Source organism: Aegilops tauschii, chromosome 5, assembly GCF_002575655.3.
Source record: "Aegilops tauschii subsp. strangulata cultivar AL8/78 chromosome 5, Aet v6.0, whole genome shotgun sequence".
In the NCBI taxonomy this organism is placed as follows: Eukaryota; Viridiplantae; Streptophyta; class Magnoliopsida; order Poales; family Poaceae; genus Aegilops; species Aegilops tauschii.
In genome coordinates, this window is record NC_053039.3 from 458,285,176 (window position 1) to 458,357,264 (window position 72,089).

Genomic DNA, 72,089 nt, shown 5'->3' on the forward strand with positions numbered 1-72,089 from the left:
AGGAACTCACACGCCAATAGAGACTTTTAACAAGATTTCTCAAAACTCGATAATGGCCGGCGGCCGAAACACACACGGTGTCTAATTCATCTAGAAAATAACCTCCCCTTTACATCACGTATTGACTTGCCTTATATGATGGCTGGACACCCTAAACTAACTTGGAAATCAAATAATCAAAATAAACTAACCTGGACTCTTTATAATGGATATTGCCTTTTACATCTCGGCAAATATCTAAACTACCAAAACAACCTAAACTATAGATACAATGGATTCTGTGCGTGCCACCTTTTCTGCTGTGACTTTGCTCCACTCGGTGGCCCCAACCTAATGCACATAAACAAAGATAATCCCATGATCCGGCAAGCCTAATTACAACAGTAATATTTTCCTTACGAGGTAAGAACAGAAACAGAATATCAATATGCACCGCCACTTCTTTAAACCAGCCCGCACTCTGTATATCCGGCTTATCTCTTTTGTTTTCTGGCTCAACCATACTAGTGTACAGGTCGCCTCCTACATGCACGCACATGCACCTCTCCCTAGACCATGCATGCATGTTAAACACCCCCTCCTTCTTATGTGAGTGCATCTCCATGAAGGAGATGGTATGCATGTACATACCTTCAACTAGAGCAACATTTTCTTCCATCTTTTCTTCATGCACGGCAACAACGAATATATTTTCTTGAGCAGCAGTAACAATGGTAATATCAGAGAGACTCGTGGCCGTATCATCCTCCCTCCCTTTAAGTGAAACCGTCCTCGGTTTCGAGTCATACTTTATAGAAGAAACATGGTCCGCAGATTGTACATCGGCTGGAAAAACATTAGCAGCTTCGACTTCCTTCTTTGTTTCTACTTCCTTCATCCTCTGCAGTCGTTCTTTCCTCCAACTCTTGAACAAGTTCTTCTCCGCGGACTAGAACGTATTTTGGATCCCGTTCGATAGTGTACGTGTTGGCGAGCTAGTCGTGTGCAGCCTTGTTTTTCTTGTACCATGGCTCTCCCAACAACATATGACATGAAATCAGCGGCACCGGAATTACATCGCACAAAACGTCACACGAAAATTTGCCGACTGAAAACAGTATCGTAGTTTGGTGTGTGATGTCGAGCTTGTCGTAGCACCTCTTCAGTGAGTATGGCCGTGGATGTGGTGTCATCAATAGTTCCAGCTTCTCCACCATGTCGATGCCAACTGCGTTTATCGAACTATCGTCGTCGATCGTCGTGGCGCAAACTTTCTCTCCCACTTTACAATAGGTGTGAAAAAGTTCAGCACCATATCCTTTCTCTTCCAGCAAAAAGTCGCCGGAGAGCCTCCAGTAGCTCATTGGTGACGGCGCGCCGGCCGTCTCCTCCGAAGTGCCGTGAGAAACACCGGTCTCTGATACCACTTGATGAGGAGCGAACCTCGAGACGAGGGTTGATTCGTTGTTGGCCCGATCTTTCACGGCACAAACCTCCATCGCAGCAAGAACAAGTCGCGGGTTTACGAAGATGTTCGCAAATCCCAAGGAAACAACACGCCAACCCCTCGATCTGAAGGAATAACGTGGACGAACCGTATAGGTTCAGCTTGTAATCTCCTACGCGTCGCGCCACAGGAACTCACACGCCAATAGAGACTTTTAACAAGATTTCTCAAAACTCGATAATGGCCGACGGCCGAAACACACACGGTGTCTAATTCATCTAAAAAATAACCTCCCCTTTACATCACGTATTGACTTGCCTTATATGGTGGCCGGACACCCTAAACTAACTTAGAAATCAAATAATCAAAATAAACTAACCTGGACTCTTTATAATGGATATTGCCTTTTACATCTCGGCAAATATCTAAACTACCAAAACAACCTAAACTATAGATACGATGGATTCTGTGCGTGCCACCTTTTCCGCTGTGACTTTGCTCCGCTCGGTGGCCCCCAACCTAACGCACATAAACAAAGATAATCCCATGATCCGGCAAGCCTAATTACAACAGTAATATTTTCCTTACGAGGTAAGAACAGAAACAGAAAATCAATATGCACCGCCACTTCTTTAAACCAGCCCGCACTATATCCGGCTTATCTCTTTTGTTTTCTGGCTCAAACATACTAGTGTACAGGTCGCCTCCTACATGCACGCACATGCACCTCTCCCTAGACCATGCATGCATGTTAAACACCCCCTCTTTCTTATGTGAGTGCATCTCCATGAAGGAGATGGTATGCATGTACATACCTTCAACTAGAGCAACAATTTCTTCCATCTTTTCTTGATGCACGGCAACAACGAATATATTTTCTTGAGCAGCAGTAACAATGGTAATATCAGAGAGACTCGTGGCCGTATCATCCTCCCTCCCTTCAAGCGAAACCGTCCTCGGTTTCGAGTCAGACTTTATAGAAGAAACATGGTCCGCAGATTGTACATCGGCTGGAAAAACATTAGCAGCTTCGACTTCCTTCTTTGTTTCTACTTCCTTCATCCTCTGCAGTCGTTCTTTCCTCCAACTCTTGAACAACTTCTTCTCCGTGGACATGAGAACGTATTTTGGACCCCGTTCGATAGTGTACGTGTTGGCGAGATAGTCGTGTGCAGCCTTGTTTTTCTTGTACCATGGCTCTCCCAACAACATATGACATGAAATCAGCGGCACCGGAATTACATCGCACAAAACGTCACACGAAAATTTGCTGACTGAAAACAGTATCGTAGTTTGGTGTGTGATGTCGAGCTTGTCGTAGCACCTCTTCAGTGAGTATGGCCGTGGATGTGGTGTCATCAATAGTTCCAGCTTCTCCACCATGTCGATGCCAACTGCGTTTATCGAACTATCGTCGTCGATCGTCGTGGCGCAAACTTTCTCTCCCACTTTACAATAGGTGTGAAAAAGTTCAGCACCATATCCTTTCTCTTCCAGCAAAAAGTCGCCGGAGAGCCTCCAGTAGCTCATTGGTGACGGCGCGCCGGCCGTCTCCTCCGAAGTGCCGTGAGAAACACCGGTCTCTGATACCACTTGATGAGGAGCGAACCTCGAGACGAGGGTTGATTCGTTGTTGGCCCGATCTTTCACGGCACAAACCTCCATCGCAGCAAGAACAAGTCACTGGTTTACGAAGATGTTCGCAAATCCCAAGGAAACAACACGCCAACCCCTCGATCTGAAGGAATAACGTGGACGAACCGTATAGGTTCAGCTTGTAATCTCCTACGCGTCGCGCCACAGGAACTCACACGCCAATAGAGACTTTTAACAAGATTTCTCAAAACTCGATAATGGCCGACGGCCGAAACACACACGGTGTCTAATTCATCTAAAAAATAACCTCCCCTTTACATCACGTATTGACTTGCCTTATATGGTGGCCGGACACCCTAAACTAACTTAGAAATCAAATAATCAAAATAAACTAACCTGGACTCTTTATAATGGATATTGCCTTTTACATCTCGGCAAATATCTAAACTACCAAAACAACCTAAACTATAGATACGATGGATTCTGTGCGTGCCACCTTTTCCGCTGTGACTTTGCTCCGCTCGGTGGCCCCCAACCTAACGCACATAAACAAAGATAATCCCATGATCCGGCAAGCCTAATTACAACAGTAATATTTTCCTTACGAGGTAAGAACAGAAACAGAAAATCAATATGCACCGCCACTTCTTTAAACCAGCCCGCACTATATCCGGCTTATCTCTTTTGTTTTCTGGCTCAAACATACTAGTGTACAGGTCGCCTCCTACATGCACGCACATGCACCTCTCCCTAGACCATGCATGCATGTTAAACACCCCCTCTTTCTTATGTGAGTGCATCTCCATGAAGGAGATGGTATGCATGTACATACCTTCAACTAGAGCAACAATTTCTTCCATCTTTTCTTGATGCACGGCAACAACGAATATATTTTCTTGAGCAGCAGTAACAATGGTAATATCAGAGAGACTCGTGGCCGTATCATCCTCCCTCCCTTTAAGCGAAACCGTCCTCGGTTTCGAGTCAGACTTTATAGAAGAAACATGGTCCGCAGATTGTACATCGGCTGGAAAAACATTAGCAGCTTCGACTTCCTTCTTTGTTTCTACTTCCTTCATCCTCTGCAGTCGTTCTTTCCTCCAACTCTTGAACAACTTCTTCTCCGCGGACATGAGAACGTATTTTGGACCCCGTTCGATAGTGTACGTGTTGGCGAGATAGTCGTGTGCAGCCTTGTTTTTCTTGTACCATGGCTCTCCCAACAGCATATGACATGAAATCAGCGGCACCGGAATTACATCGCACAAAACGTCACACGAAAATTTGCCGGCTGAAAACAGTATCGTAGTTTGGTGTGTGATGTCAAGCTTGTGGTAGCACCTCTTCAGTGAGTATGGCCGTGGATGTGGTGTCATCAATAGTTCCAGCTTCTCCACCATGTCGATGCCAACTGCGTTTATCGAACTATCGTCGTCGATCGTCGTGGCGCAAGCTTTCTCTCCCCCTTTACAATAGGTGTGAAAAAGTTCAGCACCATATCCTTTCTTTTCCAGCAAAAAGTCGCCGGAGAGCCTCCAGTAGCTCATTGGTGACGGCGCGCCGGCCGTCTCCTCCGAAGTGCCGTGAGAAACACCGGTCTCTGATACCACTTGATGAGGAGCGAACCTCGAGACGAGGGTTGATTCGTTGTTGGCCCGATCTTTCACGGCACAAACCTCCATCGCAGCAAGAACAAGTCGCGGGTTTACGAAGATGTTCGCAAATCCCAAGGAAACAACACGCCTACCCCTCGATCTGAAGGAATAACGTGGACGAACCGTATAGGTTCAGCTTATAATCTCCTACGCGTCGCGTCACAGGAACTCACACGCCAATAGAGACTTTTAACAAGATTTCTCAAAGCTCGATAATGGCCGGCGGCCGAAACACACACGGTGTCTAATTCATCTAAAAAATAACCTCCCCTTTACATCACGTATTGACTTGCCTTATATGGTGGCCGGACACCCTAAACTAACTTGGAAATCAAATAATCAAAATAAACTAACCTGGACTCTTTATAATGGATATTGCCTTTTACATCTCGGCAAATATCTAAACTACCAAAACAACCTAAACTATAGATACGATGGATTCTGTGCGTGCCACCTTTTCCGCTGTGACTTTGCTCCGCTCGGTGGCCCCCAACCTAACGCACATAAACAAAGATAATCCCATGATCCGGCAAGCCTAATTACAACAGTAATATTTTCCTTACGAGGTAAGAACAGAAACAGAAAATCAATATGCACCGCCACTTCTTTAAACCAGCCCGCACTCTGTATATCCGGCTTATCTCTTTTGTTTTCTGGCTCAAACATACTAGTGTACAGGTCGCCTCCTACATGCACGCACATGCACCTCTCCCTAGACCATGCATGCATGTTAAACACCCCCTCTTTCTTATGTGAGTGCATGTCCATGAAGGAGATGGTATGCATGTACATACCTTCAACTAGAGCAACATTTTCTTCCATCTTTTCTTGATGCACGGCAACAACGAATATATTTTCTTGAGCAGCAGTAACAATGGTAATATCAGAGAGACTCGTGGCCATATCAATATGCACTTCATTTAATATGTTGAGGATCTTTTAGAAATTTAGATAATTCGTTGGGATGGACTGTACACAGTAGTCCTTGTGATATTTGTTGTGCTTCGTTCCGCTGGGCCAACTACTGTATGGCGTCAGGAACAGTATCGGGACGGCAGGCAGTACTGGGAGTAGCACCGTGCCAGCGCGCCACAGCTTGAAACTTAATTTTCGTCGTCCATCATCTTTTCAAATCCTGCCAAAGGCCTTCGTCTATGTTCGTTGGGGCTCGCGGGTTACTGCTCTATGTAGGTTCCTGCCAGTGGTGTGTTCTTGGATGTAGGATGATCTAGCTAGCTACTATCATAGCGCTAGTTCTTTTGTAATAAATTACCGGTAATTGCGCTTGTTTTAAGAACAGGCTATGACAAAGCAACACACTTTCCCTTCACAATTTTTTCATCTCTATCATTATAAGATATCCTTCAAAAAATTATTCTTAGGGCGTTGGTCAACGAGCTCTTGCCTCACCCTTCATCCCGGTACTTTTGTTTACCAATAATTTTGCTTAAACTGAACATTTCGCCTACACAAAATATTTTTGTGTGCCAACAATTTTCCGCATGAAAAATTCCTCGGTTACATGTCTGGAGGGTGTAGCCATAACGAATCATAGTCCCGACCCATAATGCAGTATCTTGTCCTCTCTATACCATCACCTATACTTTGATCTTCTTTGCAATACATATGGTAACCATGCTCTAATGTCACCGAGTACAATTCGTCACCAGGCAACCGGTCTTCTTCAGAGCGGTAATCTTCAGAGTAATAGATATGGTTTCTCATCAGACCACGGCGGTCAGCACCCATAGGCACGTGCAATGCCTTGGACCTTATGGGACCTAAGAATAAGGCATAGTCGCTGAATCCCGTCACCTCTGCCCACTTGTGCTCGTAATCCTCATCGACGTTTTCATCGACGAGCATGAAGAGCTTGAAGAAAGGCTCACGATCGGGTAACCACCAGGTCCTTATTGCTACTGATAGCTTGCCATTTAACTCAATGATGCAACCTTTGTATGAATCGAAATGATCCCACACCATGGGGCCGTGGCGCCTCCGAACGGTAGCTGGTGGGTAGATGTGACCATGCATACCCCGTCTTCCTTGATGTCAATATTAAACATGAATACTTCCTCATCGGGGAACGTGAAACCATAGAGATGACCAGCGCAGAACACAATGTCTTGGAACGAATTGGGACAATTTACTATGGTCCACCCAGTGTCGTGGCCAACGTTGCATAGTGTAATGTCGAGTGTAACGGCTCTAATGGCGGCAAGGATGCAGCCGTTAGAGGAGGTTGGGGCATCCGAGAAGACAATTTTTTATATCAGAATTTTAGGCCTGGGTAAAGGTACCGCGACGTCGGCACCGGAGAAGAAGTTGGCAATCCTGAGCTCCTTGTGGTTGTTGACCGTGGCGACCCAACCACCGTCGTGCGAGCCGACAAACCATGGCCAGTCGTTGTCCACCTTGGACGGGGCGCGTGTGACCCATGCGTCATCGGGCCCGCAGAGGTGCTTCCTCCAGCTGCATCGGCTTTTGCGCGGCCAGAGTAGCAGCAACGGCACGGCAGGCGGCCCCGGGAGGCGCGCCACGGTGGCGCGCCATGGCCTGCACACGGCAGCGAGGCTCACGCGGTCCCTCATGGAGGCGACCCTGAGGAGGATGTTGCCCAGCAGGTCGTCCGGGAGGTTGGACCATGACGTCGAATCTGTTGAAGATTCGGTGCTACCATTGCCATCGCCGGCGGGGTTCGCCCTTGAGGTCGACATCTCGTATTATTACGCACGTCGATGTGTGTCGATCAATTACGTGTATTGGCAGGGTATAAATAGTAGAAATCCTCACTTCCGAATAGTTGTCTCCGGTTCCGGGGTGGATCCGTATTCTCCATGTCTTGTCAGAGTTGGACACGAACTCACAGACTGGCATGTCCAGCCCCTGGAGGTTGCATGCCTATTTACGGCGTCGGAGACAGGAAGCAGCATCAAAGGCATGCATCTATCGGGTCGCAAGTATTATGGCTAGCTAGAATGTGCCTCCTGGATGAACTGAATGATGGACTCCCATGCAGGAATGCACTATAAGCACCCCTCATTTTTCTTTTCTAAAAAGAGCCTAACATCAAACACAACACACGCCACCATCACACACAATACACACCCAAGGCAAGATACAAAGGTGTCGGGCACCAACACACCACCCCAACAACCTCCAAGCAAACTACGGATGGACCAAGAAGAACCGTTTCGAGCCGATGGAGACCTCCACCATGAGCACCACCGAGGGGAGGTGAGCCGGACAACAACGGAGTAAGGACTCCAAGACGGTGCCTCCAAAAAAGGCATGGCAAGTGAATGCCGCTACAATCCGATCCCGAAGATCAAGTTTTCACCCGAATCATCATGAAGGTAGTGAGAACAACCACAACGGCCTTTAAGAAGGAAACGACGTCCGTGGCCGCACCCGTCGGCTAGGTAAAAATACCAAGCAAGTAATGCACCCTGGCTCACATCCCTCCGTCGCACCTAAGCTATGCCGACCACCAGCAACCATGTCACCCGCGTGGCCATGGCTGCCCGCGCCCGCACCTGAGAAGCACGCTCCGCCCACGAACACCGCGACTCCCACCTCCAGGGCCACTATCCTACATCCAGACAACCCCGAGACCAACTTAATACATCGACTTCCGTCCAAAAGGCAGCCCCCAACCGAAAGAGCAGTAACAGGCGCTCCGCCTCGAACATCTTCAGAACTGCTTCAGCATGCACTCGGCCGAGGAAAGGGGGAGGACAGGAGCGGACACATCCACGATGAAGGGAGGTTGGACCACGACGTTGAATCTGTTGAAGATTCGATGCGGCCATCGCCATCGCCAGCGGGGTTCGTCCGTGAGGTCGACATCTTGTATTATTACGCATGTCGATGTGTGTCGATCAATTACGTGTAGTGGCAAGGTATAAGTAGTAGAAATCCTCACTTCCGAGTTGCTGTGTAGTATAGGTCAATGTTCACAAATCTGGTGTTTTGCAGATGAAGAAAACTTGGTGGCAGTGAAATGTTTCAAAGTACCTCCGATCACATCACGAAATCAATGTCGGCCGCTGCGTACTCTCTGTGCCGACATGAATGCGGGAGGGTAGTTTTCGGTGGGCCGGGGCGGTCAGAAGCGGGCTTGGGAGCGGTCCGGACTTCCGTGAAGCCTCCCCCCCCCCCCCCCCCCCACACACACCCACCCACCCATGTTTGTCTCCGGTTTACGGGAGAAAATGCATCCAGATCGCCCAGCAGACCGATACATGTCCGCTTTGGATGGCTTGCGCGGTCTGGATGTATGCGGGAGGTTTGTGGGTCGGCGTTGAAGATGCACTTAGACATTGTTTTTTTTATGTACCTTCTCCCTCTCTACTCCTTTTTCAATATCTGGATAAAGTTGTTGAATAAGTGGATGAAACCTTATATTCTTTCCATATTTTCTTTTTAAAGTACACATATAAGTAGAGATAGAGATAACAGAAAATCTTTTTGGTAACCTCTCACAAACCAGGCCCAGCTCCAGCGACGCAAATCCGTACGTAGACGCATGCAGAGTCTGGTTTTTTCTGGTGCATGCAACCCTAGTCGCCGCGCGTGGATCAGTTTTTCTCACGGAGAATCGGACCGATCGACCTATCTACTCTGAGATTCCTGGAAGCGATCTATAGTACCCAAACATGTCCGTGCCTCCAAGATGGCCCGATCTCCCGCCGGAGCTGCTCGCCGTCGTCTCCGGTCGCCTGCACGACGCGGCTGACTTCGTCCGCTTCCATGCCGTCTGCACGCGGTGGCGGGACTCGCTGCCCCAGACGACGGCGCTCCGCCCGGCCTTCTTTCCCTGGCTTATCGCCCCGCCGTCCGGCTATGGAGGTTAGCACGTCAACCTCCGCTGCGTCTTCTCCAAGACAAGCTACCTCGCGGTCGCGCGGGCACCCATGATGTTCTCCAACCGCAGGTTGGTGGCACGAGCCGACGGCTCGGCGGCCTGGTTCTTCACCGTTGGCTCCAGGCCTACACTCGTCGACCCTCTTACAGGAGGAGTCACGGACCTGCCGTCCTTCCCGGAGGACGACGAGAAGACAGTGCGGAGGATGGAGATCTCCCGCGGCATCATCTATGGCGACGACACGGTCTTCCTCTACAACTTCTCCTACTCCGACTACGAGGACCTCGATGAGGATGACGACGAGAGAGAGCAACAAATCGACGTATGTTTCAACACGGCCGTCCTTCGTCCCGGAGATACCGCGTGGAAGTTCGTCCACAGACCGTTGGAGGGGTACAGCGAGGACGAGGTGGAGGGGGAGTACGAAATCTACGACAATCGTTTCTTGGCTGCATACCGTGTCGATGAGAGGAAGACCCTACTGTGCGTGGACGGGGAAGATCAACATGGCACCTGGGCATGGTACTTCCTTGCAGAGTGGGGACCTAGTGCCGCAACAGATGACACGTACCTAAGGGAAGAGGTCGACGCCACCGGCTGGTACGTCGAGTCCAGCCATAACCTTGAGTCTAGGGGCGAGCTGCTGCAGGTGGACTGTCGTGGTCCGACAAGACACGGGCTTCATATATCAGGGCGCAGAAGCCCAGGCGAGCGCGCTGGTGGTGTGGGTGCACGCGTGGGAGGAAGGGGTGGATGCAAACGGTGAACGAAGGTTTCGGTGGGTGAGGAAGGATGGTCGGAGCTTCGCGGACCGCGTCATGTTTTTGGGGTTCCCAACTAGCTTCGCTGTGGAAGCCACGAGGTTCCGGGGCGGGGAGGACGACGTGAGCGGCGGGTGCGTCTACTTGCTCCATCACAGAAAGTCCGAGTTACATGGCTTGGCATCGCATGGCGTCTTCAGGTACAATCTTCTCGACGACAAGGCTAAGTTCATTGAGCGCCTGCCTCCGGATCCGGAGTCGAGCGGCCAGAAAAGTGAGGCTTGCATGTGGTTCATGCCCCAGCCTTCCATTGCTCCCATCCAGGTACTTATCGAACTCATCATTTGGTATGTACTACTTCTGTATTAAAATATAAGATGGTTTTGTAGGCTTCATGTAGAAAATTGTTGATATAACAATTTAACTTTTTACACATTAGATCATAGTGGCATCGGCGTCATCTAATCTATCATGTATGCATGACATTGTCAAGTGGCATGATAAATTACCTACTTGTTTTCTGCCAGGTAATTAGACAAATGCGAGAGGCTCAGGAGGCATGCCATCCAATGAGAATTAGCACTATCCGTATGGATAGACAACCAAAACTATCCATGGTGCCCTTCTTCAGTTTCCTCGTGCAAAACCTACCTCCGGGCGTCGATAGCTCTCGGTTGTGCTCCTTCTTCAATAAGCATGGCAAAGTATCCGCTGCCGAGGTGATCTCACCAAGAACGGCACGTGTTACCATGTTCATGGAGACCGTCGATAGATTAGATGACGCCGAGGCCACTCTCGATGGGCTGGTCTTGGATGGCTGCACCCTGACTGTGAAGTGGTGACCGCAAAGGCGCCATTTGCCAGTGTTCAAATGGCCACCTAGAAATTAAGAGCAAGTACTTTTTTAAAAGGTATCATTCTCTTAAATATTCACACCATCTAGACATTGCAATTAACGGTATGTTTTAGTGTTATATCCAGTTCAGGTTTCGTCACTAGCCACAAGCTTGATGTGCTTCGCCTAGGTACTTTTTTGTTTCTGTGAGCGAGGAGAGGCCTCTGTTATTCTGAAAGATGGAAGAAACGTCAACCGAGTGCTCTAGTTATTTGCTACTCCCTCCGATCCAAAGAAGTGTCGTGGCTTTAGTTCAGCATTTGCCACGGTGTTTATACGTAATTCATCAGATCGGCGGTGCTTAAACCATCAGAGTTCAGTCCCCTTGTCAAACACTTTTTTTTTCCTTTAGAAAGGATTATAATTTGATTAAAAAACTATAGTCAGTAACATGACGCACTAGTGAAAAAAGAAAAAAAACATAAGATATAAGGCTTTTTCCCAATGCGGTAATAAAGAAGGATCAAATGTTCAGTTGCGTTGATGTGCACAATAGTTAACATTACAGTAGCTCAGTTGATAGTAATAAAGAAGAAGTCTTGGCGACCAGAGTTCGAATCCCCAATCCTTTTTATTTTCTTCCATAGGATCGGATGGTTAGTGAATCTTTCCGATTTGTTGTAAACTTCCGATCGATCGGAAGTTAGAATTATGAAACGAGTGAAATATGTTGTTATGAAATATTTTCGAAATTAGTGGAATGTCTTGTTTAAAAATATTTTCTAAAAATGGGTGAAATATCTTATATGAAATTAGTGAAATCTTTTTTGAAATGTGTGAAATACATTATTATAAAATGATTGGAATATGTTTAAAATATATTTAAGATTGATCTTGTTTTATTGATGTCGTCGGCAGGAATTCAAATATATGAAATATTTTAAAATAATGTTTTTTAAAAGAGATATCAATGAATTAATATCTCTCGAGCAAATAAAATGCTAGGTTTTCTATGGGATAGTGGATGGGCAGAACACGACTGACGTAGTACTATTCCCCTGCTAATGCTGACATAGAATTCTGTAGGATATCTGACAAGTTAGATGGGTATTGTAGAGTCCATTGTTAAGAAGAGGCATTAGAATATTTTCTGCTGCATTTCGAGCGGGCATCTCGGCGCCGGAATGAACGCATGTAATGGAGGTCCCGTGCAGGGTAGATTTTCCAGTTTGGACGTACATACTTGAGCGGTTCAACATTTTGTAAACTACTACGTGGGCAAGAGGCCAGGAATCAACCTATGCCGTCCGGGTGCCTTGTTGTTCTAGGATTATCATCATCATAGTCATACATAAATGATAGGTCCTTTTTGGTGTAGGGCTGCTTTACGAGAGTTTTTAGCCTAGGATATGATGGGAGGAGTGCAGTAGGGTCCCCTGAGCAGTGCCCCGGCGATCACCTTGTTAGCCGCCTCCGTGGGGTGGATGTCGTCCCAGCTGAGCCGCGCCGACGGGTCGTGGCACGCCACCGTGGCCCCGTCCATACCGCACCTCGCGCTCAGGTCGAAGTTGTACTTGCCCCCTCCCGCCCCGCAGCACGCCTCAAACGGAGCGCTAAACCCTAGCGCGCCAAGCCAAGCAATCACTCAGCTCGTTGAATTGTTCAAGCTAGAGCTAGAGAAAGGAAGAAAACTTTTTTAGTTTGAGGAAGAGAAAGGAAGAAAACTTGGTACCAAACTTGTGGGGCTCCTGGACCATCTGGTACACGAGGCCGTAGTAGTCCGCGTACATGAGCCTCGTCGAGTTGCGGTGCCTCCGCTGGAGGGCTTCCACCTGCTTCCGGAGCATCGAGTTGTGGTACTTGGTCAGGAGGTAGGAGGTTGTAGGCCTTGAGGCAGCCGGCGTCGTCCAGGTCGGCGTCGCCGTCGCCGAACAAGGGCAGGAAGATCGGCAAGCAGCCGGTCGGGAAGATTCCCGGGACGACGACGTGGACGGCGCCGAGAGCAATCAGTTTCTGCACAAAAATAATTCGCCTTGAGTCTTTCTTGGCTAGCTGGAACATATATGCATGCAAAATTAATTTGCTGTCAATGGCATAGAAATACCACCACGCCGTTGGCGATGGCACCAACGATCTTTGGGGTGTAGTTCATTGCCTGCTCCGGTGTCAAACCACGTTCAAGCAGCTGCACGTTGTAGTCGTTTCCGCCGTATGCACCGAACATGAAGAGCGATTTCCTCACGTATCCTTTGCAACCTAGTACATGCAACACGTTTTCAGACTCTCTTTTTTCCTTTACCGTTCGGCATGAATTCATGATGAGCTTTATCAATCAAAAATAATAAACACGTTCAGACTTTTTAAACGGCTGGGTTAAATTAAAATATCAATTTGTTTAGAAAACAAAATGCAGGAAACTTGGATGGAATATTTCAAAGGAAAAAGTCCTAAGAAAATTGAGAATAAGTGCATGCTCACTCTGCTCTCTCCCGCATATGGAGGGCAACAACTCCTTGAACCATTGGATCTGCGTGTCTAGTGAGCCATGGTTCCACACCAGATTTTCAATGCCCAGAGATTTGTAGAAGGAGAAGTTCATGGCCGTGCCACCGGTGATGGCCATGTTTACGCCCCGACGGAAATCTTTGCCTTTTGCTTTCGACGGTGGGAGTAATGGAAGCCCAAGCGCTTGGGCTGGCATCCATGGACACAAATAAAATTCAAGTTACAACAAACTTGTGTCTCAGTTGACGTGAAAGTAGATCAAACATCGAAACAAAATATCTCAAAATAATGGTCACACTTTGTTTCTTATGGTAATTATTGGGTTTAAAAAAGACCAAAAAATCATTCATTTCCTTCATTTTATTGGTCGGTGAAAACAAATTGTTTTCCGGGATTGTAAGGCATTATAGCAATTATTGTAGAAACTCTTTTTTGGCATTTATTTCCAAATGTAGTACGTGCATCTCTTAGTTAGTGAAACTACAAGATGCACCTAGTGGAAAAATGGTTTTGCTTTTTTTACACGCTTCCAACCAAACGTTTTAAACTTGGTCCAAAGTAGCCAGGTTTGTATAATTTATGATACGCATTAATATACATTATTATACTATTTACAAAGAAATGATTGTGAACTAAAAAATGTACATAAATTTTTAAAAAGTGTTCACTAATAAAAATGCTTGCAAATTTTAAAAATGGTCACAATTTTTATTAAAAAATGATGAATTAATAAACATGTTCACAGTTTTATAAAAAAATTGTGAATTTGGAAAATACTCATAAATTTTAAACATGTCCATAAATTTCAGTCATTACCCGATATATGTAATGTTATAATTGATCGATGGGTAGCATATGCCCCATAGTTATTTCTCAACTGATACAGAAATAGCAAACCTCATATGTTCAGGAAAAAGTATGTATGCTTTGGAGAACTTGCGTAAAAACGGATTGAATTACCGACGAAGTCAACAACCACGCGGCCGTCACACCACCGGCAAGACGGCCTTCCGAAGTAGGTTTCGCCGTACGGCGGGTGGGTGCAGGTGAGTACGTTCAACTCCGTCTTGTTGCTGCTGCCAACGCATATGTTGCCTGTCTCATCCATCGAGTCACCGAACGTGAACATGGCATTGTATTTCTTCGTTGGAGCCGCCGCCGCCGCCGCCGCCGCCGTCGACGATGTAGTACCGCTGCCGCCACCACTGGCCACCACCACCGTGATCAGTTGGATGACTAAGGAAGCCATGAGCAGCGATGGCCGTAAGTATAAGCTTGGGAGTTTCATGGTGACCTGAAAATATTTCGCTTGGACTTGATGGTGATCTAATATCGGCGAAGTTGGCCAATATATAGATAGACACACTCCTGACTGTTGTCGTTGCTAAATGCTGAACAGTTGGCCATCAATAAAGCGTCCAGAGTGGTTGGATTGCAACACAACATCGAGGCTCTATCATAACACCCTGCTCATTGGTAAATGCTCAACAGTTCACCATCAATTGAGCCGCGTGAGTGGTTGGATTTCAACATCACTAAAAGGGTTGGGCACTTTGTTGCGCCGTTGGTGTTGTTGAGTTTATTAAAAAGGTAATCACTCTGTTAACCCGGTCAAAATCGGATTTCAACATCACTAAAAGGATTTCAACATCATTAATTAGGAAGCATAGTGTATAGTATAAAAGAACTGAACGAGAGAGCTGTGTTAACCCGGTCAAAATCGGATGACTCAATTAAATGTGGGCTCTTTAAAATTAGGGAGATTAGTGTTATAGAGGATACGTTGCCGTGAAAGATCTCCTCTATGTCGCCGGCTCGGTCCTCCTTCTCTTCCCGATTCGGCGGCCTTATAGGTGGCACGAGGAGTATAGACACACTCGTTCCCCCCCCCCCCCCCCACCACCCCGGCAAGGGTGAAGTGGGGGAGAGGAAAACGAGAGGCAAATGGCAAATAATGTAATGCGAGGGATAAGCGTTTGTGATGGGTACTTGGTATGTCTTGACTTGTGCGTAGACTCCCCGGCAACGGCGCCAGAAATGGCTCGTTGTCGGGAGTCCAAATCTTGACTTGACTTTGCGCGAATCTCCCCGGCAACGGCGCCAGAAATCCTTCTTGCTACCTCTTGAGCACCGCGTTGATTCTCCCTTGAAGAGGAAAGGGTGATGCAGTAAAGTAGCGTAAGTATTTCCCTCAGTTTTTGAGAACCAAGGCATCAATCCAGTAGGAGACCACGCGCGAGTCCCACGCACCTACACAAACAAATAAGAACCTCGCAACCAACGCGATAAAGGGGTTGTCAATCCCTTCACGGTCACTTACGAGAGTGAGATCTGATAGATATGATAAGATAATATTTTGGTATTTTTATGGTAAAGAGTAAAAGTAAAGATTGCAAAAATAAACGATGCTAGAAATAACTAAGTGTTGGAAGATTAATATGATGGAAAATAGACCCCCGGGGCCATAGGTTTCACTAGTGGCTTCTCTCAAAATAGCATAAGTATTACGGTGGATAAATGAATTACTATCGAGCAATTGATAGAATTGAGCATAGTTATGAGAATATCTAGGTATGATCATGTATATAGACATCACGTCCGTGACAAGTAGACCGAAACGATTCTGCATCTACTACTATTACTTCACACATCGACCGCTATCCAGCATGCATCTAGAGTGTTAAGTTCATAAGAACAGAGTAATGCTTTAAGTAAGATGACATGATGTAGAGGGATAAACTCATGCAATATGATATAAATCCCATCTTTTTATCCTCGATGGCAACAATACAATACGTGTCGTTTCCCTTTCTGTCACTGGGATCGAGCACCGCAAGATTGAACCCAAAGCTAAGCACTTCTCCCATTGCAAGAAAGATCAATCTAGTAGGCCAAACCAAACTGATAATTCGAAGAGACTTGCAAAGATAACCAATCATACATAAAACAATTCAGAGGAGATTCAAATATTGTTCATAGATAAACTTGATCATAAACCCACAATTCATCGGATCTCGACAAACACACTGCAAAAGAATATTACATCGAATAGATCTCCAAGAAGGTCGAGGAGAACTTTGTATTGAGATCCAAAGAGAGAGAAGAAGCCATCTAGCTAATAACTATGGACCAGAAGGTCTGAGGTAAACTACTCACACATCATCGGAGAGGCTATGGTGTTGATGTAGAAGCCCTCCGTGATGAATGCCCCCTCCGGCGGAGCGCCGAAAAAGGCCCTAAGATGGGATCTCACAGTTATAGAAGGTTGCGGCGGTGGAAATAGGGTTTTGGCTCCGTATATGATGTTTCAAGGTACATGGGTATATATAGGAGGAAGAAGTACGTCGGTGGAGCCACGAGGGGCCCACGAGGGTGGAGGGCGCGCCTGGGGGGGGGGGTAGGCGCGAACCCTGCCTCGTGCCTTCCTCGTTGATTACTTTACGTAGACTCCAACTCCTCTGGATCACGTTTGTTCAGAAAATCACGTTCCCGAAGGTTTCATTCCGTTTGGACTCCATTTGATATCCTTTTACTTCGGAACACTGAAATAGGCAAAAAATAGCAATTTGGGCGGGGCCTCCGGTTAATAGGATAGTCCCAAAAATAATATAAAAGTGTATAATAAAGCCCAATAAACATCTAAAACAGAATATAATATAGCATGGAACAATCAAAAATTATAGATACGTTGGAGACGTATCATTGTCCTTGAATTTTACCTTGGGGTGCCTTGGGCATCCCCAAGCTTAGGCTCTTGCTACTCCTTATTCCAAAATCCATCAAATCTTTACCCAAAAACTTGAAAACTTCACAACACAAAACTCAATAGAAAATCTTTACCCAAATCACCACCTTAAGGTACTGTAAAGAACTCATTCTTTATATACATTAGTGTAAACCTACTGTATTCCAACTTCTCTATGGTTCATACCCCCCGATACTAGCCATAGATTCATCAAAATAAGCAAACAACACACGAAAAACAGAATCTGTAAAAAACAGAACAGTCTGTAGTAATCTGTATCAAACGCAAACTTCTATAGCTCAGAAAAATCTGCTAGAATAGGAAGACCTAGATAATTTGATTATTGATCTACTGCAATTGGAATCAGTATTTTATCCCTTTCTGGTGATTTTTAACAAATTTTTTCGTGAGCAGAAAGTTTCTGTCTTTTTCAGCAAGATCAAATAATTATCATCCAAGAAGATCCTATAGGTCTTACTTGGCACAAACACTAATTAAAACATAAAACCACATCTAACCAGAGGCTAGATGAATTATTTATTACTAAACAGGAACAAAAAGCAAGGAACAAAAATAAAATTGGGTTGCCTCCCAAAAAGCGCTATCGTTTAACACCCCTAGCTAGGCACAAAAACAAGAATAGATCTAGGTATTGCGATCTTTGGTGTGCAATCCATACGTGGCTATCATAATGGATTCATAAGGTAATTTAATTTTCTTCCTAGGAAAGTTCTCCATGCCCTTCCTTAACGGAAATTGGAATCTAACATTTCTTTCTTTCATATCAATAATTGCACCAATCGTTCTAAGGAAAGGTCTACCAAGAATAATATGACATGTAGGATTGCAATCTATATCAAGAACAATGAAATCTACGGGCACATAATTCCTATTTGCAACAATAAGAACATCATTAATCCTTCCCATGGGTTTCTTAATGGTGGAATCCGCAAGATGCAAGTTTAAAGAACAATCATCAAATTCACGGAAGCCTAACACATCACACAAAGTTTTTGGAATCGTGGAAACACTAGCACCCAAATCACACAAAGCATAGCATTCATAATCTCTAATCTTAACTTTAATAGTAGGTTCCCACTCATCATAAAGTTTTCCAGCGATAGAGACTTCTAATTCAAGTTTTTCTTCATAAGATTGCATTAAAGCATCAACGATGTGTTTAGTAAAGGCTTTATTTTGATCATAAGCATGCGGAGAATTTAACACGGATTGCAACAAGGAAATACAATCTATCAAAGAACAATTATCATAATTAAATTCCTTGAAATCCAAAATAGTGGGTTCATTGCTATGTAAAGTTTTGACCTCTTCAATCCCACTTTTACCAACTTCTGCATCAAGATCTAAAAACTCCAAATCATTGGGACGCCTTTTAACTAAAGTTGACTCATCTCCAGTCCCATCATTATCAAGATTCATATTAGAAAACAAAGATTTAATAGGAGACACATCAATCACTTTTAGATCTTCGTCCTTATTATCATGAAAACTAGAAGAACACGCTTTCACAAAGCAATCTTTTTTAGCACGCATCCTAGCGGTTCTTTCTTTGCACTCATCAATGGAAATTCTCATGGCTTTGAGAGACTCATTGATATCATGCTTAGGTGGAATAGAGCTAAGTTTCAAAGAATCAACATCAAGAGAAATTCTATCCACGTTCCTAGCCAATTCATCAATCTTAGGCATTTTTTCTTCAAGCAAAGCATTGAAATTCTTTTGAGAAATCATAAATTCTTTAACACTAGTCTCAAAATCAGAGGGCATCTTATTAAAATTTCCATAAGAGTTGTTGTAGGAATTACCATAATTATTGGAGGAATTACTAGGGAACGGCCTAGAATTAAAGTTTCCTCTATACGCGTTGTTACCAAAATTGTTCCTACCAACAAAATTCACATCTATAGATTCATTATTATTCTCAATCGAAGTGGAAAAAGGCATATAATTAGGATCAGAAGAAACACTCTTATTAGCAAACAATTTCATAAGTTCATCCATCTTTGCACTCAAAACATTAATCTCTTCAATCGCATGAACCTTTTTACTAGTAGATCTTTCGGTGTGCCATTGAGAATAATTAACCATAATATTATCTAGGAGTTTAGTAACTTCTCCTAAAGTGATTTCCATAAAAGTGCCTCCCGCGGCCGAATCTAAAAGATTTCTAGAAGCAAAATTCAATCCGGCATAAAATTTTTGTACAATCATCCATAAATTCAAACCATGTGTAGGGTAATTACGTATCATTAATTTAATCCTCTTCCAAGCTTGTGCAACATGCTCGTGATCAAGTTGCTTAAAATTCATAACATCGTTTCTAAGAGAGATGATCTTAGTGGGAGGAAATACTTAGAGATAAAAGCATCTTTGCACTTATTCCATGAATCAATACTATTTTTAGGCAAAGAAGATGTAACATCCTAAATTTTCAATTTGGAATGTTATACCTAGGACATCATATGCATATCATATTTTATTTGCATTTTGGTTTAGTGATCCTAAAAATCCTAAGCAACTCAAGGACCCACGTAGAGAGTTGGGGATTTTATTGTTTTCATATTTGATTTTTCCCAAATATTGAAACGGGGATCGTTTTGGTTTTAATTATTTTTCTCTCCAAAATTATTTCATAATAAAAATAAAAGAGAGGAGATAATATGACTTCTCCAAAAATAAATGAAATATTGGAGGAAAATTGTTAAAATCAAATAAATAATTTTATTTGGATTTTATTGCTATTTTTTATTTGAATTAGAAAAATATGCATTTTTTCAAAATTGCATTTTAGAGCAAGAAAATGTTCACTAAGTTCTAAATATTTTATTTAGACGGTGAAATTTTGCTTTGGCATTTTTAGATTTTTTTACTTTTATTTATTTAGGATTTTTCTCGGCGGAATCTTATTTTGAAAAAAAAAGTTTCTTCACCCGACTGGGCCGAAGGCCTAGCCGAGCCGGCCCAACCGCGCGCGCCGCCGCCTTCCCCCGCAGCGGGAGTCCGCCCCGCCGCCGCCGCCGGCCGTGTCCGCCTCCCCCCTTTAAAAGCCGAGCTCGGGGCCCCCCTGGGACCCCAAGCCGAAGCCGCCGCCGCCCGCTTCGCCTCCTGCCACCGCTGCTCCGACACCCGCGCCACCGATGCTGACGCCGCCGCCACCCCACCCCGCAGCCCCGCTGCCCCGTCGCCGCCGTTGCCGACGCCGCCGCCGCGCCGGATCTCGCCGGAACCGCCGCCGTTGACCCCGCCCTTTGACCGGTCGGTTTTTCTTCGGTTAAACCCCGGTTTTTTTAGTTTTCCGGTTGAATTTCTTAGATCGGTTTTCGTCGGTTTATTTTATTTATTGGACGTTCGTCCGTTCGTTCGTTTTAACGAACGTTGTTTGCCGGTTAGGTTCAGACAACGAATGTTCGTTCGTTAGTCTTTTCTTTTTATTTTATTTGCGGCCAGGGACCTATCCGCGATTATTTTTTATCGCAGATTAGCCCCTGATCTTCAAACCCTCGCCGTTTCTTAACCGTTTGTCCAAATCCAGTGAAACCAATGCCAAAATCTTCGTCTCGAGCTTCCCGGTTATGGACATCTTGAGTATCTGGTTCTTGGATTATCATGTTGATCTCATCACTCTAAATTAATTTGTTGGGTTGTTAACTACTTTTTAATTGGGATTGAGATGGGGTACCATTCTCAATGTTTCAACTACCATGATAGTTAAATGAAATATATTCCTTTGTTGTAGGAAAAAATTGGCTTTTCGCAAAACATTATAACCATAGAGCCTCCACCAGCCATATATGCATGTAGTGATAGCATTTACCTTGTTCATTGCTCTATTGTGTTATATTGCCAGCATATTCCATGTGCTGACCCGTTTCGGGCTGCAACATATCATGTTGCAGACTTATCAGATGAAGAGTAAGGTGCGCTAGGTCGTTGTCGTGCACTCAGCTATGCCGCTGGAGTTGATGGACTCACTTTATTTTCCAAGCCTTCCGTTGTTATCTTATTTAGATGGCCTTAAGCCATATTTATTGTAATAAGTTCTCTCTTGAGACCATCGATGTAATAAGTGTGTGATTGCTACTCTGTTATAAATCCATTCGAGTACTGTGTGTGTCAGCATTACCGATCCAGGGATGACACTTATGCATAGAGATTTGACCGTCTGAGGTCGGATCGCTACAAGATGGTATCAGATCACACGCTGATTGTAGGACATGGCCACTAAGATGAGCCATAGGTCACTCTTCTCTACTCATTTCTGATTCCTCTCCATTTTCTACTCTTTAGGATGGCGGACTCAAGGAACAAGTTTGCACAACCAGATGAAGACACGCCCTTTGGACGACACTTGAAGGAAGTCACTAGGTACCTGAACATAGGAATACCAAGCTTCACCGGGACCTACACCGCCACTTTACTAGAAGAGGAGTGATGGATGATTCAAGTTCAAGTTCCAGGAAGGACGTTCACGCCAGTTACTGAGCCCATAGAATTTTCCTTTGATGCACCAACCTGGAATCTAGGTAAGAGCATGGCAGCCCACATCGCCATGGGACGCATTGGCGAAGTTTATCACGAGGAGCTTAAGGACACCATCTATCAGATATGTGGGCGCCGAGATGAGCAATGGGAGATGATCCGCACCAGGAGGGACAGGTCCATTGCAGCCTTGATCCAGGAGTTAAACCAGCACATTCGTCGCCAGGAGAACCAGATGTACGCAAGCATGATAGATTTGAAGAAGGTGATGACCAGGAACATGGAGCTAGAGGAGGAACTGAAGTCTACACGCGACGGATACGAGTAGGAAATCGCAATACTAGTCGAGAAGAATGACGACCTAACAAGGAAGCTAGGAGTATTCATGGGAGACCCCGCGCCAGGAGGAGATGACGACCATCCTGAGGACTACATCATCATCGACGACACCGACTCCGACCCCGACGATAGTGATGATGATTACGAAGACGAAGCTGGAGCGGATACCATGGAGTCTTCCACCGATCAAAATTTCTAGTAGACCACCATATGATTAGTAGTATTTCCCCATGTATATAGTAGTAGTCCGAGCACTTTTGTACGATAGTTCTAGACCGATTGTATGCCCTTGCTTGAATTGATTTGGTGTGATATGATTGTGATTGTCTCATGTGCATATGGGTAGTGCCTTCTCACTAGACCTTATTCTATTATAATCTCTCCCCTCTAAACCCATTAGATGCCTCTGAGATGTGACACCGGATTTGTCTTCCCACCGGAGATCACCCAGTTGATTCAACAACAGAATGCCTTGATACAGCAACTAGTCCAGAACCAAGGCAACAACAACAACCCACCACCACCACCTCCAGTTGACAACTTAGCCCGTTTTCTGAGGTTGCAGCCGCCGGTGTTTTCCAGTAGCACCGAGCCAATATTTGCTGATGACTGGATACGCAGGATAGGAAGGGGGTTGACCACCGCAGGTTGCACAGATGTAGAGAAGGTGCATTTTGCCGCACATCAATTGGATGGACCAGTAGCCTCATGGTGGGAAAATTACACAGCCACTTTCCCTATAGCCAATATCACTTGGGATCAGTTTTAGCAAGCATTCCGCACTGCACATGTCTCAACTTGAGCTATGAGCATGAAGAAGCGTGAGTTTTGCAACTTACGCTAAGGAAACCATAATGTGGGGCAGTACGTGGATGAGTTCAGTAAGTTAGCTCGCTATGCCCCGGATGATGTGGCCACCGATGCCGCGAAGCAGGAGAAGTTTATGGAAGGGTTGAATGATGAGATGAGTATGCAGTTGATGGTGGCAACATTTGGAAATTACCAGGAGCTGGTAGATAGGGCTCTTATGATTGAAGGGAAGCAGCACAGATAGAGAGCCGCAAAAGGAAGTATGGTCAAGGGAAGTACAATTCAGGAGCGCATCAAAAGCCTCGTTTTACCCCGAACTCGGGAGGATATACCCATAACCATGGAGGCCATAACCATAATGGAGGAAGCTCGCATAACCACAGTGGCCCCAAGAATGGAAATGGGAATGGAGGAGGCAACAATTAGAACCACTCTAACCCAGCCACACCCGCCAAGAAGGATCAAAGTCACATTACTTGTTTCAAGTGCGGAAAGACTGGACACTATGCCAATGAGTGTCCTGAACCAAAGAATGTAAATGGCAATGGAAGCGCTGGGAAGAAGCCCAACCTTTCAATAGGGGACAAGTGAACCACGTGAACGTGGAGGAGGTTGAAGAGCAGCTAGATGCAGTTATAGGTAAGTTTTTGGTTAAGTCATTTACTACAATCGTTCTTTTCGATACTGGTGCATCGCATTCATACATTTCAAGGGGATTTGTGGATAAGTATAAGTTGCCCACCAAAGTTCTTAGAACACCTATGTTAGTAAGCTCGCCAGGAGCAGAGTATATGGCAAGCCAAGGATGTTTTCAGATGCCATTAACCATAGGCAGGCATGTTTCCCCCTCAGATATGATAATTTTGGAGTCACAAGGATTGGATGTGATACTAGGAATGGATTGGCTATCGATGTATGGAGGAAACATCGATTGCGCCAGTAAGTCAATTCTGCTCACCACCCCGGAGGGAAAAAGGATCAAGTATGTATCCAGGCATGCGCCGAGGAGGACCCAGGTAAATTCCCTCTCAGGAGTTGTACAGGAAGAAGTGCCTATAGAGAAGGATTACCCAGATATATTTCCAGAGGAACTACCAGGCATGCCGCCGGATCAAGACATTGAATTTTTCATAGAGCTGTTGCCAGGCACCGGACCAATATCGAAGAGACCGTACCGGATGCCCGCTAATGATCTGAAAGAGATCAAGAAATAGATTAAGGAGTTATTGGAGAAAGGTTACATTCGACGAAGTTCATCACCGTGGGGAGCCCCAGTGCTCTTGGTTGAGAAGAAGGATGGATCGTTGAGAATGGTTGTTGATTATCGTGCGCTGAATGAAGTGACGATCAAGAATAAGTACCCACTACCGATGATCAATGATTTGTTTGACCAGCTGCAAGGAGCTAAATTATTTTCCAAGATCGATCTGCGATCAGGATACCACCAGTTGAAGATCCGAGAACAGGATATACCTAAGACAACCTTCACCACGAGGTACGGGCACTAATGCCCCTGCCTATTTCATGAGTATGATGAATAAGGTGTTCATGGAGTTCTTGGATAAGTTTGTCGTGGTGTTCATTGATGATATCTTGGTATACTCGAAGAATGAAGAGGAGCACAAAGAGCATTTGCGTTTGGTTCTTGAGAAGCTCAGGGAACATCAGTTACATGCCAAGTTCAGCAAATGTGAGTTTTGGTTGAAGGAAGTTGGATTTCTTGGGCATGTTATATCAGGAGAAGGTATAGCAGTGGGTCCTACCAAGGTTCAGTCAGTCATTGAGTGGTTGGCACCCACCTCAGTTGGAGAGATCTGCAGTTTTCTTGGACTTGCGGGATGCTATCGGAGATTCATTGAGAATTTCTCTAAGATTGCGAAGCCCGTGATGGAGTTATTGAAGAAGGACACCAAATTCAAATGGACTGAAGAATGTGAAGTAAGTTTCCAGGAGTTGAAGGAACGTTTAGTTATAGCCCCAGTGCTGATTCTGCCGGATATACGCAAGGACTTCCAAGTGTATTGCGACGCTTCTCGCTTAGGACTTGGAGGTGTACTTATGCAAGACGGAAAAGTTGTTTCATATGCCTCACGTCAGCTTCGACCGCATGAGTTGAACTATGCCACACATGATTTGGGGTTAGCAGCTGTAGTGCATGCGCTCAAGACCTGGAGACATTTTCTTATTGGAAATCGTTGTGATGTGTACACGGATCACAAGAGTTTCAAGTACATTTTCACGCAGAAGGAACTAAATCTCAGGCAAAGGAGATGGTTGGAGCTTATAAAGGATTATGATATGAAGTTGCATTATCATCCAGGCAAGGCCAATGTCGTAGCAGACGCATTGAGCCGGAAGAGTTATGCCAATACCCTCGTGAGCGGAGGATTACCAAAGGAATTAGCAGAAGATCTCAGGGAGCTTTGTTTGGAGATAGTCCCTAGAGGTTTTGTTGCAGCATTGGAGGTACAGTCAACATTATTGGGAAAGATTCGAGAAGCTCAGAAGGACGACAAAGAAATTGCCGAGATAAAGGAGAGGATGAGTAAAGGAAAGGCCAAAGGTTTTCGTGAGGATGAGCACGACACCTTGTAGTTTGAGGACCGTGTTTATGTGCCCAATAATGCCGGGATCAAGAAGCTGATACTTCTGGAAGCTCATGACTCACCATACTCGATACACCCCGGAAACACCAAGATGTATTTGGATTTGAAGGAACGTTTCTAGTGGACTGGAATGAAGAAGGATATAGCCGAGTATGTAGCCGTATGTGATGTATGTCAGAGAGTGAAAGCAGAACATCAGAAGCCAGCAGGATTGCTGCAGCCTATGCCGATACCTGAATGGAAGTGGGATAAGATTCGCATGGATTTTATCACCGGATTACCCAGGACCCGAGCGGAATATGATTCCATTTGGGTAGTAGTTGATCGTTTGACCAAAGTGGCTCACTTTATCCCAGTAAAGACCACCTATACAAGTGCAAAGTTGGCCAAGATATATATGACCAGGATCGTATGTCTGCACGGAGTTTCGAGGACCATCGTATCAGATAGGGGAACACAGTTCACTTCAAAGTTTTGGCACCAGCTACACCAGACTTTTGGTACCAGGCTAGAGTTCAGTACAACCTTTCATCCGCAGATAGATGGAGAGACCGAAAGAGTCAATCAGATTCTGGAGGACATGCTGAGAGCTTGTGCACTAGATTATGGATCTAGTTGGGATGAGAATTGGCCCTACGCGGAATTCTCATACAACAACAGCTACCAGGCCAGTTTGAAGATGGCACCTTTCGAAGAATTGTATGGAAGGAGGTGTAGAACACCGTTGATGTGGGATGAAGTTGGAGACCGTCAGTTGTTTGGGCCGGATTTGATGAAAGAGTCTGAAGAGAAGGTTAATCTGACTCGGGATAGACTGAAGGTAGCTCAGTCCAGGCAGAAGAGTTATGCAGACTCAAAACGCAAGGAGGTAGTCTATGAAATCGGAGACATAGCATATCTTCGTGTGCCACCTCTGCGAGGAGTTAAAAGTTTTGGAGTTAAGGGAAAGTTAGCCCCGAGATTTGTAGGACCATACCGAGTTTTGGAACGTATGGGAGAGGTGGCCTACAAGTTGGAGTTACCCGAAGGACTGTCAGGAGTTCATGATGTGTTTCACGTTTCCCAGTTGAAGAAGTGTCATGCTGAGATGGCCGATATTCCTCTAAGAGATACAGTGCCCCTGGAGCAATTCAGTTGGATAGTGATCTGACCTATGAGGAGAAACCAGTCAAGATTCTCGAGTTTGCCAGCCGAGTCACACGCAGCAAGGTTATCAAGTTTTGCAAAGTTCAGTGGAGCCACCATACCGAGGATGAAGCCACCTTGGAACGAGAGGAAGATCTATTCAAAGACCACCCACACCTATTTTCTAGCCAACCCGAATCTCGAGGGCGAGATTCATCTTAAGGGGGGTAGGTTTGTAACATCCCAAATTTTCAATTTGGAATGTTATACCTAGGACATGATATGCATATCATATTTTATTTGCATTTTGGTTTAGTGATCCTAAAAATCCTAAGCAACTCAAGGACCCACGTAGAGATTTGGGGATTTTATTGTTTTCATATTTGATTTTTCTCAAATATTGAAACGGAGATCGTTTTGGTTTTAATTATTTTTCTCTCCAAAATTATTTCATAGTAAAAATAAAAGAGAGGAGCTAATATGACAATAAATGAAATATTGGGGAAAATGTTAAAATCAAATAAATAATTTTATTTGGATTTTATTGCTATGTGTATTTGAATTAGAAAAATATGCTTCTTTTAAATTGCATTTTAGGCCAAGAAAATGTTCACTAAGTTCTAAATATTTTATTTAGACGGTGAAAATTTGTTTTGGCATTTTTAGATTTTTTTAATTTTTATTTATTTAGGATTTTCCTCGGCAGAATCTTATTTTGAAAAAAAAAAAGTTTCTTCGCCCGACTGGGCCGAAGGCCCAGCCGAGCCGGCCCAACCGCGCGCGCCGCCGCCTTCCCCTGCAGCGGGAGTCCGCCCCACCGCCGTCGCCGGCCGTGTCCGCCTCGGACACGCCTCCCGAGGGCGTGCCCGCTCCAGCAAGCCGCCGCCTCCCCCCTCTAAAAGCCGAGCTCGGGGCCCCCTTGGGACCCCAAGCTGACGCCGCCGCCGCTGCCGAGCCGCCGCTGCTCCGCCACCGACGCCGCCGCCACCCCACCCCGCAGCCCTGCCGCCCCGTCGCCGCCGTTGCCGACGCCGCCGCCGCGCCGGATCTCGCCGGAACCACCGCCGTTGACCCCGCCCGTTGACCGGTCGTACTTTCTTTGGTTAAGCCCCGTTTTTTTAATTTTCCGGTTGAATTTCTTAGATCGGTTTTCGTCGGTTTATTTTATTTACGGGACGTTCGTCCATTCGTTCGTTTTAACGAACGTTGTTCGCCGGTTAGGTTTAGACAGCGAACGTTCGTTCGTTATTCTTTTCTTTTTATTTTATTTTCGGCCAGGGACCTATCCGCGATTATTTTTTTATCGCAAATTAGCCCCTGATCTTCAAACCGTCGCCGTTTCTTAACCGTCTGTCCAAATCTAGTGAAACCAACGCCAAAATCTTCATCTCGAGCTTTTCTTTCTGTTTAATCAACTTGAACAAGGTTTTGACAATTTAAAATTTGGTTTCAAGCAGATTAGAATTCGAAGTTCTTTTGACCGTAGTTTCAGTTCCGTAGCTCCGATACGATTGATTCTTTTTGCAGATCGAATCTCTTCAGTTGAACTTTCAGATTTGATCATCTTATTTGAGTTTTACCCGTGCTTATTTCTTGAGTGCTTATGTATGCTATTGTTTGTTCGCGATAGAATTCCCGGAGTGCGAAGCGTGCTACTACGAGTCTCTAGGGTTTGCGGATCGTTAGCAAGGCAAGTAACACATTAATCATACCCCTTTATTACCCAGTTTTTATGCATTAGTTACAATCCTCAACACTGCATGATTAGGATGTGATTAACTTGTGGGTATTGGGAAGTAGATGATGAGGTAGAACCTATTACCTGTTTTATTATCAAACCCTTGGGAGTTACTTCTACGTTATGCTTATATTGCCATGCTATGCTCGTGGACGTGGATTGGGTTTGAGAGTATCCATGACAGATGTGAGATTTTTAATTAATGGTTAAATTTAAGGTGGCTACTTAAACACACATCTGGGTGGATTGGTTGCGGGCACCTGGGGATATACCAGTGCTGTCCTTTTTGTTTCGCCACCCAGGCTCAAAGGGATCACAGGATTATTCATGCTAGAAACTTCCGTGTGCAGCCACAAGCTATTATGGGCTCTAGCATAGTTGAGTATGTTGCATGACCTCTTTCAATGGTGGGCTAGCAGATGTAGGGGAAAGTAGGTGTAACTGTCCACCCAGAGTAAAGAGTTAATGTTTCTGAAAGACTGTGTCTCGGCCATCCGTTTCTCAAACAACATGTAGTGCGGGAAATCCAATGGAGGCGATCGAGTCTTGTGGGGAAAAGTGTGCAAACCTGTGCAGAGTGTACAAACTAATCATGGTTAGCCGTGTCCCCGGTTATGGACATCTTGAGTATCTGGTTCATGGATTATCATGTTGATCTCATCACTCTAAATTAATTTGTTGGGTTGTTAACTACTTTTTAATTGGGATTGAGATGGGGTACCATTCTCAATGTTTCAACTACCATGATAGTTAAATGAAATATATTCCTTTGTTGTAGGGAAAATTGGCTTTTCGCAAAACATTATAACCATAGAGCCTCCACCAGTCATATATGCATGTAGTGATAGCATTTACCTTGTTCATTGCTCTACTGTGTTATATTGCCAGCATATTCCATGTGCTGACCCGTTTCGGACTGCAACATATCATGTTGCAGACTTTTCAGACGAAGAGTAAGGTGCGCTAGGTCGTTGTCGTGCACTCAGCTATGCCGTTGGAGTTGATGGACTCACTTTATCTTCCATGCCTCCCGTTGTTATCTTATTTAGATGGCCTTAAGCCATATTTATTGTAATAAGTTCTCTCTTGAGACTATCAATGTAATAAGTGTGTGATTGCTACTCTGTTATAAATCCATTCGAGTATTGTGTGTGTCAGCATTACCGATCCAGGGATGACACTTATGCACAGAGATTTGACCGTCTGAGGTCGGATCGCTACAGAAGAAAACCAAGTTTGAGCACGATCTCTAAGCGAAAACGGAAATAGCTTCAATTTAACAATATCATTATCCACATCTTTCTTCTTTTGCATATAAATCAATGAAGTTGTTTAGATGAGTAGCGGCATCTTCACTAGGAAGGCCAGAAAATTGATCTTTCATGACAAGATTCAACAAAGCAGCATTAATTTCACAAGATTCAGCATCGGTAATAGGAGCAACCGGAGTGCTAATAAAATCATTGTTGTTGGTATTGGAAAAGCCACACAATTTAGTATTGTCTTGAGCCATTGTGACAACAATCCAACACACAAGCACACAAGAAGCAAGCGAAAAGAGACGAACGGAAAAAGGGCGAATAAAACGGCAAGGGTGAAGTAGGGGAGAGGAAAACGAGAGGCAATTGACAAATAATGTAATGCGAGGGATAAGAGTTTGTGATGGGTACTTGGTATGTCTTGACTTGTGCGTAGATCTCCCCGGCAACGGCGCTAGAAATCCACATGTTGGCGGGAGATCAAATCTTGACTTGACTTGGCGTAAACCTTCCCGGCAACGGCGCCAGAAATCCTTCTTGCTACCTCTTGAGCATGCGTTGGTTTTCCCTTGAAGAGGAAAGGGTGATGAAGCAAAGTAGCGTAAGTATTTCCCTCAGTTTTTGAGAACCAAGGTATCAATCCAGTAGGAGGTTACACGCAAATCGCCTAGTACCTGCACAAACAATCAAGAACCTTGCAACCAACGCGATAAAGGTGTTGCAAAAGTGAGATCTGATAAAGATAATAAGATAAATTTTTTGGTATTTTTTTGTGTAGATTGCAAAATAAAGATTGCAAAATAAATAGTAAACTAGAATTATAGATCGGAAACTTATATGATGTAAAGTAGACCCGGGGGCCATAGGTTTCACTAGTGGCTTCTCTCAAGATAGCAAATTCTATGGTGGGTGAACAAATTACTGTCGAGCAATTGATAGAAAAGCGCATAGTTATGAGAATATCTAGGCATGATCATGTACATAGGCATCACGTCCGTATCAAGTAGACCGAAACGATTCTGCATCTACTACTATTACTCCACACATCGACCGCTATCCAGCATGCATCTAGAGTATTAAGTTCATAAGAACAGAGTAACGCATTAGGCAAGATGGTATGATGTAGCGGGATAAACTCAAGCAATATGATATAAACCCCATCTTTTATCCTCGATGGCAACAATACAATACGTGCCTTGCTGCCCCTATTGTCACTGGGAAAGGACACCGCAAGATTGAACCCAAAGATAAGCACTTCTCCCATTGCAAGAAAGATCAATCTAGTAGGCCAAAACAAACTGATAATTCAAAGAGACTTGCAAAGATATCAAATCATGCATATAAGAATTCAGAGAAGAATCAAATATTGTTCATAGATAATCTTGATCATAAACCCACAATTCATCGGATCTCAACAAACACACCGCAAAAAGTATTACATCGAATAGATCTCCAAGAAAATCGAGGAGAACTTTGTATTGAGATCCAAAGAGAGAGAAGAAGCCATCTAGCTAATAACTATGGACACGAAGGTCTGTGGTAAACTACTGATACGTCTCCAACGTATCTATAATTTTTTATTGTTCCATGCTATTATATATTCTGTTTTCGATGTTTAATGGGCTTTATTATACCCTTTTATGTTATTTTTGGGACTAACCTACTAACCCAAGGCCCAGTGCAAATTGTTGTTTTTTGCCTATTTCAGTGTTTCGCAGAAAAGGAATATCAAACGGAATCCAAACGGAATGAAACCTTCGGGAGCGTGATTTTTGGAACAAACGTGATCCAGAGGACTTGGAGTGGACGTCAAGAAACGAACGAGGAGGCGCGCCTGCCCCCTCGGCACGCCCCCACCCTCGTGGGCCCCTCGTGGCTCTCCTGACCGACTTCCTTCGCCTATATATACTCTTATACCCCAAAAACATCGAGGAGCACCACGAAACCCTATTTCCACCGCCGCAACCTTCTGTACCCATGAGATCCCATCTTCGGGCCTTTTCCGGCGCTCCGCTGGAGGGGGCATCGATCACGGAGGGCTTCTACATCAACACCATAGCCTCTCCGATGATGTGTGAGTAGTTTACCTCAGACCTTCGGGTCCATAGTTATTAGCTAGATGGCTTCTTCTCTCTCTTTGGATCTCAATACAAAGTTCTCCTGGATCTTCTTGGATATCTATTTGATGTAATTCTTTTTGCGGTGTGTTTGTCGAGATCCGATGAATTGTGGGTTTATGATCAAAATTATCTATTAAAAATATTTGAATCTCTTCTGAATTCTTTTATGTATGATTGGTTATCTTTGCACGTCTCTTCGAATTATCAGTTTGGTTTGGCCTACTAGATTGATCTTTCTTGCAATGGGAGAAGTGCTTAGCTTTGGGTTCAATCATGCGGTGCTCGATCCCAGTGACAAAAGGGGAAACGACACGTATTGTATTGTTGCCATCGAGGATAAAAAGATGGGGTTTATATCATATTGCTTGAGTTCATCCCTCTACATCATGTCATCTTGCCTAATGTGTTACTCTATTCAAATGAACTTAATACTCTAGATGCATGTTGGATAGCGGTCGATGTGTGGAGTAATAGTAGTAGATGCAGAATCGTTTCGGTCTACTTGTTGCGGACGTGGTGCCTATATACGTGATCATGCCTAGATATTCTCATAACTATGCTCAATTCTATTAATTGCTCGACAGTAATTTGTTCACCCATCGTAATACTTATGCTATCTTGAGAGAAGCCACTAGTGAAACCTATGGCCCCGGGTCTATTTTCCATCATATTAATCTCCCGTCAACTAGCTATTTCTGTTGCGGTTTATTTTGCAATTTTTACTTTCCAATCTATATCATAAAAATACCAAAAATATTATCTTATCATCTCTATCAGATCTCACTTTTTGCAAGTGGCCGTGAAGGGATTGACAACCCCTTTATCGCGTTGGTTGCAAGGTTCTTATTTGTTTGTGTAGGTATGAGGGACTCGCGCGTGGTCTCCTACTGGATTGACACCTTGGTTCTCAAAAACTGAGGGAAATACTTAAGCTACTTTGCTGCATCACCATTTCCTCTTCAAGGGAAAACCAACGTAGTCCTCAAGAGGTAGCAAGAAGGATTTCTGGCGCCGTTGCCGGGGAGTCTACGCACAAGTCAAGACATACCAAGTACCCATCACAAACTCTTATCCCTCGCATTACATTATTTGCCATTTGCCTCTCGTTTTCCTCTCCCCCACTTCACCCTTGTTGTTTTATTCGCCCTCTTTTTTCTGTTTGCTTTTTCCTTCGCTTGCTTCTTGTGTGTGCTTGTGTGTTGGATCGTTCGTCATGATGGCTCATGATAATACTAAATTGTGTGAATTTTCTAGTACCAAGAACAATGATTTTCTTAGCACTCCGATTGCTCCTCTTACTAATGCTGAATGTGGTGAAATTAATATTGCCTTGCTGAATCTTGTCATGAAAGATCAATTCGCCGGCCTTCCTAGTGAAGATGCCACTACCCATCTAAACAGCTTTGTTGATTTGTGTGATATGCAAAAGAAGAAAGATGTGGATAATGATATTGTTAAGTTGAAGCTATTTCCATTTTCGCTTAGAGATCGTGCTAAAACTTGGTTTTCTTCTTTGCCTAAAAATAGTATTGATTCTTGGAATAAGTGCAAAGATGCTTTTATCTCTAAGTATTTCCTCCCGCTAAGATCATCTCTCTTAGAAACGATATTATGAATTTTAAGCAACTTGATCATGAACATGTTGCACAAGCTTGGGAGAGGATGAAATTAATGATACGTAATTGCCCTACACATGGTTTGAATTTATGGATGATTATACAAAAAATTTATGCCGGATTGAATTTTGCTTCTAGAAATCTTTTAGATTCGGCCACGGGAGGCACTTTTATGGAAATCACTTTAGGAGAAGCTGCTAAACTCCTAGATAATATTATGGTTAATTATTCTCAATGGCACACCGAAAGATCTACTAGTAAAAAGGTTCATGCAATTGAAGAAACTAATGTTTTGAGTGGAAAGATGGATGAACTCATGAAATTGTTTGCCAATAAGAGTGTTTCTTCTGATCCTAATGATATGCCTTTGTCTACTTTGATTGAGAATAATAATGAATCTATGGATGTGAATTTTGTTGGTAGGAACAATTTAGGTAACAACGCTTATAGAGGAAACTTTAATCCTAGGCCGTATCCTAGTAATTTCTCTAGTAATTATGGTAATTCCTACAACAACTCTTATGGAAATTTTAATAAGTTGCCCTCTGATTTTGAGACTAGTGTTAAAGAATTTATGATTTCTCAAAAGAATTTCAATGCTTTGCTTGAAGAAAAATTGCTTAAAGTTGATGAGTTGGCTAGGAACGTGGATAGAATTTCTCTTGATGTTGATTCTTTGAAACTTAGATCTATTCCACCCAAGCATGATATCAATGAGTCTCTCAAAGCTATGAGAATTTCCATTGATGAGTGCAAAGAAAGAACCGCTAGGATGCGTGCTAAAAAGGATTGCTTTGTGAAAGCGTGTTCATCTAGTTTTCATGATAATAAGGATGAAGATCTAAAAGTGATAGATGTCTCTCCTATTAAATCTTGGTTTTGCAATATGAATCTTGATAATGATGGGACTAGAGATGAGTCAACTTTAGTTAAAAGGCGTCCCAATGATTCCGAGTTTTTAGATCCCGATGCAAAAATTTGTAAAAGTGGGATTGAAGAGGTCAAAACTTTAGATAGCAATGAACCCACTATTTTGGATTTCAAGGAATTTAATTATGATAATTGTTCTTTAATAGATTGTATTTCCTTGTTGCAATCCGTGCTAAATTCTCCTCATGCTTATAGTCAAAATAAAGCTTTTACCAAACATACCGTTGATGCTTTAATGCAATCTTATGAAGAAAAGCTTGAATTAGAAGTTTCAATCCCTAGAAAACTTTATGATGATTTGGATCCTACTATTAAAATTAAAATTAAAGATCATGGATGCTATGCTTTGTGCGATTTGGGTGCTAGTGTTTCCACGATCCCAAAAACTTTGTGTGATGCGTTAGGTTTCCGTGAATTTGATGATTGTTCCTTAAACTTGCATCTTGCAGATTCCACCATTAAGAAACCTATGGGAAGAATTAATGATGTTCTTATTGTTGCAAATAGGAATTATGTGCCCGTAGATTTCATCGTTCTTGATATAGATTGCAATCCTTCATGTCCTATTATTCTTGGTAGACCATTACTTAGAACGATTGGTGCAATTATTGATATGAAGGAAGGGAATATTAGATTCCAATTTCCATTAAGCAAAGGAATGGAACACTTTACTAGAAATAAAATTAAATTACCTTATGAATCTATTATGAGAGCCACTTATGGATTGCATACCAAAGATGATAATACCTAGATCTATCCTTTCCTTTATGCCTAGCTAGGGGCGTTAAACGATAGCGTTTGTTGGGAGGCAACCCAATTTTATTTTTGTTCCTTGCTTTTTGTTTCTGTTTAGCAATAAATATTTGATCTAACCTCTGGTTAGATGTGGTTTTATGTTTTAATTAGTGTTTGTGCCAAGTAAAACCTATAGGATCTTCTTGGATGATAGTTCTTTGATCTTGCTGAAAAAATCAGAAACTTTCTGTTCACAAAAACAATTGTTTAAAATCACCAGAACGTGATAAAATACTGATTCCAATTGCAGTAGATAAATAAACAAATTATATAGGTTTTCCTATTTTGGTAGAATTTTTGAGTTACAGGAAGTTTGCGTTAGATACAGATTACTACAGACTGTTCTGTTTTTGACAGATTCTGTTTTTCATGTGTTGTTTGCTTATTTTGATGAATCTATGGCTAGTATCGGAGGTTATGAACCATAGAGAAGTTGGAATAGAGTAGGTTTAACACCAATATAAATAAAGAATGAGTTCATTACAGTAACTTAAAGTGGTGTTTTGTTTTATTTCGCTAACGGAGCTCATGAGATTTTCTGTTGAGTTTTGTGTTGTGAAGTTTTCAAGTTTTTGGGTAAAGATTTGATGGATTATGGAACAAAGAGTGGCAAGAGCCTAAGCTTGGGGATGCCGAAGGCACCCCAAGGTAAAATCCAAGGACAACCAAAAGCCTAAGCTTGGGGATGCCCCGGAAGGCATCCCCTCTTTCGTCTTCGTCCATGGGTAACTTTACTTGATGCTATATTTTTATTCACCACATGATATGTGTTTTGCTTGGAGTGTCTTGTATGATTTGAGTCTTTGCTTTTTAGTTTACCACAATCATCCTTGCTGTACACAACTTTTGGGAGAGACACACATGAATCGGAATTTATTAGAATACTCTATGTGCTTCACTTACATCTTTTGAGCTAGAAAATTTTGCTCTAGTGCTTCACTTATATCTTTTAGAGCATGGTGGTGGTTTTATTTTATAGAAATAATTGATCTCTCATGCTTCACTTATATTATTTTGAGAGTCTTTTAAAGCTGCATGGTAATTTGCTTTGGTTAAAATTTTAGTCCTAAAGTGATGAGCATCCAAGATAGGTATAATAAAAACTATCATATAGAGTGCATTGAATACTATGAGAAGTTTGATACTTGATAATTGTTTTGAGATATGAAGATGGTAATATTAGAGTCATGCTAGTTGAGTAGTTGTGGATTTTAGAAATACTTGTCCTAAAGTTTGTGATTCCCGTAGCATGCACGTATGGTGAACCGTTATGTGATGAAGTCGGAGCATGATTTATTTATTGATTGTCTTCCTTATGAGTGGCGGTCGGGGACGAGCGATGGTATTTTCCTACCAATCTATCCCCCTTGGAGCATGTGCGTAGTACTTTGTTTCGATAACTAATAAATTTTTGCAATAAGTATGTGAGTTCTTTATGACTAATGTTGAGTCCATGGATTATACGCACTCTCACCGTTCCACCATTGTTAGCCTCTCTAATACCGCGCACCTTTCGCCGGTATCATACACCCACCTTATACCTTCCTCAAAACAGCCACCATACCTACCTATTATGGCATTTCCATAGCCATTCCGAGATATATTGCCATGCAACTTACCACCGTTCCGTTTATTATGACATGCTTCATCATTGTCATCTTGCTTTGCATGATCATGTAGTTGACATCGTATTCATGGCAAAGCCACCTTTCATAATTCTTTCATACATGTCACTCTTGATTCATTATCCCGGTACCCCGCCGGAGGCATTCACTTAGAGTCATATTTTGTTCTAAGTATTGAGTTGTAATTTTTGAGTTGTAAGTAAATAAAAGTGTGATGATCAGCATTATTAGAGCATTGTCCCATGTGAGGAAAGGGTGATGGAGACTATGATTCCCCCACAAGTTGGGATGAGACTCCGGACTAAAAATAAAAAAAATAAAAAAGAGGCCATAAAAAAAGAAGAGAAGAAGGCCCAACAAAAAAAGAAAAAAATGAGAGAAAAAGAGAGAAGGGACAATGTTACTATCCTTTTACCACAGTAGTGCTTCAAAGTAGCACCGTGATCTTCATGATAGAGAGTCTCCTATGTTGTCACTTTCATATGCTAGTGGGATTTTGTACATTATAGAACTTGGCTTGTATATTCCAATGATGGGCTTCCTCAAAAATGCCCTAGGTCTTCGTGAGCAAGCGAGTTGGATGCACACGCACTTAGTTTCTTTTGTTGAGCTTTCATACACTTATAGCTCTAGTGCATCCGTTGCATGGCAATCCCTACTCACTCACATTGATATCTATTAATGGGCATCTCCATAGCTCGTTGATACGTCTAGTTGATGTGAGACTATCTTCTCCTTTTTGTCTTCTCCACAACCACCATTCTATTCCACATATAGTGCTATGTCCATGGCTCACGCTCATCTATTGCGTGAAGATTGAAAAGGTTTGTGAACATCAAAAGTATGAAACAATTGCTTGGCTTGTCATCGGGGTTGTGCATGATTAAATACTTTGTGTGATGAAGATAGAGCATAGCCAGACTATATGATTTAGTAGGGATAACTTTCTTTGGCCTTGTTATTTTCAGAAGACATGATTGCTTTGTTATTATGCTTGAAGTATTATTATTTCCATGTCAATATTAAACTTTTATCTTGAATCTTTTGGATCTGAACATTTATGCCACCATAAAGAAAATTACATTGAGGAATATGCTAGGAAGCATTCCACATAAAAAATTCTGTTTTTATCATTTACCTACTCGAGGACGAGCAGGAATTAAGCTTGGGGATGCTTGATACGTCTCCAACGTATCTATAATTTTTGATTGTTCCATGCTATTATATATTCTGTTTTGGATGTTTAATGGGCTTTATTATACCCTTTTATATTATTTTTGGGACTAACCTACTAACCCAAGGCCCAGTGCAAATTGCTGTTTTTTGCCTATTTCAGTGTTTCGGATAAAAGAATATCAAACGGAATGAAACCTTCGGGAGCGTGATTTTTGGAACAAACGTGATCCAGAGGACTTGGAGTGGACGTCAAGAACCGAACAAGGAGGCCACGAGGCAGGGAGGCACGCCTGCCCCCCTGGGCGCGCCCCCACCCTCGTGGGCCCCTCGTGGCTCTCCTGACCGACTTCCTTCCCCTATATATACTCTTATCCCCCAAAAACATCGAGGAGCACCACGAAACCCTATTTCCACCGCCGCAACCTTCTGTACTCGTGAGATCCCATCTTGGGGCATTTTTCGGTGCTCCGCCGGAGGGGGCATCGATCACGGAGGGCTTCTACATCAACACCATAGCCTCTCCGATGATGTGTGAGTAGTTTACCTCAGACCTTCGGGTCCATAGTTATTAGCTAGATGGCTTCTTCTCTCTCTTTGGATCTCAATACAAAGTTCTCCTCGATCTTCTTGGAGATCTATTCAATGTAATTCTTTTTGCGGTGTGTTTGTCGAGATCCGATGAATTGTGGGTTTATGATCAAGATTATCTATGAAAAATATTTGAATCTCCTCTGAATTCTTTTATGTATGATTGGTTATCTTTGCAAGTCTCTTCGAATTATCAGTTTGGTTTGGCCTACTAGATTGATATTTCTTGCAATGGGAGAAGTGATTAGCTTTGGGTTCAATCATGCGGTGCTCGATCCCAGTGACAAAAGGGGAAACGACATGTATTGTATTGTTGCCATCGAGGATAAAAAGATGGGGTTTATATCATATTCCTTGAGTTTATCCCTCTACATCATGTCATCTTGCCTAATGTGTTACTCTGTTCTCATGAACTTAATACTCTAGATGCATGCTGGATAGCGGTCGATGTGTGGAGTAATAGTAGTAGATGCAGAATCGTTTCGGTCTACTTGTCGCGGATGTGATGCCTATATACATGATCATGCCTAGATATTCTCATAACTATGCTCAATTCTATCAATTGCTCGGCAGTAATTTGTTCACCCACCGTAATACTTATGCTATGTTGAGAGAAGCCACTAGTGAAACCTATGGCCCCCGGGTCTATTTTCTATCGTATTAATCTCCCGTCAACTAGCTATTTCTGTTGCCGTTTATTTTGCAATTTTTACTTTCCAACCTATATCATAAAAATACCAAAAATATTATCTTATCATCTCTATCAGATCTCACTTTTTGCAAGTGGCCGTGAAGGGATTGACGACCCCTTTATCGCGTTGGTTGCAAGGTTCTTATTTGTTTGTGTAGGTACGAGGAACTCGCGCGTGGTCTCCTACTGGATTGATACCTTGGTTCTCAAAAACTGAGGGAAATACTTACGCTACTTTGCTGCATCACCCTTTCCTCTTCAAGGGAAAACCAACGCAGTGCTCAAGAGGTAGCAACTACTCACACATCATCGGAGAGGCCATGGTGTTGGTGTAGAAGCCCTCTGTGATTGATTCCCCTTCCGGCGGAGCGCCGGAAGAGGCCCCAAGGTGGGATATCACGGGTACAGAAGGTTGCGGCGGTGGAAAATAGGTTTCGTGGCTCCCCCCGATGTTTTCAGGGTACAAGAGTATATATAGGCGAAAGAAGTAGGTTGGTGGAGCTACGAGGGGCCCACGAGGGTGGGGGCGCGCCTCCCTGCCTTGTGGACACCTTGTTGCTTCCTTGACGTCCACTCCAAGTCTCCTAGATTGCGTTTGTTCCAAAAACGATCCTCGCAAAGGTTTCGTTCCGTTTGGATTCTGTTTGATATTCCTTTTCTGCGAAACACTGAAATAGGCAAAAAACAGCAATTTGCACTGGGCCTTCAATAAATAGGTTAGTCCCAAAATAATATAAAAGTGCATAATAAAGCCCATTAAACATCCAAAACATATAATATAATAGCATGGAACAATAAAAAATTATAGATACGTTGGAGACGTATCAGCACTACGACAATATGACCGAGGTGGAAATCTGTGGAGGGGGGCACCGCACACAGCTAAGACAACTGTTAACTTGTGTGTCTATGGGGTGCCCCCTCCCCTGTATATAAAGGAGGGGAGGAGGGGGCCGGCCGGTCCTCATGGTGCGCCCCAAGGGGGAATTCCTACTCCTACTAGGAGTAGGTTTCCCCCCTTTCCTAGTCCTAATAGGAGGGGAAGGAAAGGGGGTCCGACCCCCCTCCCAATCCGGATTGGGCTTGGGGGGCGTGCCCCCACCTGTTGTCCGCCTCCTCTCTCTCCCACTAAAGCCCATGTAGGCCCATATAGCCCCCGGGGGGTTCCGGTAACCCCCCGGTACTCCGGTATCTGCCCGAACTCATCCGAAACCTTTCCGGTGTCCAAACATAACCTTCCAATATATCAATATTCATGTCTCGACCATTGCGAGACTCCTCGTCATGTCCGTGATCACATCCGGGACTTTGAACTACCTTCGGTACATCAAAACACATAAACTCATAATACCGATCGTCATCGAACGTTAAGCGTGCGGACCCTACGGGTTCGAGAACTATGTAGACATGACCGAGACTCATCTCCGGTCAATAACCAATAGCGGAACCTGGATGCTCATATTGGTTCCTACATATTCTACGAAGATCTTTATCGGTCAAACTGCATAACAACATACGTTGTTCCCTTTGTCATTGGTATGTTACTTGCCCGAGATTCGATCGTCGGTATCTCAATACCTAGTTCAATCTCGTTACCAGCAAGTCTCTTTACTCGTTCCATAATGCATCATCCCGCAACTAACTCATTAGTCACATTGCTTGCAAGGCTTATAGTGATGTGCATTACCGAGAGGGCCCAGAGATTCCTCTCCGACAATCGGGGTGACAAATCCTAATCTCGATCTATGCCAACTCAACAAACACCATCGAAGACACCTGTAGAGCATCTTTATAATCACCCTGTTATGTTGTGACATTTGATAGCACACTAAGTGTTCCTCCGGTATTCGGGAGTTGCATAATCTCATAGTCATAGGAACATGTATAAGTCATGAAGAAAGCAACAGCAACAAACTAAACGATCATCGTGCTAAGCTAACGGATGGGTCATGTAAATCACATCATTCTCTAATGATGTGATCCCATTAATCAAATGACAACTCATTTCTATGGTTAGGAAACTTAACCATCTTTGATTAACGAGCTAGTCAAGTAGAGGCATACTAGTGACACTCTATTTGTCTATGTATTCACACATGTACTAAGTTTTCGGTTTATACAATTCTAGCATGAATAATAAACATTTATCATGATATAAGGAAATATAAATAGCAACTTTATTATTGCCTCTTGGGCATATTTCCTTCATAAAGTACGGTTATGACGTTCGGACACACCATTACGCTGTGGTGTTCCAGGTGGCGTGAGTTGCGAAACTATTCCACATCATTTCAAATGAAGACCAAACTCGTAACTCAAATATTCGTCTCCGCGATCAGATCGTAGAAACTTTATTTTCTTGTTACGATGATTTTCACTTCACTCTGAAATTCTTTGAACTTTTCAAATGTTTCAGACTTATGTTTCATCAAGTAGATATACCCATATCTGCTCAAATCATCTGTGAAGGTCAGAAAATAACGATACCCTTCGCGAGCCTCAACACTCATCGGATCGCATACATCAATATGTATTATTTCCAATAAGTCAGTTGCTCGCTCCATTGTTTCGGAGAACGGAGTCTTAGTCATCTTGCCCATGAGGCATGGTTCGCAAGCATCAAGTGATTCCAAAAGTCCATCAGCATGGAGTTTCTTCATGCGCTTTACACCAATATGACCTAAACGGCAGTGCCACAAATATGTTGCACTATTGTCGGTGAGGAACGACACCTATGGGATCACAAGAATCCCTACTATGGTTGCCAGGGCGCAGGGTTGTGAGAGGAGCAGGATTAGTAGTCAACACAAGGGTCGTTTACCCAGGTTCGGGCCGCGAGGATGCGTAATACCCTAGTCCTACTTTGGTGGCTGTATTTCAGAGAGTTCTTAAGCTCTCGAACTAGCTATGGGGGATGCGTGGTTTCAAAGAGCCGAATCCCCCTCCAGTATGCCATGGGCCTCCTTTTATAGTCGAAAGGGGCTGCCACAGTGGCACACAGGAGGTGGAAAGGCCTACAGTGCCGCGAGCTTATCGCTCGTATTATAGGAAAAGATGCATTTAATGCATTGCTTAGGTGTCCCCTTGCTTTATTGGGGACGGGAACGAGGCCCGTCCCGTCTGTCGCCGCTCCTCCTCGCTTCGACACGCGCCCTGGCCAGCGATGCATGCGGCGCCATGTAGGCAGGCAGGCAGCTGAGGTGGTGCGGTGGTAGGGTCTTCACAAATATTGGCATGCCGCCACGTAGGCGCTTGCTGAGTTGGCCTGGAAGCTGCATGTTGCCACGCAGGTGCCTGCCCAGCTGGTTGGGCTGGCAGCTGCATGCGAACGGCAGTGGAGACTTGGCTAGTGCGGCCCTGGCAGTGGCCCTGCTGGCGTCCTCGGTGAGGGCCTTGCCGGGTGGACGACAAGGGTCTTGCCGTGGCGCGCTGTCGTCCCCGGCACGGGGGTCTTGTGGCTGTCCTCGGCAAGGATCTTGCCGAGGACCGTTGTCTTTTAATCCTCATCTGATCTTGAATATTCCTTGTCTTCACAAAGATCTGCATGCTACCACGGAGGTGCCTCCCGAGCCCTAGTTCCAACATGGTTGGTTGAGTTGGAAACCGTGGGCTCGAGGGTGGCTCACTCCGCTGGTGTGGGTGAGCCGCCCCAGCAAGGGTCTTGTCGGGGCTGCTGAGGCTGCCCCGGCAAGGGTCTTGCCGGGGGAGCCTGCTTCGTCCTTCTGCTTCTTTGTGTTCTTGGCCTTGGCGTTGCCTTGGCTGTCTTGTACTTCGGCTTCTCTCCGGCTTCCCTCCCTTGCCCTGCTTCGTGTGGCCGCGGTGCGTGGCTCTGACTGCCCGTGCACAAGTAAATGTTTCAAAAGGAGAACCCCTACTTTTGTAAACCGACAGGAGCCCCCGTGCCTGGGCCACACATAAGCGCGACACGTTGTTGGGCCAGGCCCAAAACGGTGCGTGGGCAGGCGGGGCGGATTTTCACCGCAGTAACTCTTCGCCCGCTGCGCTTCCCCACGACCCGCGTTGAATGCGCGACGTGGGAAGGGGGTGTGCGTTATGTGGGCGGCATGCGTGGGGTGGTTTCCGCAGGCATGCGTCACCTCGTGATACAGGGGCGGCTCGCGCCTTCCCCATGAAGAGGGAGAGGCGTAAAGGCGCGGCCCATTTACTGAATGGGGCCGGGTCGCGGTCTTCAAGGCGTCAACACCCCACGATCACAGGGTGGGGAGAGGTTGCTTCACCCGTCCCCTCGGTTCTGCACGTTCGCCACGCGTCCTCCATGCGCTTGGGGTGACAAGCGGTGGAGGCGGGAAACTGGGCCGTTGCTGGTTGGGGCAGCGGGTCGGTCTCGATTCCCTGCGCCTCTGGTGGCTGGATTGGCCGAGCGGGGCGGCCGAGCCCCGACCCCGCCCCTTTATAAGGAGAGGGAAGGGGGGATGGCATCCCGCATTCTTCTATCTTCTATCTCCTCCTGCTTCTGCTTCTTCCTCTCATCCGCCATGGAGAAGGGGAACCCCGGTCCCTCGATGGTGGCGGCGAGGGTCGCCGCTCGACAGCGCTTCCCTCCTCCTCCTTAGCCCGTGGTAGTGGAGCCGGCCGCGAGGGGAAGGGGGAGGGGGCGAGGCCATGGACGAAGCCGTGGCAGAGGTCGTGGTTCTCGGGGAAGAGGAGGACGGGGCGGCGCGCCGGCCTTGCCCCCGCCAATGATGCCTTTCCCGATGGAGGGCCACGTTGGAGACCAGCCCCGCGAGTTCTTCATGAGGCTGCGCCGGCCTCTGCATCGCCGTCTTCGTCTTCCCGCCCCGTTTGCTCGGGAGATGGAGCGTGACCCGCCCCAGACCCTCAGGTTGCACATGAGGGGCTGCGGGAATGAGGGCACGTGGGTCAACGTCGACTTCCCGGCTCCTCGGGTCATGTACCTCCGCCGTGGATGGAAGACGTTCGCTCGCATCCACATCCTGACGGCGGGGCTCATCCTCTACTTCAAATTAATGGAGGACGGGTTGCTCTCCATCAAGGTCTTCGGAGATTTTGGAACTCGCGTGAAGTGCTGCGTGGAGAGCTCCTCCGACGGAGACTCCGATGATGGAAGCTCTTCCTCGAGCGAAAGTGACGAGGAGGACAGCGGGGCAGATGACGGGGACGAGTCCGACTAGGCGACGGACGCCCCGCGCCTGGGCGGGTGCGGTAGCAGCAGCATCTGCACCTGGCCGCTCCTCCGGCGGAGTTTTGTCGGGGGAGGGGCCGGCTCCTTGAACTTCTCGGGCCCGTCTCCTTGGGAGGCTGGCGTCGGGAGGCTACAGAAGAGGAAGAGGGCGGGCGGCAAGGCCGTCAAATCGGAGTACACGGACACCGACGCCTTCGTCGCATGTCTGGCGACCTGCCGCCTCGTCTTCCAGCTCCTTTCCCGGCACCGCCATCACCGGCTCACCCTTGGGTAGCCACCGAGGTGTTCTCTTGGTGCTTTCTGCTGCTCGTAGCTCGCCTAGGCACCCCTTTTGCCCTTTCGCCTTCTTGACCTGCCTCCTGAGGAGAGGGACAAGAAAGGGATTACGGGCATCTCATCTCTTTTTTAGTCTGTAAGCCTTCGGGCCTTCGTTAAATTTAGAACTTGTAATCCCCTTGCTCATGTTTTTCATTCCGTATGAACTGTACCTGTGTGGGATGTTTTTAATGAAAAAGGGATGTTTGCCGGGTTTTTCGTTCGTGGGTGGACCCCACGACAAGGAGCGAATCCTTGTTACTATTTAAGATAAACGTTTTTTGCCCGGCAACAGGCCTTGCCGTCCCCCTCACTTCGCTCGACCATTCTCGCGCCCTTGGCGAAGGCAGGGATGAAGTGGGCTTAGGCTCCTCGTTCTATCTCCTTGCCGCCGCGGCTACAACCAAATCCGGACCCAGGAGATAATCCTTAGGTATAGGAAAAAGGGGAGCATGGTAGCCTGGATATAAAACGAGGTTTCACATGTCCCAGTTCCATACCGAAATGCATGACAGAGGATGAAAGACTTATCTGGATCTGCAGCCCCCGGCAACCTTGTCTTGCAGCGGTTGGATCCTTGTACTTGCAGCCCCCGGCAACTCTGGTTTGTCGGGGTCGGGATGCCGGTCCGTTCCCTTTCTTCCAAGTAGTTCAGCAGAAGTGCCCATGTGCCCTGCGAACCAAAGGAGGGCAGAAAAGAACAGAGAGACGCGCACTCGACCTCTAGGCTAGGGGTTAGTCGCCGCTAAGCACTATCAACCCTAACCAAGGAAGAGACTCGACCTAGCATGCATGCTATAACATAGGGCGCCAGCGCTTCATTTATTTGTGCTCAGGGTCTGCGCCTGGCTTTGTACAAAGGGTTACATGCCTCGCCGGCAAAGCTTGTACAAAAGGTGGCTTGCCGGGGGGCCCGGCAAGCTGCGCCTTATGGGTAAAACTTGCAAAGATGCTTGATGTTCCAGGAGTTTCTCATTGGGACAGCATCTTCGGTCTCCAGGCGGACTGCGCCGGGCCTGGTGACTCGTATTACCCGATAAGGGCCTTCCCACTTCGGCGTCAACTTGTTGGTATTCTTGGCCGACTGAACGCGCCGAAGAACAAGGTCGCCTTCCTCAAAGCTTCGGGCATGAACCTTGCGGCTATGGTAGCGGCGCAAGGCTTGCTGGTAGCGTGCTGCTCTCACAGCCGCCCGAAGACGATCTTCCTCAAGGAGCGTTGCGTCATCTTGCCGCAACTGCTCTTGCTCAAGCTCATCATAAGCGAGCACTCGAGGTGACCCGTATATGAGTTCCATGGGGAGAACTGCCTCCGCCCCATATACTAGGGCAAAGGGTGTCTGACCGGTGGCTCGATTTGGCATCGTCCTGATCGGCCAAAGAATCGCCGGCAACTCATCAATCCAGTGCCTTCCGCTCTTGTGCAGCCTGTCAAAGGTCTTCGTTCTCAGGCCTCGCAACACTTCAGCATTCGCCCTCTCCGCTTGGCCGTTGCTCTGGGGGTGTGCCACGGAAGCGAAACAGACCTTGCTCCGAGGTCTTGAATGTACTGCATGAAGGTGTGGCTCGTGAACTCCGTGCCGTTGTCAGTGATGACTCTGCTTGGCACACCAAAGCGGCAGACCAGTCCCTTGAAGAACTTGACGGCTGACTGTGCTGTCACCTTTCTCACTGCTTCCACCTCCGGCCACTTTGTGAACTTGTCGATTGCAACGTACAAGTACTCAAATCCCCCGACGGCATGGGGGACAGGGCCTAGTATATCGAGCCCCGAGACCGAGAATGGCCAGGAGAGAGGGATTGTTTGAAGGGCTTGAGCTGGTTGATGAAGCTTCTTTGAATGGAACTGACACGCTTCACACTTGGTTACTAGTGTCGTCGCATCCTGGAGGGCGGTGGGCCAGAAGAAACCTTGTCGGAACACCTTGCCGACAAGGGCCCTCGACCCTATGTGGGAGCCACATATGCCTCCATGTATCTCTGCCAACAGCTCCAGTCCTTCCTCCCGGGGGATGCACTTCAATTTCTCACCGTTCGGCCTTCTCCTGTACAGGACGTCATCGATGAACTGGTACAGGGCAGACCGATAGGCTACTTTTTCCGCTTCTTCCTGCTCCTCAGGAAGTTCCCCTGTTTGGAGGAATCGGACAGTATGCTGCGCCCATGCCGGAGCCTGGGGCTCGACGACAAGGACCAAAGGCATTTCCTCTGCCATGGGAGCGGCTGTCTCCACGGCCAGGGCTTGACGCCCTGCCGGAGCCAGTTGCTCTTTGGCAGGCTCAGTGTCCACGGCAGCATCCTTGCCGGTAGCCCCAGGGGGCTGGCAGGAAAGTACTTGCCGGGACCTAATTTCCTACGCTTGTTCCGCCCCGTTGACGGTTCAACGGATGGCTGAGTTAACCAGAGCAAAAAGGTACCTGGTTCCACAGGTAGCTTGAATGCAGCACGCTTCGACAGGTAATCGGCGATGTCGTTCTTCGCTCGGGGAACGTGCTCCGCTTGGATACCGTCAAAGCGCTCCTCCAGCTTCCTCACTTCATCTACGTAGGCCTCCATCAATGGGCTCTGGTAATCCTTGTTGACTTATCTGACGACAAGCTGCGAGTCACCCCTAACGATGAGCTTCTTCACCCCGAGGTCTGCTGCGATCTTGATGCCGGCAAGCAGCCCCTCGTACTCAGCAGTGTTGTTTGTGGACATCTCCCTGGGAAAGTGCATCTGGATCACATACTTGAGGTGCTCTCCGGTGGGTGCGACAAGCAGCACACCGGCACCGGCGCCTTGCAGCGAGAAAGCCCCATCAAAGTACATGATCCAGTCGCGGTCTGCTTCCTTGCCGGGGAGAGCGGTCTCCTGGATTTCTTCGTCCGGTGTTGAAGTCCATTCTGCAATGAACTCCGCCAAGACTCTGCTCTGGATTGTCGAGGTACTCTCAAACTTCAATCCAAAGCTTGACAACTCCAGAGCCCATTCCACAATCCTTCCGGTCGCATCTGGGTTATGCAGTATCCGTTGCAACGGGAGGCGGGTGACGACAATGATCTAGTGGGCTTGGAAGTAATAACGCAGCTTCTTCAAGGCCATAAGGAGGCCGAAGAGCAATTTCTGCACACCGGAGTACCTCGACCTAGCCCCTGCAAGGGGGAGCTGACAAAGTAAACCGGGTGCTGCATCATCTTCTTCTTCTGCACCACTTCACCCGACTGCGCGGGCACTGCCCTGGTGGCGCCAGACTCTGCCGTGGGCCTCGCCTTGCCGGCACCAGGCCCTGCCGGGGGAATCTCTGGCTTGCCATCCGCCGGTCCCGCCGTCGCCACTGCCTCCCTGTCGACCTCCCTCTGTGCCACTAGTGCGGCGCTGACCACTTAGTTCGTTGCCGCCAGATACAGCAGCAACGGCTCTTGTGGTTTAGGCGCAACTAGTATTGGCGTGGAGGAAAGGTATTTCTTCAGATCCTGCAACGCCGCCTCGGCTTCGAGGGTCCACTCCATCCGGCCCGCCTTCTTCAAGATTTTTAAAAAGGGAAGGGCGCGCTCGACGGATTTGGAGATGAATCGGCTCATGGCGGCGACGCAGCCAGTGAGCCGACGCACATCCTTGATCCGCTTGGGCGCCTCAATCTGTTCAATAGCCTTGATCTTATCTGGGTTTGCCTCGATCCCGCGCTACGACACAAAGAACCCGAGGAGTTTGCCGGACGGAATGCCGAAGACACACTTCTCAGGGTTCAGCTTGAGGTTCATCTTGCGCAGATTGGCAAACGTCTCTTCCAAGTCTTGTACAAGAGTTGCCCTGTCCTTGTTCTTGACCACTATGTCATCCATGTATGCTTCCATATTTCTACGGAGCTGGGGTTCAAAACCAATTTGGCCCGCCCTTGCAAATGTTGAGCCAGCAATCTTCAACCCGAAAGGCATCCGTAAAAAGCAATACGTACCACATGGGGTGATGAATGTTGTCTTCTCTTCGTCTTCTCTTGTCATGAAGATCTGGTGGTAGCCCGAGTAGGCGTCGAGGAATGACAAAAGATCACACCCGGCCGTGGAATCAACAATCTGGTCGATGCGCGGTAATGGGAAGGGGTCCTTAGGGCAAGCCTTATTGATATCTGTGTAGTCAATACACAACCTCCACTTCCCATTTGCCTTGCGCACCACCATCGGATTGGCCAACCACGTCGGATGGAGCACTCCTCTCACCAAACATGCCGCTTCCAACTTCCTGATCTCCTCTATGATGAACTCCTGCCTTTACAGAGCTTGCTTTCGGACCTTCTGCTTGACGGGCCACGCATGAGGACAGACAGCTAGGTGGTGCTCAATCACCTCCCTGGGAACACCGGGGATGTCGGATGCTTGCCATGCAAACACGTCAACATTCGCCCGCAGGAAGGTGACGAGCGCGCCTTCCTATTTTCTGTCGAGGGTGGAGCTTATGGTGAAAGCCCCTCCAGTGCCATCCTCCCTGACGAACACCTTCTTGGTCTGCGGTGGCTCAGCTCTGGATTTCTTGCTCTTGCCGGTAGAGCTCTCTGGCACGTCCTCGACGGTAGCTCAACACTCCGAGGAGGTGCGCTTGCCGGAGTGGGTGCGAGAGGTCTTGTCAGGCTTCTTCTTCCCTCCCGGGGCTTCAGCGGCAGGAGTAAGTGCCTTGGCGGCAGCTGCTGCAACTGCTTCCCGGTAGAGTTGGTCGGCGCAAATCAGCGCGTCCTTCTTGTCGGAGGGGACGGAGATGATGGTCAACAGACCGGGCATCTTCAGCATGTTGTAGGCGTAGTGCGACGCCGCCATGAACTTGGCTAGTGCCGGGCGGCCGAGGATCCCGTTGTAGGGCAAGGGGATCTCGGCCATGTCGAAGACGATCCTCTCCGTCCTGTAGTTCAACTCCCCTCCAAACGTCACGGGTAGCGTGACCTTCCCTTTCGGCTGGCTCCTCCCCGGATTGACCCCTTGAAACGTGCCCGTTTCCTCGAGGTCTCCATCAGGGATTTGCAGCCTTTTGATCACGACGGGCGAGATCAAGTTTAGGCCAGCCCGCCGTCGACCAACATCTTGTTCACCTTGAGGTTGCGTATCGTTGGCGAGACCAACAACGACAAACACCCAACCGCGGTTGTGCGGTCAGGGTGGTCCTCGGCGTCAAAGATGAGGGGCGTGCTGGACCACTTCAGCGGCTTCTGAGCGTCGAACGACGGCTCCGCTGCTGTAATCTCACGCGCCCACTTCTTGAGATGGCGGTGAGAAGTATGCAGCGAGGCGCCACCATCGACGCACATGGCCTCTGTAGCCTTCTGGAACTCTTGCTCGCCGGACTCGTCGTCCTCGTCATGATCATCGTCTTCTTGCTTCTTGTCACGGCCCCGGGCGAGCCTCTCTTGCTGGCTGTCCTTGTCACGGCGACCTCCTTGGCCGCCACGCTTCTTGCCGGATCCCTCGGCACCATCCTGGCCCTTCTCCTTGTCACGCCTCTCATACTCGGCCTTTTGCTTCTCAGCAAGTAGCTCGACTTGCCGGCAGTTCTGGAGGTCGTGGCCCTTGGTGCGGTGGATCTTGCAGTACTGCTTGCCACCGCCCCCGGGCTTGTCGGCAGCTGGTAAGGCCCGGCAGGCGGCGCACCAGGCAATCTCCTTGCCGGGGTCGTCTGCCTTGACCTTCTTGGCAGCGCCAGTGTTGTCAGATCCTTCAACGGCAAGCACGGCCTTGCCCTTGCGTTTCCTGTTGCGACGCCGACCCTTCTTCGTCGGGGCGGCGGTGTCTTCATCAGTAGAGTCGGTTTCCGCGCCGGCATCCTCGCCGGGGTACTTCCTTCCCTCTTCAACCCGGGCACACCTATCAGCCAGAACATAGAGTTCAGCCACATCCTTAACCTTGGTCATCGCCAGCCCTTCGCGCATCTTGCGGTTGCGCACGTTCTGATGGAATGCACTGATCACAGCGGCGGGATGAACGTCGGGGATGTTGTACTGCACCCGGCTGAATCTCTGGATGTACTTGTGCAGGGTTTCCCCTTCCTTCTGGGGAATGATATGCAGATCACTGGCCTGGCCATGAGCTTTGTGGCCTCCAGTGAAGGCGCCAACGAACTCATGGCACAGATCCAACCAAGAAGAAATGGAATCCGCCGGCAAGTGCATCAACCAAGACATGACATTGGGCTTTAGTGCTAGTGGGAAGTAATTGGCAAGCACCTTGTCGTCGCGAGCACCGGAAGCCTGCATCGCGATGGTGTAGATGCTGAGGAACTCTGACGGATGGGTCTTGCCAGTGTACTTCTCGCCGACGTCGGGCTTGAACGTGCGGTGGGACGGCCACTGGAACTACCGCAGCTCACGGGTAAAGGCTGGGCAGCCCACCTCGTAAGGTAGGCCGCCGGAGCCCCCCGGTGCTGGGTGGTCCATAGCGGGTCTCGCCCGCTTGTCCGACTAGTGGCGTGTATCATGCCGGCGCTCGATAGTGGTTCGAGCATCTTCGTGAGCTCGTTCTCGAAGAACTTGGCGTTGGTTGCGGTGGGTCCGCGGGTCGGACGACGCTATAGAGATGTTACCACAAGCGTCGTCATGATGGGCCGACACCCACGGCGGCTGGTAAGGAGGAGGAGAGTGCACCGTGACCGCAGCACCCTCGGTCCTCCCAGCGCTGGCATGTGGTGGCTCGGTGGAGCGCCGGCCCGAGGGTCCCGCCGGTCGCGGATCATCTTTGTTGGCGATGGCGACGAGGCTCCGGATGGTGGCCCTCCACTCGTCGAGCTTCTCCGCAGCAGGAGGGAAGTCGAGGAGCAGCTGCGCGCGCGCTAAAGCTTCTGCTGGCGTGGGTGGCGGCGACAGCTGCGTGGACCGTGGCGTGCTTCGACTTCTAACCACGTTAGAAGGAGCTCTATCACGACCCAGCGGCTGCGCGCCATTTTCGCCAGCACTTCGGCGGGCATGCTGAACTCCTTCGTCCTACGGACGACGCACAGGGCTCTTCCCGCGGCGGTGTCCAGGGTCACCGGCGTGGTGACGCTGCTCGTCGCGCACACCATGGGAAGAGCGCGCAGTGGTCGCCGGCGTGGGCGTCTTGGAGGTTGCTGTGCCGCCCGTGAGTGGCACAACGACACTCCTGGAGGGCCTCGCGCCGCTTACGGGGGGCCCAACCCCGTCTTTGGATTTGGTGGCGTGCGGCCCGTCGCCTGGCGCACGAACGTCGCCGCTCGCCAGGCTCTGACTGCCTGGGCGATGCTGGTGCTCGAGGACCACGGCCCGGGTCCTGCCCGCGACCGGGCCGCAGCTCGCCCTTACTGGCACGGGCCGTTCGGCTCCCGACGAGCCGATCGTCGTGCTCGTCTTCTTCTTGGGAGCCATGGCGATGGAGAACTGCTAGGCTAACTACTAGACCAGACTCTCACAATTATGCGCCCCCTACCTGACGCGCCAAATATGTCGGTGAGGAACGACACCTATGGGATCACAAGAATCCCTACTACGGTTGCCGGGGCGCAGGGTTGTGAGAGGAGCAGGATTAGCAGTCAACACAAGGGTCGTTTACCCAGGTTCGGGCCGCGAGGATGCGTAATACCCTAGTCCTGCTTTGGTGGCTGTATTTCAGAGAGTTCTTAAGCTCTCGAACTAGCTATGGTGGATGCGTGGTTTCGAAGAGCCGAATGCCCCTCCAGTATGCCATGGGCCTCCTTTTATAGTCGAAAAGGGCTGCCACAGTGGCACACAGGAGGTGGAAAGGCCTACAATGTCGCGAGCTTATCGCTCGTATTACAGGACAAGATGCATTTAATGCATCGCTTAGGTGTCCCCTTGCTTTATTGGGGACGGGAACGAGGCCCGTCCCGTCCGTCGCAGCTCCTCCTCGCTTCGACACGCGCCCTGGCAAGCGAAGCATGCGGCGCCATGTAGGCAGGCAGGTAGCTGAGGTGGCGCAGTGGTAGGGTCTTCACGAAGATTTGCATGCCGCCACGCAGGCGCTTGCTGAGTTGGCCTGGACGCTGCATGTTGCCACGCAGGTGCCTGCCCAGCTGGTTGGGCTGGCAGCTACATGCGAACGGCGGTGGAGACTTGGCTGGTGTGGGCCCGGCTGTGGCCCTGCTGGCATCCTCGGTGAGGGCCTTGCCGGGTGGCCTGGCAAGGGTCTTGCCGTGGCGCGCTGTCGTCCCCGGCAAGGATCTTGCCGGGGGTCTTGTGGCTCTCCTCGGCAAGGATCTTGCCGAGGATCGTTGTCTTTTAATCCTCATCTGATCTTGAATATTCCTTGTCTTCACAAAGATCTGCATGCTACCACGGAGGTGCCTCCCGAGCCCTAGTTCCAACGTGGTTGGTTGAGTTGGAACCCGTGGGCTCGAGGGTGGCTCACTCCGCTGGTGTGGGCGAGCCGCCCCGGCAAGGGTCTTGTCGGGGCTGCTGAGGCTGTCCCGGCAAGGGTCTTGCAGGGGGAGCCTGCTTCGTCCTTCTGCTTCTTTGTGTTCTTGGCCTTGGCGTTGCCTTGGCTGTCTTGTACTTCGGCTTCTCTCCGGCTTCCCTCCCTTGCCCTGCTTCGTGTGGCCGCGGCGCGTGGCTCTGACTGCCTGTGCACAAGTAAAGGGGTCAAAAGGAGAGCCCCTACTTTTGTACACCGACAACTATCATTATCAACTTTGCATCTTTTGGCATCAATATTATGAATATGTGTATCACTTCGATCGAGATTCAATAAACCATTCACCTTTGGTGTATGACCACAGAAGGTTTTATTCATGTAAACAGAATAACAATTATTCTTTGACTTAAATGAATAACCGTATTGCAATAAACATGATCCAATCATATTATGCTCAAGGCAAACACCAAATAACATTTATTTTAGGTTCAACACTAATCCTGAAGGTACAGGGAGTGTGCAATGGTGATCTTATCAACCTTGGAATCACTTCCAACACACATCGTCACCTTGCCCTCAACTAGTCTTTGTTCACTTTGTAACTCCTGTTTCGAGTTACTAATCATAGCAACTTAACCAGTATCAAATACCCAGGGGATACTATGAACACTAGTAAAGTACACATCAATAACATGTATATCATTCATACTTTTGTTCACTTTGTCATCCTTCTTATCCGCCAAGTATTTGGGGCAGTTCCACTTCCAGTGACCATTTCCTTCGCAGTAGAAGCACTCAGTTTCAGGCATGGGTCCAGCTTTGGGCTTTTTCATGGGAGTGGCAACTTGCTTGCCATTCTTCTTGAAGTTCCCTATGTTTCCCTTGCCCTTTTACTTGAAACTAGTGGTCTTGTCAACCATCAACATTTGATGCTTTTCTTGATTTCTACCTTTGTCGATTTCAGCATCACGAAGAGCTCGGGAATCATTTTCATCATCCCTTGCATATTATAGTTCATCACGAAGTTCTAGTAACTTGGTGATAGTGACTAGAGAACTCTGTCAATCACTATTTTATCTGGAAGATTAACTCCCACTTGATTCAAGTGATTGTATTACTCAGACAATCTGAGCACATGCTCACTGGTTGAGCTATTCTCCTCCATCTTGTAGGAAAAGTACTTGTCAGAGGTCTCATACCTCTCGACTCGGGCATGAGTCTGAAATACCAATTTCAGCTCTTGGAACATCTTATATGCTCCTTGACGTTCAAAACGTTTTTGAAGTCCCGGTTCTAAGCCGTAAAGCATGGTGCACTAAACTATCAAGTAGTTATCATACCGAGCTTGCCAAACGTTCATAACGTCTGCATTTGCTCCTGCAATAGGTCCGTCACCTAGTGGTGCATCAAGGACATAATTCTTTTGTGCAGCAATGAGGATAATCCTCAGATCACGGACCTAGTCCGCATCATTGCTACTATCATCTTTTCAACTTAGTTTTCTCTAGGAACATATCAAAAATAAAATAGGGGAGCTATACGCGAGCTATTGATCTACAACATAGATATGCAAATACTATCAGGACTAAGTTCATTATAAATTAAAGTTCAATTAATCATATTACTTAAGAACTCCCACTTAGATAGACATCCCTCTAGTCATCTAAATTATCACGTGATCCATATCAACTAAACCATGTCCGATCACGTGAGATGGAGTAGGTTTCAATGGTCAACATCACTATGTTGATCATATCTACTATATGATTCACGTTCGATCTTTTGATCTCAGTGTTCCGAGGCCATATCTGAATATGCTAGGCTCGTCAAGTTTAACCCGAGTATTCTGCATGTGCAAAACTGGCTTGCACCCGTTGTATGTGAACGTAGAGCTTATCACACCCGATCATCACGTGGTGTCTCAGCACGAAGAAGTGTCGCAACAGTGCATACTCAGGGAGAACACTTATACCTTGAAATTTAGTGAGAGATCATCTTATAATGCTACCGCCGTACTAAGCAAAATAAGATGCATAAAAGATAAACATCACATGCAATCAAAATATGTTACATGATATGGCCATCATCATCTTGTGCCTTTGATCTCCATCTCCAAAGTACTGTCATGATCTCCATCGTCACCGGCATGACACCATGATCTCCATCATCTTGATCTCTATCAACGTGTCATCACATGGTCGTCTTGCCAACTATTGTTTTTGCAACTATTGCTATCGCGTAGCGATAAAGTAAAGCAATTATATGGCGCTTGCATCTTATGCAATAAAGAGACAACCATAAGGCTTCTGCCAGTTGCCGATAACTTCAACAAAACATGATCACGTCATACAACAATTTATATCACATCATGTCTTGACTATATCACATCACAGCAAGCCCTGCAAAAACAAGTTAGACGTCCTCTACTTTGCTGTTGCAAGTTTTACGTGGCTGCTACGGGCTTCTAACAAGAACCGTTCTTACCTACGCATCAAAACCACAATGATTTGTCGTCAAGTGTGCTATTTTAACATTCAACAAGGACCGGGCGTAGTCAAACTCGATTCAACTAAAGCTGGAGAAATAGACACCCACTAGCCACCTGTGTGCGAAGCACGGCGGTAGAACCAGTCTCATGAACACGGTCATGAAATGTCGGTCTGGGCCGCTTCATCCAACAATACCGCCGAATAAAAGTATGACATGCTGGTAAGCAGTATGACTATTATTGCCCACAACTCTTTGTGTTCTACTCGTGCATGTAACATCTACGCATAGACCTGGCTCTGATGCCACTGTTGGGGAACGTAGTATTTCAAAATTTTCCTACGATCATGCAAGATCTATCTCGGATAAGCATAGCAACGAGAGGGGAAAGTGTGTCCACGTACCCTCGTAGACCAAAAGCGGAAGCGTTTAGTAACGCGGTTGATGTAGTCGAAAGTCTTTGCGATCCAACCGATCAAGTACCGAACGCACGGCACCTCCGTGATCTGCACATGTTCAACTCGGTGACGTCCCTCGAACTCTAGATCCAGCTGAGGCCGGGGGAGAGTTTCCTCAGCATGACGGCGTGGTGACGGTGATGATGAAGTTACCGACGCAGGGCTTCACCTAAGCACTACGACAGTATGACCAAGGTGGAAAACTGTCGAGGGGGGCACCGCACACGGCTAAGAAATCAACTTGTGTGTCTATGGGGTGCCCCCTCCCCCGTATATAAAGGAGGGGAGGAGGTGTCACGACCGGATTTTTGGGATATAAATTCCCAGAAAAACGGTCTGAGTGCTCACCAGCCCCAGGATTACTGTTAGCTGATGAGGCACCAACTTGATACAAAAATTCCAAGCAAGGAACAAAACATGTAGTACAAGACCATTTAGGCCTGGGAGTACAACACTTGGTTTCTAATGGTTGAGGGCGGAAGCGGTTGGAAACATCTGCGTCTATGGGACTCCATTTCCCACAAGAACAGCTGACCAGGATAACTCCTATCTTCGCGAGGCTGCAAACGTCAACACGTGGGTTCCGAGGTAGTCACCGCGATGCATGCCTCCACGCAAGAAATCTGGCAAAGAGAATAGCCAGGGACAAGCCACTGTGTACGTTTGAATGTACTCGCAAACATTAAGAACACGGGTATAATAAATCAAAAACATGTTCCGAATTAATTAGATAATCACACGCCTGTCACGAAAAATACATAAGACCAAGATGCACACATATGGTTAAAAATATACCAAAATAAAATACTGGGTATCAAACGAGTGTCTGAATGACTCCTCGAGCGGAAAAATGCAGAATAGTAATACTGGTGCCAAACGAGTGTCTGAATGACTCCTCGAGCGGAAAATGCGGAATAGTAATACATGTAACAAACGAGTGTCTGAATGACTCCTCGAGCGGAAAAATGCAGAATAGTAATACAGGTGCCAAACGAGTGTCTGAATGACTCCTCGAGCGGAAAATGCGGAATAGTAATACAGGTGCCAAACGAGTGTCTGAATGACTCCTCGAGCGGAAAAATGCGGAATAGTAATACAGGTGCCAAACGAGTGTCTCAATGACTCCTCGAGCGGAAAATGCAGAAATAATAATGCCGCAGTCGGGCGTCTGAGCGACACCACATAAAGGGCTTATAAAAGGTAAATGAACAACGAGCATGCCGCAGTCGGGCGTCTGAGCGACGCCACAGAAAGGGCTTATAAGAAAAATAGTCACAGTGAATATCCAGGAGGTAGAACCATCCCAGGGATACTCAATAATATGCGTAATATAAATGGTTAGTCCAAAACAATAAAGATCATAATCCAAAGGTGCCATAATCATAAACAAAATTTAATACAGTCGTTTCTCCATCCGAAAACCGATAATTTAGTCAAGCCGTATCTCCATCCGAATTCCGTTACTAAGTTCTAGTTAAATCGTTCTCCATCCGAATACCGTTACAGAGTTCTAGTTAAATCGTTCTCCATTCGAATACCGTTACAGGGACTCAACTCAGATTGTGGCCTTTACTTAAGGACATGACTATCCGACAGGATATATCCTCTGCAGAGGGAGTACCATTTTCCACGAGTAACGGGATTACTCAGTCCACTCGGGACTAATTCCGTCTACGGTCTTTTGATTGAAAACACGCCTGACCTGCACACACCAGCTTAACTCACCAGTGTCTGGAATCACCCACGACACCTGCCAAGCAAAACTCTAAGTGGGGAGGCTACAACCTCGAGTAGCATGGGATCACAAAATTTATACCGCGCGCAAACTAGGGGAGCAACCCCCCCCCCCGGCTCCAACCGGAAACACCGATGCCCCCGGACCGAATGACAGGCTTTAATCCGTGGCCACGGGACCTTCATCACGGCCTCTCTGTACTTTGTGTGCTTTGGAAAGGGGTTGACAACCTACTGAACCATACCCTGTCCCCTGCAGGGACAAGTGGTGGTACCAACAAAAGGAAGCTATTGAACAAGACTCGGTCTACAACCGACTCAGGTGGTCCAAGTATCCACCAACAATATTACCACTAGTGAAATGAATCACCACTCCTCGAGCCTCACCATGCTATGCCGGGCATACTCGTCTCAACGAGGGATTAGGGACAAGCTCGTGTCTACCCAAGACCACGACTTTCCCGGCTTCCTACCGGTGTGCAAGAGAAGCTCACGAGGATGACCCAAATCACTAGCGTATCCATTGCTGGCCACAAACAACTCCAAAGTGCACTCATGCACGAGACTATATCGATACATAAACTGTCACATACTCCAAGTCAAAAGGTGCTGTGATCGCATCAAAACACCACAACGAGATATTATGCAAGAGTTCAGAAATGCTTGCCTTCAAGAGTATGCAAAGGATGCACTTATTGGAAGCTTTCCTTTTCCTCCAAAAATCCTATTTTGTAAAAATACACAAATACAAATATTTCAAACACAGTACCAAAACCTGCCTCAAATATTTTTGAAATAAATCTTAAAATAAACTAGATGAAATTTGAGAGAGGTAGGAAAAAGAATCAACTCATTTGGAGTTTTATTTTAAAAGTTATAGCCAGTCAAAGTTTGGTCAAATCTGTTATTAAATAAAACCAGAAAAAGGAAAACGCTTCGAGGGAAATACGCTTTCGTGGCAGAGAAACGTACGCGGGGTTTTGCGCCTCCACTTAAACAGAGAGAGGGTGAACGTGCGAGTCGCTGACAGTGGGTCCAGAGGGCCCACTAGTCAGGTTTGACTGGTCTCCCTCTCCCTCCTTTCCCTGCGCCCGAACGGTGGCGAGGCTCCGGCGATCGCCGTCGATGAACGGCTGCACCTCACGGGCATCTGCGGGCAGGGATGGGACGGCAAGACCGAGGCAGTCCTCTGGGTGGTTGAGGGGTCGACGGAGGTGGCAGGAATCGCCGGCGGCGAGCTCCGCGGCGGAGAGGGCTACGGTGGTGAAGTGACTATTGTGCTCCGGTGGTCTCCGACCGAAGTTGGGTAGCTGGGCAGCTCCGCAAGACTACGGGGGAGTTCTTGGTGGCGCTAGTTGGGCGAAAGGGCGGCTGGTTGCGATGAATCGGACCGGAGCTTGGCGGCGGCCGAGCTGGCCGGAGTTGGGGGGAACGGTCCTCTCCGGTCGATCTACTGCGCGGGAGGCTCTACGGGGGAAGTCTGATGTCGCCTGAACGCTCAGAGGGGCTCGGGGTTCCTTTATATAGCGTGACGAGGCTGGACCGTGGCGGCAGAAGATAGGATCGCCGGCGACAGCCGTTGCTGTAGTTGCAGGGTATCGTGGCGGCGACGAACGCGTTCCGACGAGCGGGGGAATAAGCACGGCCTGTGCTCTGGGGCAGCTGGCGCGCGCTGGTGGTTTGGTCGGCGCCGTCCGCGGCGGAATCTGCTGCCAACGCCGGCGTGCTGCCAAGGCGGCGCTGCAGGGTGCCAGGGGGAGCTTGGAGGGTACTGGAAAGAGGGCGAGTGCCTGGCGGGGTTCGGCAGGCGAGCAGGGGTCAGAGATGGGACGCGACGAGGGCGGCAGTGCGGCGTGTCGGCGTAGTGCGCGCGCGTGCAAAACGTGCGCTCTGGGCGCGCCCAGAGCACGCACGGCGCCTGTTCGATGAAATGCTAGCGTGGTCTAGAGTGCGAGGGTGGAGCTGGCACTGCATAGGATGGAGGTAGGGGAAACAAGGCACTCAGTGGACAAGGTGGATAGGTCAGGGGTTCAAGTCCACAATGCAAACCAGAGAGCTTGCCAAAAGTGACTGTGCACACCAGGTGTTCGACAGAATGCCAGATGCACTTAGGCAAATCTTGGAGTGGCCCAAATCTCCAGATCAGTGTCTCTTTAGATGCAGGAGATGATGGTGAGATTAGTTTGGCAAACACAGAAAGTTGATAGTGCAAGTTTTGCAAAACTCCAGTTCTGGACAGAAAACAGAAGGGTTTAGAGCATGCACTTCAAAACCTCCAATGAGCCCAATCTCCTGGACTTAAGAGTTTGGTAGGGAGGGCTACAAGTAGGAGAAAGCTCAGGGTCACTAGAGCAAGGAAAAATATGGTTGCAGTACAAATCACCAAATTGGACCAGAATGCAAAAGAGGTTGATCCACTCAAATTTTCCAAAGAACAACATTGGGTTTTTGCTTGAGGAAGAATTGTATGCATCCACTGACATCTCCAAACACTTGGAAGAATTTTTAAAGAAATATTTAAAAGGGTTGCAGTGCAAAAGTGCCTACTAGACCAGATTGGAAAAGTTTGTGTAGAGCTCAAAATCTCCAATGGCCAGAAGATATTTTTGCATAAAAGTGATGTGGAAACATCACATGACATCCCCAAATTTTGGTGGAATTTTTAAAAGCATTTGTCAAATGGTTGTAGTGCAAATAGGCCCCAAATGCAAAAGAAATCATTTTAAAGGAAGAAAGCTTTTGAAGAAATAACTCTTGCAACATTTGAATCCACTGATAATTATTTGTTTTATTGTAGAGAGAAATCAAGCCCAACAATACCTTTGAAGGTTTTCTCCCCAAGAGGTATAAAAAAAATTCCAAAACCACCAAAGGCAAAACTTGACAATTGGGAAAAGTTTTATTTCCTGGCAACATTTTAATAAATAAAACAAGGCCCAAAATTTTGGGGTGTCACAACACTACCCCCCCTTAAGAAAAATCTCGTCCTCGAGATTTGTTAAAAGTTGCTTTGAACAAGAAATGTTTTGAAATAAAATTTGTTTTTATCAAAGGAATCCTCCAGTCGCATAAAAACAAACGGCTACAGTGAGAGGGCAATAAGTGGTGTAAAACCACAGTGGTAGTGTGGAAAAATCCACGGTTAGGGAAAACGAGATATATCTACGGGATACAATAATTTAGAATAAATTCTAAATTACTAAAATACGCTGGTCGCACCCGGGAGCACAGTGCTCTCTCTGGCTGACAGGTGGGCCCAGGGCCCACTGTCGGCCTCTTCTCCTTCCTCTGGCTCTCTCTTCTCTCTCGCGCGCTCTCCCGCGCTTCCTCCACCGGCGATGCCTAGCTCGTAGGGCATCAAGGCCGTACTGTGGTAGTGCGCGGCGTGCTAGCTGCCGGTGCAGCGTGCACTCACCTCGCGGGCCAGGGGCTGTCGGCACTGCTCGCGGACTCGCCTCCGAACACCGGCGGTCGAGCGACGAGTGGCGCTGGTGGACCTCGCCCACCGTACACCGATCTCGGGCTATAAAACGATCGCGGTGCTCCTCTCTTCTTCCTCACACCTGGCCTCGCTCCTTCTCCTCCTTCCTTCTCCTCCATAGCTGCTGGCAGGAGCTCGAGCCGAAGCTCTAATGGCGGAGGCAATGCCGGACTGGTATGTGGTCCTGGTGTGTGGAGGCTTGGCGGTGCTGCTGGGGTTCTCCGTGCTGCTGTGCGCGATGATCCTGGATGATCGTCGTGATGCTACCGCACGAGTGTTAGCTCTTCGCGGTGGCGGCGATCATGTGGATTAGGCGCGGCATTGGGGCTGACTGCTGTCGGAGTGCTGGGGCAGTTTGCGTTCGAATGAACACCCACAAGTCTCTCTCACTGAGACTGTGGTGTCCTAGGGTGTGGTTAGATAGGTGCAAAAATGTGCTCGCGGATTTGTAACAGTGCTCGAGGTCGAGTGGTGGCTGCTGAGAGTTTGCTGTAACGATGCTGCGCGAATAAAGATCCATGTCGAGAAAATGCATATATACACAGCAATAACTCGGGGAAAAGAAATCTCCTCGAAAACATGTTGCGAGAAGAAAATAATTAAAACCAAACTAACAGCAGCAAAACTGCTCACAAAACAGGAACTAAAGAAAAATCGGATCCGTCGCACAAAATTTTTACGAACATGCTGCAACACATAAATACAAGTACTGGACAATAAATACATCGGAGGCGTTTACATGGATAACGGTAAAAAGACAGGGTCCTGAGAAAACGCCTGTGGCACTGGGGCACACTCCTCTTCTATCGGGGGAAGCGGGTTGACCAGACGATGAATGCGCACTTCTTGGTCAGGCCTCAGTGGTCTGCCAATAGCGATCCGAGGATTTAAATTGGCGAGGCTCTGGAGATGACCCATTACTCGCTGAGTTAAACGCTCCTGGGCAATAACGTACTGGGCAAGGTTGGCCAGTACTGGATCTCTCTCAATGCGCCCACCGGGAAAAGATGCAACTTCTCCTGGTGCTGCACGACCCGGAAAATAATAGTATCCTCGCTCGCTGGCATAGGGTACTGCGAATCGAAGACGAGTGAGCGCCTCGTACGCAGCAGCTTCTATGGCCATCTGCGGAGTCGGCATGGATTTCCCCACGAAGGCGACTTCCGTGGGATCTTGGTTTGGGTAAGCGGGAGGGATGTGCACCACTGCCCAATATTTCGAGGTGGATGGAGTGATCCTCGATTTGAGCAACTCGTACTGGGGTGGACGGGTGGCGCTCATAGTACTGCAGGTAAAGTCCCACAATAATTTGACAAAGCTCCCTGGGGTTACGTCTGGGGTTCTCAGATAAATGCTGGAGGTCGACATGGCCAGGGAAGGTTGTGAGTGCTGCGCACAAAGGTGAGGGGTGCTCGGCAAGGTCACGAAGTGGCCTTTAAATAGCACCGGGGCTGGGATTAATCACCGGGGAAAAGGTGACTGGGTGCCGATCCTGTACTCGGGTCAACGCCACAGATACACATGTCACATAAATGTGACGCATTACTGTGGGTGCCGACGGGGTTGGTCTAGGTAGCTGCGCCCAAAATTTAAAAATGCAACTGTACGCCAACGTACATTTGCATAGCTACTACTCCAAAAATAGGAGCGCTCAAACAGACAGCATGCAGCACAAGCGATACAAGGCCGCACATTACAAAGCGTAGGAAAACTAAGGCTCGATACAACTTTGAGCGACTTAGTCTACTTCGTTAATGTCTAGGTGAGCTGGCCTTGCGGACGCCGATGCTTCTCCACGGTTCTCAGCGTCGGGATTTGCTGGCTGAGGCTGAGGTGCTGCAGGGTCGGGGAGAAGGTGATGACCATCCCAGGGGTTGCTGGCCCAGATCCCGTTGGAATGGGTCTCCAAAAGGCGGCGAAGCGCTTCTGGGGTCACCAAAGTGCTCTGGTTGAGGGCTGGCGCAGACCTCGAGGGATCGATCGGGTGTCCGAACAGCATGACTGGGTTGTCGGTGTCGGGCTCCGCTTCTCTTCTCGCCGGGGCTCGGCGAACCAGCTCTCCACGAGCTGCGATCAGATCAAGAGTGACCTGGTCGAACAGTTGCTCTAGTGCGCTTACATAGCGCACCAGGTGCAACAGCGCAGGGTCCGTCTCGTGGTCTCCGTTGGCAACTTGGGGCGGCCTACCATACCCGTCACGACTGGGGTAGTAGTGGAACGAGCGACAGTTAACTCTGGGCGACAAGTGCCGGAGTTGAACTATAGCTTCGCGGGCTGCCAGTTGGATGGCTTGTGGCTCGAAGGAAGTGGTCCTTCCAGTGAACCTGTAGGGGCGTTCTGGCGACAGACCCCTACCGTAGATGTGCACAGTGGCCCAGTACTGACGGCTTTCACCGTACATGGGTCCTTGGTACACAACATACTCAGGGGGCTCCTCCAACGCATAGGCACGGCGGGTGAGGTTTGCGAGCACGGTCACAAAACCTCCTAGGTTGGTCGCTGTGGTCTCATTGTGAACAATGGGACCAGGCATCGTGGCTGGGTTTGGGAGAAAGAGGTTGTGCAGTGCTGTGGCTAGCGTGCCCTATTTATAGGAAAAGGGGACGGAGTCTTCCTCCGCACGCTTGCGATAGAGACGGGTTGGGTGTCGGTCACTGGCGCGTGATCGACGGGCTAGGCTGATAGGTTGGGCACCGTCTGCCGAAAAGGGCGTCGGGTCACTGTGGAGCTACCTTACGCGGGAAGCTTGACCGGGGTCAGGCTAGGGTCTGATGGTTTGGGTTAACCTAGGTTTATTGACCTGGCCAAGATAGGATTAGCCAATGGCCAGCCTGGCTCTGATACCAAGTCTGTCACGACCGGATTTTTGGGATATAAATTCCCAGAAAAACGGTCTGAGTGCTCACCAGCCCCAGGATTACTGTTAGCTGATGAGGCACCAACTCGATACAAAAATTCCAAGCAAGGAACAAAACATGTAGTACAAGACCATTTAGGCCTGGGAGTACAACACTTGGTTTCTAATGGTTGAGGGCGGAAGCGGTTGGAAACATCTGCGTCTATGGGACTCCATTTCCCACAAGAACAGCTGACCAGGATAACTCCTATCTTCGCGAGGCTGCAAACGTCAACACGTGGGTTCCGAGGTAGTCACCGCGATGCATGCCTCCACGCAAGAAATCTGGCCAAGGCAATAGCCAGGGACAAGCCAGTGAGTACATTTGAATGTACTCGCAAACATTAAGAACACGGGTATAATAAATCAAAAACATGTTCTGAATTAATTAAATAATCACACGCCTGTCACGAAAAATACATAAGACCAAGATGCACACATATGGTTAAAAATATACCAAAATAAAATACTGGGTATCAAACGAGTGTCTGAATGACTCCTCGAGCGGAAAAATGCAGAATAGTAATACTGGTGCCAAACGAGTGTCTGAATGACTCCTCGAGCGGAAAATGCGGAATAGTAATACAGGTACCAAACGAGTGTCTGAATGACTCCTCGAGCGGAAAAATGCAGAATAGTAATACAGGTGCCAAACGAGTGTCTGAATGACTCCTCGAGCGGAAAATGCGGAATAGTAATACAGGTGCCAAACGAGTGTCTGAATGACTCCTCCAGCGGAAAAATGCGGAATAGTAATACAGGTGCCAAACGAGTGTCTGAATGACTCCTCGAGCGGAAAATGCAGAAATAATAATGCCGTAGTCGGGCGTCTGAGCGACACCACATAAAGGGCTTATAAAAGGTAAATGAACAACGAGCATGCCGCAGTCGGGCGTCTGAGCGACGCCACAGAAAGGGCTTATGAGAAAAATAATCACAGTGAATATCCAGGAGGTAGAACCATCCCAGGGATACTCAATAATATGCGTAATATAAATGGTTAGTCCAAAACAATAAAGATCATAATCCAAAGGTGCCATAATCATAAACAAAATTTAATACAGTCGTTTCTCCATCCGAAAACCGATAATTTAGTCAAGCCGTATCTTCATCCGAATTCCGTTACTAAGTTCTAGTTAAATCGTTCTCCATCCGAATACCGTTACAGAGTTCTAGTTAAATCGTTCTCCATCCGAATACCGTTACAGGGACTCAACTCATATTGTGGCCTTTACTTAAGGACATGACTATCCGACAGGATATATCCTCTGCAGAGGGAGTACCGTTTTCCACGAGTAACGGGATTACTCAGTCCACTCGGGACTAATTCCGTCTACGGTCTTTTGATTGAAAACACGCCTGACCTGCACACACCAGCTTAACTCACTAGTGTCTGGAATCACCCACGACACCTGCCAAGCAAAACTCTAAGTGGGGAGGCTACAACCTCGAGTAGCATGGGATCACAAAATTTATACCGCGCGCAAACTAGGGGAGCAACCCCCCTCGGCTCCAACCGGAAACACCCATGCCCCCGGACCGAATGACAGGCTTTAATCCGTGGCCACGGGACCTTCATCACGGCCTCTCTATACGGTGTGTGCTTTGGAAAGGGGTTGACAACCTACTGAACCATACCCTGTCCCCTGCAGGGACAAGTGGTGGTACCAACAAAAGGAAGCTATTGAACAAGACTCGGTCTACAACCGACTCAGGTGGTCCAAGTATCCACCAACAATATTACCACTAGTGAAATGAATCACCACTCCTCGAGCCTCACCATGCTATGCCGGGCATACTCGTCTCAACGAGGGATTAGGGACAAGCTCGTGTCTACCCAAGACCACGACTTTCCCGGCTTCCTACCGGTGTGCAAGAGAAGCTCACGAGGATGACCCAAATCACTAGCGTATCCATTGCTGGCCACAAACAACTCCAAAGTGCACTCATGCACGAGACTATATCAATACATAAACTGTCACATACTCCAAGTCAAAAGGTGCTGTGATCGCATCAAAACACCACAACGAGATATTATGCCAGAGTTCAGAAATGCTTGCCTTCAAGAGTACGCAAAGGATGCACTTATTGGAAGCTTTCCTTTTCCTCCAAAAATCCTATTTTGCAAAAATACACAAATACAAATATTTCAAACACAGTACCAAAACCTGCCTCAAATATTTTTGAAATAAATCTTAAAATAAACTAGATGAAATTTGAGAGAGGTAGGAAAAAGAATCAACTCATTTGGAGTTTTATTTTAAAAGTTATAGCCAGTCAAAGTTTGGTCAAATCTGTTTTTAAATAAAACCAGAAAAAGGAAAACGCTTCGAGGGAAATACGCTTTCGCGGCAGAGAAACGTACGCGGGGTTTTGCGCCTCCACTTAAACAGAGAGAGGGTGAACGTGCGAGTCGCTGACAGTGGGTCCAGAGGGCCCACTAGTCAGGTTTGACTGGTCTCCCTCTCCCTCCTTTCCCTGCGCCCGAACGGTGGCGAGGCTCCGGCGATCGCCGTCGACGAACGGCTGCACCTCACGGGCATCTGCGGGCAGGGATGGGACGGCAAGACCGAGGCGGTCCTCTGGGTGGTTGAGGGGTCGACGGAGGTGGCAGGAATCGCCGGCTGCGAGCTCCGCGGCGGAGAGGGCTACGGTGGTGAAGTGACTATTGTGCTCCGGTGGTCTCCAACCGAAGTTGGGTAGCTGGGCAGCTCCGCAAGACTACGGGGGAGTTCTTGGTGGCGCTAGTTGGGCGAAAGGGCGGCTGGTTGCGACGAATCGCACTGGAGCTTGGCGGCGGCCGAGCTGGCCGGAGTTGGGGGGAACGGTCCTCTCCGGTCGATCTACTGCGCGGGAGGCTCTAAGGGGGAAGTCTGATGTCGCTTGAACGCTCGGAGGGGCTCGGGGTTCCTTTATATAGCGTGACGAGGCTGGACCGTGGCGGCAGAAGATAGGATTGCCGGCGACAGCCGTTGCTGTAGTTGCAGGGTATCGTGGCGGCGACGAACGCGTTCCGACGAGCGGGGGAATAAGCACGGCCTGTGCTCTGGGGCAGCTGGCGCGCGCTGGTGGTTTGGGCGGCGCCATCCGCGGCGGAATCTGCTGCCGACGCCGGCGTGCTGCCAAGGCGGCGCTGCAGGGTGCCAGGGGGAGCTTGGAGGGTACTGGAAAGAGGGCGAGTGCCTGGCGGGGTTCGGCAGGCGAGCAGGGGTCAGAGATGGGACGCGACGAGGGCGGCAGTGCGGCGTGTCGGCGTAGTGCGCGCGCGTGCAAAACGTGCGCTCTGGGCGCGCCCAGAGCACGCACGGCGCCTGTTCGACGAAATGCTAGCGTGGTCTAGAGCGCGAGGGTGGAGCTGGCACTGCACAGGATGGAGGTAGGGGTAACAAGGCACTCAGTGGACAAGGTTGATAGGTCAGGGGTTCAAGTCCACAATGCAAACCAGAGAGCTTGCCAAAAGTGACTGTGCACACCAGGTGTTCGACAGAATGCCAGATGCACTTAGGCAACTCTTGGAGTGGCCCAAATCTCCAGATCAGTGTCTCTTTAGATGCAGGAGATGATGGTGAGATTAGTTTGGCAAACACAGAAAGTTGATAGTGCAAGTTTTGCAAAACTCCAGTTCTGGACAGAAAACAGAAGGGTTTAGAGCATGCACTTCAAAACCTCCAATGAGCCCAATCTCCTGGACTTAGAGTTTGGTAGGGAGGGCTACAAGTAGGAGAAAGCTCAGGGTCACTAGAGCAAGGAAAAATATGGTTGCAGTACAAATCACCAAATTGGACCAGAATGCAAAAGAGGTTGATCCACTCAAATTTTCCAAAGAACAACATTGGGTTTTTGCTTGAGGAAGAATTGTATGCATCCACTGACATCTCCAAACACTTGGAAGAATTTTTAAAGAAATATTTAAAAGGGTTGCAGTGCAAAAGTGCCTACTGGACCAGATTGGAAAAGTTGGTGTAGAGCTCAAAATCTCCAATGGCCAGAAGATATTTTTGCATAAAAGTGATGTGGAAACATCACATGACATCCCCAAATTTTGGTGGAATTTTTAAAAGCATTTGTCAAATGGTTGTAGTGCAAATAGGCCCCAAATGCAAAAGAAATCATTTTAAAGGAAGAAAGCTTTTGAAGAAATAACTCTTGCAACATTTGAATCCACTGATAAATATTTGTTTTATTGTAGAGAGAAATCAAGCCCAACAATACCTTTGAAGGTTTTCTCCCCAAGAGGTATAAAAAAAATTCCAAAACCACCGAAGGCAAAACATGACAATTGGGAAAAGTTTTATTTCCTCGCAACATTTTAATAAATAAAACAAGGCCCAAAATTTTGGGGTGTCACAGGAGGGGGCCGGCCGGCCTCAAGGGGCGCGCCCAAAGGGGGGAATCCTACTCCTACTAGGAGTAGGTTCCCCCCTTTCCTAGTCCAACAAGGAGGGGAAGGAAGGAGGAAGGGGAGAGAAGGAAGGAGGGGGGCGCCGCCCCCACCCCTTGTCCAATTCGGACTGGGGGCCGCGCGCCACCTCCCGGCCGGCCCTCTCTCCTCTAACTCCCATGGTAGCCCATTAACTTCCCGGGGGGGTTCCGGTAACCCTCCGGCACTCCGGTTTTATCCAAAACTCTCTGGAACAATTCCGGTGTCCGAACAACATGGTCCAATATAACAATCTTTATGTCTCGACCATTTTGAGACTCCTCGTCATGTCTGTGATCTCATCCGGGACTAGTAACAACCTTCGGTACATCAAATCACATAAACTCATAATACCAATCATCATCAAACGTTAAGCGTGCGGACCCTACGGGTTCGAGAACTATGTAGAGATGACCGAGACACTTCTCTGGTCAATACCAACAACAGAACCTAGATGCTCATATTGGTTCCTACATATTCTACGAAGATCTTTATCTGTCAAACCGCACAACAACATACGTTGTTCCCTTTGTCATCGGTATGTTACTTGCCCGAGATTCGATCGTCGGTATCATCATACCTAGTTCAATCTCGTTACCGGCAAGTCTCTTTACTCGTTCCGTAGTGCATCATCGCGCAACTAACTCATTAGTCACATTGCTTGCAAGGCTTATAGTGATGTGCATTACCGAGAGGGCCCAGAGATACCTCTCCGATACACGGAGTGACAAATCCTAATCTCGATCTATGCCGACCCAACAAACACCTTCGGAGACACCTGTAGAGCATCTTTATAATCACCCAGTTACGTCGTGACGTTTGATAGCACACAAGGTGTTCCTCCGGTATTCGGTAGTTGCATAATCTCATACTCAGAGGAACATGTATAAGTCATGAAGAAAGCAATAGCAATAAAACTAAACGATCATAATGCTAAGCTAACAGATGGGTCTTGTCCATCACATCATTCTCTAATGATGTGATCCCGTTCATCAAATGACAACACATGTCTATGGTCAGGAAACATAACCATCTTTGATTAACGAGCTAGTCTAGGGACACTCTGTTTTGTCTATGTATTCACACATGTATCAAGTTTCCGGTTAATACAATTCTAGCATGAATGATAAACATTTATCATGATATAAGGAAATATAAATAACAACTTTATTACTGCCTCTAGGGCATCTTTCCTTCAATTTCTTCTTGGCAACTACTTTTATCAAATTGTTTCATTCTCAAAGCACCAAGTTTTACTTTAAATTGTAGTAATATTGACATACCTGAGATTGATTAGATCGGCGTCAGTCATTGGATGCTCGGGGATGATGTGATGTGGATTTGTGGTGGCAGACACTCGGCAATGTACGTGTGCGGCCTGGCCGGCAATATCAATTTTCAGGGGTAGGTGATGTTCGTGCTGCGTCGGCACACCGTACAGTCTACAGTTCCTGGAGACCAGTCACCCCTCAGCGATTTGGGATCTGGAGTTTGGAGCCTGTAGAGAACAGAGAATATAGGGAATTGGGGATGAACTCACGTCACACGATCGTTTTTTTCCTTTGGAGGGAGAATGTCTCAAGATACTTAATTAAGGAATAAAGAGAATGAGCCGACGTGATTTACGTGCGTACGTGTATGATCGTACGCTGATTCATGTTTTTTAGGGGTAAAAAACTGATTTATTCATCAAAATCCACATGAAGTGGGATACGTCTTAGGTCATGGGGGCGCCAAACCAAACGTGGCGACCCGGACCTCTAGAGAAGGAAATTTTAGCTAAGCTATGTGCTTCATAATTCACAGCACGAGACTCAAAAGAAAACGTACAATGGAGTGCAGCTGCATGGATATTAATCTCACTGATGATCGCCCCGTATGCTCCTCTTGCACTCCTGTGAATATCTGAAATGACTTGCTGACAATCGGATGCTACAATGAATTTTTGTATATGTAGATCTTCAACAAGGGCTAGGGCTTCGCGACACGCTATCGTTTCAAGTGTGGCCGGGTCGAGTACTCCTTCTATGACTAGAGCCGAGCTACCCAAGAAATTTCCTCCCTCATCTCTGCAAGCCGCGGTTGTTGATCCTCCTCTTCTTCCTAGCACTCCTGCATCGACATGGATCTTGCAATATCCAGCGGGAGGCCACTTTGGTTTCGGATTTGCTTGATGTGGTGTAGCATTCCGCACCGGGGCATTCTCTTTGTTGCTAATCAGGGCCAGATCTTTGAGGAACCTGTCAATGAAACTATGGGTCACTTGCGGACTTTGGAATATTGCTTCGTGTATAGCCTTCCGACGAGCATGCCATATAGCCCATAGTGTAACAGCCATGGTGACAAATTCTTCATGAGTTAACATTTCCATCAGTGTAAATAGCCACTGTGCTAATTCTTTTTTCTAAGTGAAGCTATGGCTCATGAGCTACTGTACTTACCTTTATACACGCATTACACTTGTGAGGGGGCCCCTAGATCTTGGGGGCCCGGGGCGGCCGCCCCCGCCCCCTCCCCTCTTAAGGTTTTGTTTTGTGACAACATCCATGAGGTGGCAGCGGCGAGATGGCGCATTGGCCTCTTTGACCTCTACCTACCTCAACAACGTCTGCTCTGGCATCGACAAAGTGCCTGTGAGATATTTGGATCTGGTGCTGATGTCATCCTTAGAACTAGACTTCAAATTAGTGGTTTTTCGATATCAGTTATGTTTATACATAATATGTGGATATGCAGGTAAGAATCTCAGAAATATTCTTGTCCCATGCTATGGCTATCATACTTAGGAGCTCCAGTAGCTAAAAATCTTTACTCATCTTTGCAGATCGTGTACATCTGCGTCTCAACCTTCTATCTGTTTGTTTTCTTTACAATCTGCAGAGGTCCAGTTCAGATTACTGAATTTTGCATGTTAATCTATACTTTTGGTTAGATTTTCAGTTGTTTAAAAAGCCAGCAGTTTGGTTTGTGTAAGGATTTAGAATTGAATGGATGATGGTCGACACTACCTGTTTAACAGAACACCAGCATGAAGTGCCTTATACAGTACTGATTTGTTGCTAAATTATATCATGAGGTATATGATCTGTAATAGGTCTTCGCAAACACTCTCAGGAAGACAAGGAATGACTTCAATTATGTTTGGTACGGAGTATTTGCCAGTGTGGCGATAGCAAGCACCACTCCAAGATAGAAATGGATTGGCTTAATATTATCGGCTTTTACCATCGTTGGGGATCTGATCTGAAATATATTTTTTCTTCTTCCATTCCAACTATTCAAGTGACATATATCATGCTGGCGGGAGGCCACATTGTCACACGATGGAAGCAATTCATAGCCGGTAAATATGGTGATGTTTAAAACATAATTTTGCAGCTGAGGACATGTCATTGTCTTGGAGTGTCATTTACCTGTGGATTACATTTTTTCAACCAAGGGAAAGTTTACTTTTGAAATAAAAGCCACACTTGTAAAAAATAATA

At 47.1% G+C, this 72,089-nt stretch overlaps 1 pseudogene; it reads right to left on the reverse strand.

Moving 5' to 3' along the window:
• Nucleotides 1-12,262: 12,262 nt before the first annotated feature.
• Nucleotides 12,263-14,955, reverse strand: LOC109765357 (GDSL esterase/lipase At5g45910-like; annotated as a pseudogene).
• Nucleotides 14,956-72,089: the final 57,134 nt, after the last annotated feature.